The 72,089-nt window shown below is 45.3% G+C and overlaps 1 protein-coding gene across 1 annotated transcript; it reads left to right on the forward strand.

The window, feature by feature from the left end:
* Positions 1-6,696: 6,696 nt before the first annotated feature.
* Positions 6,697-39,396, forward strand: emc2 (ER membrane protein complex subunit 2). Its single transcript, XM_042107587.1, has 11 exons — positions 6,697-6,813; positions 7,873-7,986; positions 13,078-13,142; positions 14,738-14,823; positions 16,953-17,010; positions 25,031-25,116; positions 25,466-25,525; positions 30,692-30,773; positions 31,183-31,293; positions 33,799-33,903; positions 38,778-39,396. Exons 1-11 carry the CDS (start codon positions 6,774-6,776, stop codon positions 38,862-38,864), a joined length of 894 nt encoding a protein of 297 aa, XP_041963521.1. The 5' UTR covers positions 6,697-6,773; the 3' UTR covers positions 38,865-39,396.
* The last annotated feature ends 32,693 nt before the right edge of the window (positions 39,397-72,089 follow it).

Raw genomic sequence — 72,089 nt, forward strand, 5'->3', positions numbered from 1 at the left:
GTGTCTAGATGAATTGAGGGAAACACAACCACACACATGCATTACACAACTATAGCCAGACAAACCATTCATCAACAATGACCGCTTTCTGAATAAAGTGAGCAATACCATTTCCTGACTTATTTTATATGATGGACTATCATTTTCTGGCTAGGTAACAAAAGAAGAGGTGATGGGGGAAGTGGTTTCTTGAAATTCTTTCAAAATTACCGGCTGGCACTGTGCCCTTTTACTTGGTATTACGGTGCCCTGCAGGCGCCAAAATAGCTGTGGGGAGCTATTGTTAAGCACAAAGTTGAGGAGCCCCCCTACTGTTATTTATCCAACTGGATCTCTGTGTGGGAAAGGGTGGGTGTCGGAACAACCATGTCTGTGCAATATTTCTGTACCTTTTGTTGACTTGTGGTGCCAAGGCTCCCTTGTAGCACAACCTGGGAGAGACTAAAACAGCATTTATGAGAGCATAACTGGGGTAAAGAAAGGAGGGGGAGGACACAAAAAAAAAAGCAAAACTAATTGAGGCGGATAAGTTTGTACAGGAGTGGAATCTTGTAAAATGTTTTTTGTTGCATTTATACCATTTTTGCTGCTCTAATTTCTAAATAAAACTCTAATTTGTTCCTGTTTGTGGGAATACCAGGGCCTCACAGCCCTTACAAAAGTGATGAAGCTTTTCCTTTAATGGCTTTCCCCAAGTCCATCTATTCCATCATTCATTAAAAATAGCTATTTAACACTAATGGAATGGTAGAAGTGCATGGACTGGTCAACCAAGTATTCTGAACTTTTCCCTCCTTTGTTTCATTGGGGATTATAGACGGGACAGCAGATACTGGCAGACGCGGTGCTCTCCAGCTACTTTGTATTCCAATAAGTCCACAAACAAATCAATACCCTCTGAAGACGAACGCCTCAGTGCAAGATACTGCAAAGTCAAACATTGCTCTCTAAGCCAAATGAATTATTATGAATTTAAATGATGCTTTTAAACGTGGCCTGTTAGATATGCACCACCTCGCTCGTTGGCCATGTCAGGTTATAAATCACCAGCCCACCAGCGTCCTGATCCAGAGCCCAGTGCTGACATCAGCACTGTCGTATTTGATGGCATTGGACCTGGGTTATCGACAGAGCCAGGGGGCCAGAAAACAATGCAAACTCACAGAGCAACTCTTTTCCCCTCTTTGCATGTCCACAGAGAACATCTGCACAGCACATGTATCCGTGCACCCAGTGGAGAAGCAAGCACCGACACTCGGAGTGTTTTGGACTATCTGCGTGTCAGAGGGAGCACAAAAAACTGCTTGCCCTTTTTTTTTGTTTGGTTTATTTGCTGTTGTCGCTGTGTGTTTGTTTTGTTGCTTTTTATTTTCCATACTTTATGGCTTCAATTACTGCTATTTTTCTACCACATGCTGACAGATGAAATATTGGAATCACAATGGGCAACATAATTAATTTAATTAATTGGTTAAAAATCAGTTGAATTTGAGAGGATAGCACATGTCATTTCCAGACATGCAAGATGAAATTATGCACCGAGTATCCTGCCCAACCAAAAGTGGATCATTGAGGCCCCCAAAGCTTCCCCGTTTCCAAACTTACCCCACATGATATGCATAGCTTTATTTCTCCCTGCAATTTTCTCAGAAAACATGACATTACAAAGAATGCACCAGAATTTCCAAATCTGTGGTCCTGGACATTCTTCCTGGAAGCAAAAGGTGAAATATGATAACTCTGGATAATGCTCTTTGGTAATGCTTTCTGTTAAGAAAGGGATAGGGTTCTTATTATTCATCAGATGCCTAGTCTTTTAGAATAATTATGTCTTGCGCACATATTTGTGTAACTCTCAGTGGTGTGTGTGTGGGGGTCTTGTAAAAATGTCTTTCAAAACAATGAACCAAACCTGATTATAGAGGTGAGATATGAAAACTGATGTTCTTTTTTTGCACTAAGCCCAACATCTTGCAGATCCCCAGAGAGGCTGTACAGTAAGTGTTCCATGCTCCAAGCTGTAACAATAGCAGTGGGTCACAGGTCAGACCACCAGTGCTCTGGACACTGTAACTCCAGAGGTCTGTCAACAGTGTCTTATTTTTCAAGGGAACCAAACAGGGAATCTTAACGAAACATAGTTTGAACGTCATTGATCTCTCCTGGACCGCCATGCTTTCAGAAGACACAACAAAAGTCTTCGTTATTGCTATGCTGTGTTGTTTTAAAACATGCTGCCACAAATGTTTTGTAAGAAGGATAGAGACAACGCTAATTAAGTATTTGAATGAGGCCTTTTAGAAACAGCTCAGAAATAACTCTGTGTTTTGTATCCATAACTGCTTGAGAAAAAAATGCTGACAAAGTTGAATATAAGTGTTACCGATGAGGTGAATGTCAAGTTCCATTGCTTCCACATGTGACAAGTATTACCAGTGTCTGTGGTCCATTCCATTTCAGGAAGTGTTTTACAAATCAAATGATTTCCAATTCAAGACTGGCACAGATCAACGGTGTCTAAAACCTAAAATATTATACATTTGCCACCGGAAAAGGTATTTAGCTTGTCAGCTTTAATGAGGTGTCTGTATTTAGGTCTCTTACATCTTTTCAGCACATGGTGGAATCTTTGATGAAAATAAAAAGTAAAGCAGTGTATGTGAAAGGAATTAGCCTATATGAAAACAAACTATGTAATCCAATTAACAGAAATATTGTGGAAATAATTATTTTATGGACTAAAGAACAATTCTCAATAAATAAAGAAATAGATTCAATATAAATCATAAATAAATCGATAATCAATTTGATGTTTTTCATATTCTGAAAAATAGTATGTGAACTGACACATACAGTTATCATGTGTAACTTTATATAACTTTATATAGGCGAAGTGTCAAGGAGTTAACTTTAATGCTTAGAGTGGCATGCACAAGCACTCTGTTGAAACCCCTTAATTGTAGAACTTATGAGAGTGAACACATCTGTACACACAAACCGGCACAAGCAGCAAAGTATTTTGAAAGTCATCCTTGGTGTTGTTAAACCCCTTGTTTAAATTGAATTTAATGGGAAGGAACAGCAGCCATTACATCCAATCCAGCAAGACTGTAGAGCATGTGGAAAGACACTGCCCCACTATGCAATCACACTAGCACGAGGTGTCAAGGGAACCATTGATCTTCAGTTTAGGCAACATCAATAGCAAACACACAGTCCCCCCATGTGTTTGCTATTGATGTTGCCTGAACTACAGATATTATGGACATTATCATTTGGTCAGATTGTGTGTGTGTGTGTGTGTGTGTGTGTGTGTGTGTGTGTGTGTGTGTGTGTGTGTGTGTGTGTGTGTGTGTGTGTGTGTGTGTGTGTGTGTGTGTGTGTGTGTGTGTGTGTGTGTGTGTGTGTGTGTGTGTGTGTGTGTGTGTGTGTGTGTGTGTGTGTGTGTGTGTGTGTGTGTGTGTGTGTGTGTGCGCGCGCGCGCGCGCGTTTGTGAGCGTCTTCTTGTGATATGTTGCCTCCCCAGACTTGTCTTTCAGGATACAGGCAAGCTCAAAGGTGGTATGGACGGACTTGCATTGAAGTCTTGCATCTGCGCAGAGTGATTTGTCTAAAGGGTGAAATGTGATTTGTCTGACTAGGTGAAATCCTGTTGGAGCATGGATCACAAACACATGGGTTTCTTTCAAACGAGGTGAAGGCTAACATTGTCGCAAATTGCTGCAGTCTTCATTTTCCATCTATCTAAAAGTGCGGGCGAACAAAAATGAGAGTTGGAAAGCACAGGAGCTGTTTAAAACCACAAAACACCTCACCCCCATCCCTCTCAAATTAGAGTCTATAACTGTTCATTTTGCTGATGTACGCCTTTGATTGACTCTGTCAGGAAACAAAATAAAACAGCTGTACTGTAGACTCTCTTTTTGGACTAAGCTTATGAGGGGAATATATGTCTTATCCACGTGTGCCATGTGTGAGGTTTTTGGCAACGGCATGGAAACCTACGTAAGCAGAAGTCAACGAGTACAGTTTAGGTTTTCAGATGGTTGCTATTGATCTCTCCTCATCTTGACGTTTGTCTGGGAGATGTGTTCCAATGTAAACATTTAAATGCATGTTGGAACTTTTCTCTTTCACGTTTTCTTAGCTTCCTCTTTATCCAGCTGCATCCTATGCAGAAAATAATAAAGAGCCGCTTTAAACCTGTGAGGGGAGAAGGGCCATTTGCCACCACACTCATCCATCCTCTGTCCTGCTGGCTCCAGTAGTCTGGTCTGCAGGGCAGGTTGGAGACGGCCCCTGGCCTTTCACGCTGTATCCTGGCAGGGAGAGAAATGTCCTTTAGCCTGAGGACAACACTCGGCTGTTTTGTGTGGTCACAACACTGTTTAGGTTTCCGAAAAAACCCCAACCACATATCCACTGACTGCCATCAGCAGTCTCGGAAATTACAATTCCATAGGTCACCAAGCCTTAATACTACACAAACTGCACATACCCTTATTGTGTATTTTTCTTTTAGCACTCAAAGTGACTCAAATTGAGCAGTGTTCATCCAAGACTGTGCCATTTAAAAAGAGAAACGCCTTTTTCCGTAAAGCTGACTTCTGTTTAATTTGATTGTCCACTAGAACATCACCCCTTGCAGTGTTGTTGTGAACACGCTGGCAGAGTCCATGTCAGTAGGCCTAGATGAAGCCACAACAACCAGAGTCTTAAAAAGAACGCAATGAAGAAAACAGAACACCCATATAAGAGGAAATTAATTTTGAAAGATGCCTTATGTTGTTCTGTTATTAGAACTGATAAGTCCAAAGACCCGACAGATATTGTAGCAGTGTAGCAAAATTAAGGCTAAGCTGTAGGGGTTTATTGGGCATCCACAAAGCATTCAGAGCCCAGCCAGCTGTATCCAACAAACACCATCAGGCAGTCTAGCTAGATCAGGCACTAGCTAGCACTGTACAGCTCCAGAACGTATGTAAATAGCGCCGCCACCATGGTGGGGGCAACGATCACTGGAGCCCAGTGGAGAAACAGGTGTCTCTGATTGCCGGCAAGTGTTGCATTCACGTAGGTTGCAGTAGTGGTCAAACCTATAGGCTTGCCCCTCACCTCTGACTCTGCAGGAGGGTCGAACATGGGGTGAGCTAGGGTTAGAAGCTCTTGTCTGAACACGAGGACAGAAGCACTTTTTATAATTCTGGACCAGTGGCACATGCAGATCTCAATCACACTACTTATAATGGCTAGCTGGATTGCCAGTGCAGTGCATTCCATTCCCAAAGTTCCTACCCTTGGCACTGTGCTGCTCCTCGGGTGCACCGACAATGGCATCTCTCTGACTAGGCGCTTAGTGGTGGTAGCATTTGGGTCGGAGATTTCATACCTTTCCTAGTCAAATAATCTATAGTCACAAGGACATAGCGGTTCCTTAGAATGGCAGTATAGGAGACTCTGGATGTCCACAGCCACATGATCCATGGGCTCCCCACCTGACACTGTTGCAATGGGAGCGCCAAGACGGTCCTTTCTTTACTGTGCAGAAGTTGCAGTGGTGGCCATATAAGTTCATGTCCTGGTGACAGCCTCACCAGTAGAAGAAGGATAACAGCTAATGACGCATCATACTGATGTGGCCCACTGCCGAGCCATCCACCCAGCTAGACTCAGTAATAAGGATATACTCTTTTGATCCCGTGAGGGAAATTTGGTCTCTGCATTTATCCCAATCCGTGAATTAGTGAAACACACACAGCACACAGTGTACACACAGTGAGGTGAAGTACACACTAATCCCGGCGCAGTGAGCTGCCTGCATCAACAGCGGCGCTCGGGGAGCAGTGAGGGGTTAGGTGCCTTGCTCAAGGGCACTTCAGCCGTGGCCCACTGGTTGGGGCTCGAACCGGCAACCCTTCGGTTACAAGTCCAGAGTGCTAACCAGTAGGCCACGGCTGCCCCGCATGTAATGCAAGTGATGCCCCAGCCCAGCAGCCGGATGTTGCAATGGCCCCCCCCCCCCCCCCCCCCCCCCCCAAGAGTCTGCTAGCATGGATAGGCTACATGGATAGGCTACAGGAGCCCTGCTGTTTTAGATGGGAGGCATCTTTTTCATCCATGCTTGAGGTGGTGGCAGCCTGTAGAGCACTACCACCCGAATCACAGCACTGACCCCCAGCGCACTGACAATACTGTCACTCTTCTCACAGCTGTTGGGGCAGAGTGTTTGCATTGGCATGGAGATGGCCAGCTCAGTTGCAAATGTCATAGTTGTAACCTTCTTCAGTCTCTGATCCAGATGCCCTTCCAGCTCCAAAAGGTTCAACAGCCAGGTGGGAGAAGCGATCAAAACACAATTTGTGGAGCTTGTAGAGAAAACAGAAATTAAAAATATTAAAGCCAACTATATGACTTGAGTCACTTTAAAATTAAGCAACATTTACTTCAATCATTGATTCATCGCTTCAGCTAAATGTGATGGTGTTTTCCTTCCAGCCAGTTTCTTGTTGGCCTAGGCCTATTTCAGAAAGAGGTGTTTCAACCAAGAACAGAACACTTAGGATTTCCTTTGCCACTGGCGAATGAGAGAATGAGAGTTGTTGGTTATATTTTGGTTGTAAATAATCGGATATCCTCAGAGGCTAATAACTTCAATACATAGCTTCCATCCACTTCACTACAATGTGTCGCCTCGTTTCCTGATTTACGGTACATTTTCTGCGCTTGACCTCGGAAACGTCAATAACGTAAACTACGTATTCCTGAAAAAAAAAATGGCGTCTGTGTCAGAGCTGTACGATGTCACTTGGGAAGGTAAAACAGGTCTTTTTCGCAGTCGTTCCAGTTGTTTGAAATTCTGTTAACACGAGGAGATATTTCCACAAACATTTCGGTACATGTGTTAAATATGAACTCAACTGCGTATCTTACAAGACAGCATTGGCTTGCCCCTGTCCTGTGGCTTGCGTTCTAGCGATGGCAAACATGAGCTAGACAAGCTAGGTTGGGGAAGTAACGCTAATGCTAGGCCTTGAATATACTAACAACTATGTTTAGGGTTTAACTAACTAGTTATATTGAATATATAATGTTGTCATTGTGTTACGAACAGAAATAGTCACCCTAGAATCAGCTAAACAATTAGCTCGTTGTGCTAGCGTAGCTAATGAACGAGGCAACACGAATAGCCTAACGTTACTAGTTAGCAAACTGCTAGTAAGTTAACAATGCATTCAGGATATTAAACACTGACTTATGCCAGAAATGGGTTTAAGTTAAATTTGTGGCCACTGCAAAATAATACTAAGCGCATAGAGAAATTGCTAACGCCACCTAGTAAACATGACCACAGACTTCAAGAACACAATGATGCTTTGCTATTTCGCTTACGGGAGCTAGTTCATAAATGTATCATCATTTTTTTCATTGCAATTTTCGGACTGCGTCTGTAACTTTGGTTTCAGATATTAAGCAGAGAAGCCTGATAGAGAATTTACGTCTTCGTATAACGCTATTGCCGTCAAACGTAAAACCATAGAAAACAGTGGCTAATCATTTATGCTTCTCGATTTTATTGTGTTTGGTGGTGTTGAGACAACTTGTTGGTCCATAGGGCTTACATAGCAATGCAAAGCAATTATATGCTGACCCACGAAGTAACGTTACATGGAATGTACCATGCACCCTTTATGTGGGATGATTGATATGTAGCATGTATTTGACATATTGAAGAACAGTTCAGTTTCAAATTGTCACCGTTGCGTATATCTCAGTAGCCTACCATTTCCCACACTATACACAAAGACAGTTGAAGTTTTCCACGTGTTTATGATCCACATTGATGTACTCATTCTGTTCTTTGTGTTGCAACAGATATGAGGGACAAACTTCGCAAATGGAGAGAAGAAAATTACAGAAACAGTGAACAAATTGTGGATGTAGGAGAAGAACTTATAAACGAACATTCATCAAAACTAGGAGATGATAGTAAGTACAGCCACAGGGGATCCCACATTCTCCTCTTTACAATTTTACAAAACAAAACAGTGAAATAAATGTGCCTGGTGTGATTGAAGCATCACAACATGAGTCTATCCATCAGAGGTCAAAATGCATCAGTTTAACAGAACCTTTCATGGCCTTGTTCTTAGACATCAATCTTTAGTGGTAATGGCAGATATGAATGTATTCTCACAGAGGGTCTGAAATGTTGCCAATAGTTGATTTGCAAAGGCAATAAACCTCAAGACTGCTTTGTTTTGAGGTTTCGCTATTGTGTGTTCCTGAGATTGATGTGGTTTTGTCATGTTTTCTGAGGTAAGGTCAGATATGTCTCGCACGGGTGTTTTTTTGAATGATCTTGGGAACTCTGACCTTTTTAAAGGACCGACATTAGCCTCTTATATTTATCTGATATGATTTAGGTCCAGCATGAGTACATTTTTAAATTGATGAGTAATATGTTGAAAACATCTCCAGAGAATTTGATGAGAGGAATTTTAGATCTGTTGTCCAGAGAACGGATTAGTATGTTCCATGTCCAAGATGTCAGTCAAGATGTGCACTGCCAGAATTTTCGATTGAGACAAAATCCCATGGCTAGAGTCGTATTTTTGGCAGTTTCAAGACAAATGTAACTTACATGAAGGACTTAGAACTCCAAGGAGTCTAGTGTCCAAGAAACAAAGTTCAGTGCACATAGAAGAGACTAATCATTTTGAACAGTCAGATTTCTAGTTGGAGACTGTTTCAAAATAATCCGAGGATGTTCTTGTAACTTCCTGAATCAGGATTTTCCTCTAGGCTTTTGGAAGCTTCAAAACCCTCACACGTTGTCACAGAAGTCAGTGCTGTTTTTATTTCTCACTGAATAACCAATTCTTTGAGTCCACACTCTGCCCAGCCATACTTGATAATATGACTTGAAGTTGACCATTTGAACCCCTGAATTTGACCTTGACCTTTTCTAGGTTAACTAGGCAATCATCTGCTTGATTTCCTGAATTTTACCTTGGGTTTTTTTTTGTTTTCCTTGCATTAAGTTGTGTTCTGCGATAAATAAAACCCCTATCCCCTGAGCTCTTCTGTCCACATTAAAATGGTGATGGCACTCTCATGCTCCTGATGTGCATGATTGTTAAAACTCCAGGTTTATGTTGTAGGTAAAACAGAGTTTCAGAAACCATGTTGTGTGGTTGCCATGATGCAGAGAAAGGTTTGTGCTCCAGATACTACCAGTAAGAAAACAATACGAAAACATTAGTGTGGATGGAGAAGATTTTTAATTAAAATCAGTGTTTTCAAATTTACCCATTTACAGGGAGGCTACAACGGGTCCACAACTGAACTCTGTTCGCGGAGCTTAACGATAGTTTTAGAAGACTTGTCTAACATACGCACCACTATCACGTCTGGTGTAGCCAGCTCCATTGATTATTGTGGAAGCTAATTGTTGCAGCAGACGCTACACAAACACAACGCTTCAGTTACGTTGTATGGTGTAGCCTCCCTGTTATTGTGTGGATGCTGTCTAAGGCTGGGCATACACTGTGATTCTGCAGTTTTAGTGAGGTTTTTGTTTAATACCAACTCCTACTGTATGAGTCAATCGCATACTTTGTAAAACCAAAGCTCACTATTTTTACGCTCACAGTATATAGTCCGTTGGCTACGACTTGACTGTTCACACTATACTTGTGAAATAAACTTGTCAGACTCAATGCGCAGCCTTGCCCACGTGTCGTTCAGTGTGCGAAACATCTAAAAAAAAAACATTTTGTAATGCTGCGTTCTATTTGTCTTTTAGCGAACTCGTTCTGTTTGTCAACCAGCTGCGCTACTGTCTGTTGGCAATTGGCTATTGTTAGCAGTTGTTTTCTAGAGTCATAGCATCATAGCGACAGATAGAGGTTGGACACTGTTGTTTCTACGACTAATTTAATGTGACACAAATCCAACAGAACTGCTAATAAACAGAGAATATAAGGCTGGCATTTACTGTTAATGGGCGCAGCCATCTTGGATATTCAAACTCGTAGTACTTTGGGCAAAGATTGTTAAGGCGGAGCAAGATATTTCATCAGGAGCCACTTCCGGGAACCCGGATCGCATGAGGGGGGGTCAAAATCCCCCTTTATGCAGAGCAGAGGCAGCGACTGCTCCATTGAAGTCTATGGGCATAGCTCAGAATTTTACCACATTTGCTAAGGTCTTGGTTCTATAGAGTTAAGAATGTGAATTTTGGGCACTTTTTCATGATCCTCAAACCCTTCTGAACGTTTCAGGTACATTTTTAGCATTTTTGAGCATTCCAGTCTGGAGAAAATCGACTTTATATCAGGTGTGCGCCGGTTATTTATGCCGCTGCTGTTGGCCGGTTGCAACGTACGCTTATCAATACGTCATCGACACGCCTCTTTATGCAGACAGGATTCGATCCCCATTTCGCGCCCATAGACATGGACTACAACGAAGTATCTTGCTCCGCCTTAACAATCTTTGCTTTGGGTTCGACCGAGTTGACGAGTCACGGTAGACCTTCAGTCAGAGGGTGTTACCTGTGCGTTTCCTTTGCAAGTTTGAACTTTGAACTGGTGAAAACAGCTCGGAAAATGACATGAACGGACAAATAGAACGCGGTATAAGCAACAGTTTGCTAAATTACATTGCAGCTAGCTAGCTTGATAGAACTTGCAGGTTGTTGCCACAGCTCAACCAGCCCAGTTTTATTAGTTCAGTCCAAACCAAACCACACGCGTGTCGCCGTGTTTACAGTTATCTCCATGGTCACAGCAGGCGCAGTGAGGAAAAATTAACTGAATTTCAGCAAATTGGTTCATGGCTCTGCTTCAACTGTGTAGGACGACCAAAATATCTGACATGTTAGAAATGTTTACAACCATCTGATTGCCGGCCAGGAGAGCTTAATGGCCTCTCGTTACCCCCTGTACACTACATAACCAACGATGCACAACTAAGCTGAAATTCGGCCCAATTCAAAAGAGTCGTACGTCTCAAATTCAGTTAAAAATCGGGCGCAAAATCACTTATGCCGAGCTTAATTCTGAACTACTACTGATAGATGACTGTAAACATTTAAATGACTTTTGAACAGAGTAAACATCTGTTAAAACACAGAGCCCCCTCTGAGTTAATAGAAATCAAATGCTGAAGGAGGGAACATTTTATTTGTATCACCCGAGCTACAGACTGTTGCCTACCACTAAAGGTGCAAAACCTTAGTGTTTCTGTAAGTATTATTATTATTATTATTATTATTATTATTATTATTATTATTATTATTATTATGTCACAGTGAATACTCAGGGACAAAGGCTTGGCCCCTGGTGTGGCCCAGGGACTCCAGCGTGCCCTCTTATGTCACTTAGTCTCATGGTTGGCATAAGTTATAGTTCCAGCTACACACACCAACAATAAACGGCCGCCAATGGCCATTCAAATCCAAATTTAGCCAAAAGCCAAATCTTGTGCCAATATCATGTGATTTTTGAAATGTTGAAAAGTGAAATGTAACATTTCACCATCTCAAGACATGCCAATATATATTCTTATCTGTGATGTTACATGATAGATTGAGCGTGTATGGTAAATATATCCCACATTTGACCCATACACATGAGCGCACACATAGAAACACCCACGCGTACACATTGGTACCCCTCTAAAACTTGTGAAATTCATCACACACATCAGATGTGTGCATTTGACACACACACACACACACACACACACACACACACACACACACACACACACACACACTACATGCGTGCATTAATGGATGATGAAATGTCAGGGGTCGCAGAGCGAAGGTGCCCGGGCCCATCATCGCCGTTGTGTGACTATATTTCTGTTTGATTTTTATTTTCCTTTGATTCCTTTTTTTTCTTGTAGTCATTATGATTCATACACTCTTAAAAGAGCTGGGTAAATGCTTTACACAGCTTGGTTTTATTGAAACCAGCTCTTAAATTGGCTGTGAAACAAGATGGTAATTATCAAAGCACAAGTTGGAATCATAAAAAGGGGCATTGAAAAACACCAGGCGTTTGTTTGTTTTGGCGTATCAGTTTTCTTGTTCAGTGGAGTTGTGTTTTTATTGTTTTTTTTTTTTCCATACTCTAATTAGCAGTTTTGAAGGCACTCAGCTGAACTAGTTGCCATGTCTGTCAAAACACTTGTCTAACACATAACATTAATTCCTTCAGGCCTAATTGGAATCCATTTAGCTGACAACACTAATCATTGGCTCTCTTCTGAACAGCTGACTGATTAAATGTGCACATATGCACATTAGGAAATGTTTCACTTGTCAATATAATATGACACTCTTAGTCAAAATTAACCTAATTATGAAGAGCCTTGTTTAGTTTGTGATGTGACTCACCGATCACTTGGTGAGAGCAGTGAGGCTGTTAGCACTGTGGATGTTGACCCATTTCATATCGACCTCACAAGGGGGGGTGTGTTTGTGTGCCACACATTGATTGGTTGAAAACGATATCAAATATCCTGATATGATAATATTAATTGATTGTTTTAACACCACAGTAAGTCTTTTAGTAAGTCGATCGATATTTATGATGCCACGGTCATTCGTTCCTTGTGAAACCCCTAACTAAACCCAGTATCGGCCCATTACATGGGGTGATACAGAAATCTTGCACACTGGGCCATTCCCGCAACTCTGAGAGAGTGTGAGTGAAACAAAAAAGAAAAAAAGTAAATAACAGGTACTCTCCTTGTGTCAAGTGCTTGGTCGTGTGTGTCCAGAGGTGATGCTATTGGAATGTGTGTTCACAGTGGTGCCTTTACATCTCTGCTGATTAAAGGAGGCACAACGCCTAATACATGTAGCTTCCTTAGCGTGCGCTTGCTCTTATCTGTTCCTCACAGTGCTCACTGAAATGTCTCAGTTCCTATTTAAGATGTGTTAACAGCCCTGTATCCTCATTCATCATATATATGTGAGTGTGTTTTTTCCATAGGGGATGCCATGTTCAAATAAGAAACCAATCTGAACGTGTGTCATTTTCTCTTATGTCTTCTTTTGCCCAGTATGGATTATTTATGAGCAGGTGATGATAGCAGCGTTGGACTGCTGTCGGGACGATTTGGCCTGGGTAAGTGATCCCCCCCCCTTTCTCTTATTCTCTTTAAAGATCAGCAAGTCCCCTCCTCTTCCCCTCCCACCTTCAAAAGCCATTCTTCACAGTTAAGGCCTGGTTTGTCGCCCTGTTTGCCAGACACAAAAATGATTTTTTTTTTTATCCTGCCAAGAAACATCACCCCGTCTATACTTTGGAAAAACAATTTGCTGAAGATTGGCACAAAGAAGTGGTAGGGGAAGGACCTGGGAAATGGACTCCACTGAAAGCACTCCGTCTTGCATGGAGCTGAGTGGATCTAAACTTTATTGGTCTGTAAATGTAGGAGAAGCCTTTTCAGCTTTCCTGTTGTGTTTTTTTTCCTACTCTTCTTACGTTCACAGACTCCCCCACTCTCTTCCAGAGTGTTTATACAATATTGATCACCAGTTCAATGCTGATGTGCATGTTGTGTTTCGTAAGGCACGTTCAATTTGCCCAACACCTCATGAAGGCAAAACTGGAGGTGGTGTTGTTGACTGGAAGTGTATACTGTCGTCTGGCTCAGCACAGCTTTATGGTCTACGGACAAAGAAAATTGAAAACATCAGAAAACCAAAAAAAGGGAAAAAGACAGCCTTGCCCTGGCCATGACTTGGATAGTTCAGATGAGTACAGCCACAGAGCGTAAGCTTTCCATTTTGTCCAGGAAAACAGTTTGATGTGACGATAACCATTCCTCACCTCTCATGTCACAACGGACGTTTGTGTGAGAAAAAAAACAAAGGGGCAGCTCACTCCAGCGCAGGAAAAAACTGGTAAAGGGAGCATCCTGTCTCAACCCTTTTTATAGCCAGCGTGGAATTGTGGGTGCCCACAGAGTAGCATTGTGAGTTCCCTTCCACCTCAGTTTTTTTTTTCTTAGCCATGACCTCCTTCTCCCTCCCTCCCTCCCTCCCTCCTTACTTACTCACCCCCACATCCTTTTCCCTCGTCTCCACAGCTGTATCGGTGACTTGTTTATCGTGGAACTTTCGAAAAGGGAAAAATTCTCCAGTTCTGCCCACTTTTTTTTTACGGTTTCATAAGAAGCTGTCAGCTGGAGACGTCACGCCGATCGCTTGACACATTTTAGGGTAGATATTTTATCACGCCGAATAGCTCTGGCCATAAACAGACGAGGGGGTGAGAAAACATTGGCGCTGACCGGTAAGAAATGGAAAAGGAGATGATGTAATACAGTAAAATTTCTGCTAGCTCTGTGTTTGGGAATATCACTGTTAATGTTGCGGAGCTTCCCGACGCTCCCGCAGAAGACAAACAGGGCTGACTCGAAGCCACAAGTGCCTTGTTATCACCAGTGTGTGTAATGGAGTTCCTTTGCGACCTAAGAGGAGAGAAAGGGGGATTCCATTTCCACACTTTCACACCCTGACTACCAAATAGTGTAGTGGTTGTTGTTGTTGTTATTGTTGTTGTTTTGGTGACCATTCACATTTTCCCGCTTGTGTGTGTGTTTATATTGCTCATGTATTACATGGCTGTCGTCACTGCGGGTATTTCTCCAACTTTCGTCCACCTCACCTACCGCCTCCCTCTCTCCTTCCCTTCCCCTCCCTTGTTACTTGCAGAGTTGTCTACAGGAACTGAAGAGGCAGTTTCCAGATAGCCACAGAGTGAAGCGATTAGCGGGCATGCGGCTTGAGGCTTTGGAAAGGTAAGAGGGCCATTTATGGTACCAACTTAGCAGCAGGACCTTGGAGCAGTGTTTTGGGATTTTGGTGTGTGTGTGAATGAATGTCTCGATGGTGTGCTGTGGAGGGGCTGCATAAGAGGCCTGTAAGCAGATCACCAGTGGCAGACGAGGTGGGAATTTGGGGGGTTGGGGGGGCTTGTTTATCCTGTAAACCACCGTCCTGTTGGCAGAAAACGGCAAGAGGGAGTAGTGTGCTTAGTCGTCCTGTGGCTGTTTTTATTTTTTTTTCTCTCCCCTCGAGTGAGGAATTCCCAGGAAGGAAGGAAGTGGTTGCTCCCACTAGTATTCTAGGGGTCCTGTTTTCTTTCTCTCTAACCCCCCCCCCCCCCCCCCCCCCTTCACCCTCTTTGTGTCTCTCCTTTCTGCTGGGTCTGTTTTTGTCTCCTGCTGAGAGTGACTGTCTGGGAGACCTGTGAAAACAGTCGCAGCACAGCCCAGGGTCAGCTTTAGATTGGTTGTTTCAGTGGTTTTTTTTTTTTTTTTTTTTTTTTTCCTTTTCCATTTGCCCTCCCAGTTAAATCACACACACACACACACACACACACACACGTTACCCTCTCATTTTAGGCAAATAAAACACATAAGGCTCATGTGTTTGTTTGTCTTTGACTTGCCTATCAGTCGTGCGAGGCTGTATGTGATAATTGAGCATGATTGTCCCTGCACAGTCAGATTAAATAAACTCGCAAATTCTGCAGTAATTGGCATCAGACGGAGGTCCCATTTAAGTGAAGCCCCCTGCCCCCCTGCCTACCACACACATACATGCATACGCACGCACACACACACACATCCACACACACACACGTGTGTGCACTTTGTCACACTTGCACACATTTAGAGACAGCCCCGCCAACCCCAGAAAGTCTCAACATAAATAAAGCCAATCAAAGTGACTTGAGAGTGACTGCTTGATGCCATCTGAGTGGTCCCCTCCCTATCCCACCCACCCACCCACTCCACCACCACTATATAGTGGAGTAATAAAGTGGATCAGAGGGGAAGGGGTGGTGCAGTGGAAATGGGGCTGCTGTGTTGTAATGGGAACCAGAGTGGCTTCTGTTGCAAGGTTGTGGGGTTTAAAAAAATGCTTAAAGAAACAAGCAACACAGGTTTTGATCACACACTTAAAGCATGCCGCTGGCTGTCTGCATAGACAACGATGCCGGCTGGTCATGGGGCCCATGGGGGAAATTATAAGAGAGAGAGTGGATGCACTCGGCCGTCTCCACTTATTTAATCTGACAAGCAAACAGCCCTTAGCTACTCCACTTCTCCTCGGTCTGAATTTGCTGCGTGATTTCATTTTTTACAGTTCATAACTTTTCTTTTCAAGCGCAATCACTGGGATTTCCTCCACAATTTCCCTTTTTCATTACGCCTCAATCCCATGCCCCCCCACCCCACCTCAAAAACAAATTGCAGTTTAGTTGAAAATGTTTACGCAATTTATAGGCGCAGTCATAGTGATTTTTCTTTATTTTCCCCTTTCATCCTCCACCCTTTCCATTGTGGTCATGTTTTATCTAACTGTGCCTTTGTGATGCTGAACTTGAAAAGTAGCACAAATCTGTGGAGGCAAACACAGTCTGATTTGTTTAAAAAGGTGAATCAAAGCGAAAGGGGTGTAATCATTGCATATACAGTAAAGCCAATCAGTGGGGCGCTGTGCTGTGCCGTGCCGCGTTTGTGGCACTCCTCGGGCGGACGACTTTTGAGAGGCTGCAGAAGCATCTCCCAGCGCTGGCCATCCCAGCGGAGCTCCAGTAATGACTGTTTATTTCCTCCCTTCTCTGGATCGCCGCTGATTTTTACAAGTCCTCTGCCGTAGCCATAGAGACAGCCAGTCCTGTATACAAGAGCTTGATTGCCGTGAACTCTTGTGTGATTTGCGCACCACCTAATTTCCCATGACCAGTGAGATAGTGATCTGCTTTTTGTTTAAAGAAAGAAAGGGGGGGAAAGAAAGCAGTCCTTTTTAAAAACATTCCTTTTCCTCTCTCTCTATCTCTCTCTCTCTCTCTCTCTCTCTCTCTCTCTCTCTCTCTCTCTCTCTCTCTCTCTCTCTCTCTCTGTGTGTGTGTTTCAAGGTACGATGACGCCAACAAGCTGTACGATTCAATACTACAAGATGATCCGACCAATACGGTAAGCCAGAAATAAAACGTATTATTTTTATTACTTTTTTAATTTATTTTTTTACTTTGGGGTTGTGGTCGCGCCATTATTTTTTTAAGAGTCGTTAAAATGTGCTGAAGAGCTTTCGGTATCAGTGGCGTGCATTTGTTTGGTTAAACTCTGCCTCCCCTTTGGATGACCTCAACCACAGTGCTGATCAGGCACTCGCCCACACCACTGACAAGTGTTTCGGGGGAACCCGAAAAGCCCAGTGATTTATCACTCTCCATAGTATCAGATGTGTCGCGGGAAACCCGGGTAAAAATAAATGCTGTGTCTTTGAAGAATTTGAGATTTACGTCGTTGCCCACCCTAACACCACCTCTGCTTCTCCTCCTCTGGTTCGTTGGACCTGAGATTTTCCTTCTCCAATTCCGGTCTGTGGACTAGAATCTTGTGGGACATCAGGTGTTGATAGTCTTTTTAAATTTGGCAACCTTTTTGTCACTGTTAAGTGTTTGCGACTTGCCTATGCATCAGTGAGTAAGCCTCCGCTCTAGGCCCTCAATACTGCTGGAAAGCATGTTCTCTGTTTGTGTGCTCTCAATCCGGTCGCATTTACCCCCAAATTTATATCAGATTTCAGGCTGACGTTTTGCAACACCACGTCCAGGCCACGGTGTTTTGCCAAAGCCTCCACCACCACCACCACCACCGCCCCTGCTGCTGCCCCCCCCCCACTCCCTCCCCACACTCACCCTGAAACACATTGTACCTGCTGTTAATTGTTTCCATCAGGACATGTGGCCATGCAAGAAAAAAATAAATGTTTTAAAGGAGGCTTTTCAAAAAGAAAGCATGACCTTATTTGTTTTGGCTTGCGCTGGCCCTGAAGACGCACAACACGGCTGTAACACATGGACTTGCTTAGATTTATTAAACATTTTCTCGGGGGCTGGCAAAGTGCGACCGACGAAGCATAGACATTTGTTCTGTGGACACCATGTGAGCGTTGTGCACCTCGCCGACTGTCTCTTTCAAACAAATGGGAGGCTTTGCTGACAAAGTCAATAAACGGTCGTTTGCACTGATGCAGTCAACTCCTTTTTTTTTCTCTCTCTCTCTCTCTCTCTCTCTCTCTCTCTTGCTCTCTCTCTCTCTGCCCCCCACCTTTTCTCGTTCTCCTCTTTCTCTGTCCATCATCTGTTTCACTTGCAGCAGCAGAGAGGCACCCCATCCTCTGTCTGCTAACACATTCATTTTATCATTACCCTCCGTATTTATTTGACTATCTGTTGCTATTGGACCCAGGCAGTCCCATCAGTCTTACTCGGTTAAAAAAGGGAGACAGAGGAGCTAGTGCTGTTCTGTTTGTTTTTGGTGTTACTTTGCCAGGGCACCCTCCCTATTCCCCCGGCCCTATTTAAATTGCAAGCACATTAAACACTGTATAAACATGGGGGGTGGGGTGCTTACGATAGCAAGCAGCAACAAACAGATACTATCAAATCAACACTGTAGTTATGCTCCCTCCCCCTATAGCAAGGAATATCTGGTAATTATATTGCCCTGTCTGTGCTGGAAACAGGTAGATGAGAAAACGGAATTCAAATGGAATCTAGGAAATGTTGCCTATTCATTTAGCTGAATTACTTAAATAGCTGAAGAAAATGAAGGGTTCAGATGCAAAAGCCTCTAAATGCCACCTACGTCAAAAATGAGATAAAGATGGTGAGTGAATGCTCTCCTCACATAGTATACGTTAATCAAATAATTTAACTTCAAAACACATCAAATAACACTCTCTTCCTGGTCTGAAATATCGATTTCTATGCAAAAACCTATAGGAACCGGATTTTAAATGCTCACTTAAAAGAAATGTGGTCAGACGGATTTAGAGGGTTTTGCATCTGAACTCTTCAAATTATTATGGTTTTGGGTTTTTCCCCCTTACTTTCCCATACTTTGAAGATGTCCAATTTAGGGGAAGCTTATTGGAAAATACCTGATTAAAGGTGTTGGACCAACACAATCTAGTAATATATCATCAGATTCATTATTTTGCCACCATTAAACGTATCCCTTCTTTATCAGATGGACATTCATATTTAAGCCATTCAGCCAAAATGAGACAGCTAGTGCCTGAGAGACAGGCCAAGCACAAGGTGAACGTGAAAGAACAACCAAGAGTGCGAGCACTGTGACGCGGGTGGATGTCCCAGCAGAATCGCCCTCTCGTGGGAACCGGGTGCTCTCACGGTCGGCCGGCCTGCTGGCACCACCCAGGCAGAACCAGGCCCAGGCCCCAGCTGTCAAGGATGCCCTCCTGTGGGATGGGTCCATTTCCTCCCCTCCAAACACCGACAGCCGCCCCATCAAGACCCATCAGATCCCTTCTTCACCCCCCCCCCCCCCCCTTCACCCCTTTGAAATAAACCTGGGGGTGTGGATTGGGAACGGAACAAACTGCCTACAGTGGCATGTTGTGGGCCAGATTGGGCTTTTCTTCCCACCAGCCAAAGTTCCGTGGTTGGACAGGGGGAGAGGGTGGAGTGGGAGGGAAGCGAGAGGCTGACATCATCTAGGTCACCTGTCTGTGAGTGGAGAAATGGGAGTGCACACGCGTGGGTGTGCGCAAATCTGTGTGAAGTGGGGCTTATCTCATCACTCGGTGTGTATGTGTGTGTGTGAGTCTGTGTGTGTGTTTTTTTTCCCCTTTGCTATGTTGAGAAGAACATAGGTGTGGACAAGTAGAGAATGGCCGAGAGAGACACAGAGACTATGCAAGAGGGGGAGAGAGAGAGTAGAGAGAGCAGAAAAAAGATGGCGGAAAATTGGCCACTACTGTGAGGACTTGTGAGGCATCCCAGCATCCCGCACTCAGATTGGAAACTGAGCTGTTGTAATTACAGGCTGTGGAATAGATGTGGTACCCATTAACCAGAATTGTTGAATCAACAAAAAATTGTTCAAGGTTTCTCTGCCATGGCGGTGTCCAAAAAATGTTCGAACTCTTAGCCCCCTTCCATAGTTTATGTTCCAATACCTACAGCAATGATCTGGCAAAATTCACAATTGCTTGCGTAAATACATTTTATTTATTTATTTTTTTCCTCCGCTAGCGATCTATTTGCTTTCAAAGCATTTTTATCGCGGCAGGTTAATATAGTGTCAGTTATTGTCTCACACATGGACTAACTTGCCTATACAGAGGTGTTCCTTTAATGAGTTATTTATTTAAAACCCAAATGACACATATGGTTTTTTGGTCAACACTTCAAATTCCAAGCCACTCATTTTGAGTGGTAACTGGGCTGAATAAACACACTGTTTTTTGGGGAAAGCAATTGAGGTCGCCGGGAATCTTTCTGAGGTTGACCTAGGGTAAGCTGCCTGTGATAATTGTGCGTGTTTGTGTGTGTGTGTGTGAGAGAGAGAGCGGGAGAGAGGGACAAGATAGCAATTTACAAAGGTCAAAAAAAGCACAGTCACACCACTGATGCGAACCCCCGTGCTGGATCTGGCTCAAGCTCACCGCTGGCCGCTCCGACTCATCCACATAATTATATCAAAAGTGGTTTCGATGGCCGTGCTTTGCAGTAGTGCTGATTTGAGGGCGGTCACTGCAGCAAAGCCCCTGATGTAAGCGCAGGCAGTGTTATTTTCGCACCATGCATAAAGCTGTCGTTTACAGCAACTCCCTGACGTATTTCAGCGTTCGGATCCGCTCTGTGCACCAAAGAAGGAACACGCGGTAGACTTATCAAAGTGGTGCTGCGAGTGTAAACTTGGTGGTGCCATTTTAACAACTCTCAGGGGGTCTTTACGTCAGCAGAAGGAGTGAGGTTAATGTGTTCTTTTCCGTGATGCGTTCTTATCCGATGTCAGGAAAACAAAAGCTCATGCAGGGGTGACATGAATGTGTTGGTCCTTTTTCTGCTTTCCTTTTTATGGAGTAGAGTGATGGTGGTGCCCCCCCCCCCCCCCACAGTCACAACACACACTCTCACACACACACACACACACACACGCTCACACACACACACACACACACACAACCAGCCCACCCGCCAACCGCTCCGCCTCGCTGTGCGAGAGCGAGGTGTCCTGTGTAATCTGCTCTAAACGGGAGCCCTTGGGTCCTCACTGTGCACGCTGCAGCTGAAGAACGCTAATTAAAAAAGAATCATGACAACAGCGGGATTAACTGCTCTGCCAGGTCCCACTCCATCATTCCTCCAGTGAGAAAAGAAGAAGAGAGATGGAGAGCGAGAAGGAGCGAGGCGGTTTTGTAAACGCTGCGTGTTTTAATAAAGTGCCGTGTGACTCGCCGGGCTACAAACTTCCATATGTTCCAGCAAGTCCCAGGTGGTTCTTGTGAGTATGAAGGCGAGAGCAAGCGAGGGAGGGGGAGCAGAGAAGAAGAAAGAGGGCAAGTGCAAGATCCAGATGGAGACGGAGACGGTGTGTTTTTGGTCTTGTTGACTCGCTATCAGCAACAGGGAGGGAGGTAGGGACGTGCCCACATGTTAGAAATTTAGCATGAAGCGCATATAAATTCTAAAATCTCACAAAAGGCCTCCGTACCCACCATGAGGGAAAGCACCTGAGATTTCCCTGGTGTAATCTTTACAGGAGATCTGTGTTTTATGATTGCATGGAAGGGAAGGGAGTGAAGATGTGTGGACTCTTTATCCCCCCCCCCCCCCCCCTTAGTCCCAGGACACTCAATACATTTAGTATTGGTGTGAGAAGTACTTGCAAGGATTTCTCTGAAGACCACCCTTTATCACTCTTCAAGTCGAGACGAATACTCAACCAACCGACCAACGCACGCGAAGCCATTTTGAATGCAAATTCCTGCGCGCCGACATTCCCAAGTCACCTTGGCCCCCAAGTGACAAATTAGATATAATTAACTGCCATTTTACTCGCATACCTTTGGAACGGAGTCATTTGCCCACTGTTTGGCTTAACCTCTCTTCCATAGCCTGGTTTCCCCACCCGCTTCACTGTTCAGGCCAGAGAAACCTAGTACATTTTTAAGTGTTATTCATGATCACTAGTACCCATTGATATAGTGTTGCACACCTGCTGAGCAGCACTTATGTAATGGCCAACCTCAGACAGAGGCTGGAGTGATGTCCTCCCTGCTGCGCTGCTGGACAGCCTTGAGAAGGAGTAGACATGAAAGCAAGGTAAACGGACAGATAGACAGGCCTCCAACACCGCTTAAACTAACACCGTATCGAGTATGTGACCGTCTAGACTGTGGGCAGCGTGCCCTAGTTTTGGAATGGATAGTGAATGTGAGAAGGTATGTGTGTGTACGAGAGAAAGATGGATGCAGACAGGCAGATGTAGTGCTTACTTTGCTTGCATCGAATGACCGCTCCTGTGTGTGACCATGTGGTTGTGTAGTCTACCCACCAAGCTGAGCAGTTCTTCTGCACCCTTGGCATTGTTCGTGAATGTATGTGTTTGTTGTGTCTGGCTGTAGTTCTGCACAGTCGAGTTGGGTTATCCCATTGTTATTATTGAAAAATGCTTCAAAAAATTTATGGCGTAATCCAAATTTTATAATGTGGCCACAGGGTGGTGCAACTGCAGTCTTACTGAAAACGTAAAGGCACTACATAACTTCCAAAATGTACATAAAGCAATACACTTGTGGCGCTGTATACTGACAGCTTAGGTCATGGAGCATGTGTATCAAATAAAATACAGTAGGCCGATCTCCACTGTAGAACTAACCATGGCCTTTGTGGGGAATCTCAAGATTGTGTTAATGCTTACGGAAATGTTTGGTTGAATCTTAAGTTCGGTGTTCAGCTTAAAGGCTAGTTAGTCTTATGCAACAAAATTGGTTATGATAGGTTCTATGATGATTGGTTGTGTGTCTTTGTTACACCTGTACAACAGGACAGAACATCTGATTAGCTTGTCACATTTTTTTTTTTTTTTTTTTTTCATTTTCTTGCTTTTCAGACAAGTGACTCCTCAAGAAAGGGCTCATTTCGGTTGAAATTAGTTAAGTAATTGTGCGTTGAGTGAGTTTTTGGACTAGCTTTGAAGGTTCCTTTTTATCCTGTTAAACATATGTTGGCAATTACGTGGCATGCAAAAATAGAATGATTTGTCAAGGCTGTTGACATTGTGATGTATTGATGAGTTGACTGAGCAAAACAGGGCTGCACCTTGTGCCCAACATGATGGATCTGGAGTGATGGTGTCAGAAGAGTCCAATTTTAGGGCTTCAGACGTGACTCATAGCCAGCTGTTGTTAGGGTCGGCTCTCGGAGTGAGAGAGAAACAAGGGATGGCAATAAATAAAAAGAAAGGGAGGGACATTGGGAGGCAGGGTGTCGGAGGAAAAGAGACGAAATAAGTGGGTAGATAAATTATGTATAAGGAGAGGAGAGGAGCAGTAGGGCTATAGTGTGTCTGTGTGTGATTGTGATTGAGGGAGAGAGTGAGACCCATTCTGCCAACAAGTGTGTGTGTGTGTGTGTGTGTGTGAGTGATTGGAGAGAGCGAGACCCATTCTACCAACAACTGCGTTTGTTTGTGTGATTTGAGGGAGAGCGAGGCCCATTCTAACCAAATGCCAGTGGCAGAAATAACATCTGTGGCAGTCGGGTGCCCACTCTCCCCTGCCTACTCTTCCCACACTCCTGGAAAAAGTCCGCGTCAGAGTGGCCATCGTAATGCCTGCTGATTCAGATTGATGAGTATCTAATCCGCCTTAAGGTCACTTCTACATCAAACAAGACCCATGCAGAACAAGACGGCCATTTTTTAGGCAGTAGTTGGCCGGACCTCTATACAGAGCCTGTGCCCAGAGCATTACAGCTGAGCTCGGGTGAACCCATTGGGCAAGGGAAAACGGGAGAGGATGCGCCGGCCGCACTTTCTTTTTTCCCCTTCTCTTTCGTCCTCTCGACGTCTCTCTTTCTCTCTGTGACTCACCACTTAGACCTATCTCCTCGGGGAAGCGTGCCTGCAAGCCCGTGCTCTCACTCACTTGTCTGTGGCCTCTCATAAACTGTCATCTTTCATTCCTGCGCCAGCAGCACATTCAGAGACCAGTAAGAGCCCATATTCAGACATACGCGGCTCACGCCTCTCGTCAGTACACCATGATCAAAGCCATGCGTCGTTTTTCATGCATGTGCCGTTATCAGTAATAACACACCGTTCGTTTGAGGTTATTTATGTCATTGCCAGAGGTGCAAACTTGTCAAATCTGTGATACATGTATGTGTGATGATATGAGTTTTTGGAATGGGTGGGGCAGGGGGGGGTCTGGGTCTGTCACATGACCGAACTATGCGTGTTACGCAAGACAGAGAGAGCTGGAGACCTGGTTTTTAGTGTTTTTTTTTTTCCCCCCTTCGTTTTTGTTGCTATGAATTGCATGTTAAGCACAACTTGATTGTTTTATTAATCATGAACTGTTCTTTTTTTAGAACTTACATGGAAAGAATTCAAATTTAATCGTACGATTTTACTCCTCTCTGACCTTTTCATGCTGTGTGGTCAGCCATGGAGGGAGTGTCCCACTGTGTGTGTGTGTGTGTTTGTCTGTCTGGTGAGAAACCTGGTGAGGCGGGCAGTGGTCCAGCGTGAGGATTTACTGCCCCTTAGGAACCTTTAGGAGACACGGTGAGCAGGGGGAGCAGAGTGTGTGTGTGTGTGTGTGTTTGAAGGATAAGCCCCCCTGTTTTGCACCTCTTCAAACCTGCCCAGAGTCCAGCAACCCCCCCACCACACACACACACGCACCACCTACCCCAGAACAACTTGAAATAGTAATATCGCTCACACAAAGCCCTTCCTCCCTTTCTCTGTCTCTCCCACACCCTTGCAACACACACCACCACCACACCACACACACCCCTTTCTCTCTCTCTCTCTCTCTCTCTCTCTCTCTCTCTCTCTCTCTCTCATCGCTCCCCTCTCCTTTCTTTTTCTCTCTGTTGTGACAAACACTTGAGACGTGAGGCTGCTAATCCCGCTAATCCGTCTCAACTCCTCTGTGCTTCCACAGGCGGCCAGGAAACGCAAGATCTCCATCCTGAAAGCCCAGGGGAAGACGGCCGAGGCCATCCGCGAGCTCAACGAGTATTTGGAGCAGTGAGTGTTTTACAAGAGGATTTGGAGACCCACACACACACACCCCCCCCCACACCGCACACACCTCCATAGAGACCCCCCCGCCCCACACACACACACACACAAAGACCGACAGAGAGAGAGAGTGTTCCCCCTTCCATAACCCTTGTCCTGTCTCTTGTCCATTTTTTAATTAAAAGGGGTTTTGCATTCACTTTGGGTGCCCTCGACCCGGTCCCTCTGCGTAACTTCCCTCTATTGTTAGGGCCTGTTTGTCTGAGTGTCTTAAGTGCTCTCTCTCTCTCTCTCTCTCTCTCTCTCTCTCTCTGCCTTTCTCTCACCCTCTCTTTCTTTCTCTCCTGTTTTCCAGGTTTGTTGGAGACCAGGAAGCGTGGCATGAGCTGTCGGAACTCTACATCAATGAGCATGAGTAAATGGCCTTTAATATTAAACAGCTTCACTTACAACTTCACCTGAGACGTTAATCAGTGATGCCTCTGGCCATCCTTACAGCCAGGCTAACAGTACCCAACAATTCACCGTGGGAGAATGAATGATGGTCCAGTTCTAAGCTTTTTAGGAGTCTGATGATTAGGCCTCACTGCTTTCTTGACCACTTTATGGTACTGGAAAGAGTACCGTAAAACATGGCACACCTTTGCTCAGCTGTATGTAGCGATGAAGAGCTTAAATATGGGTGATGGGTCCATCGTGGAAAGATTGACTGAAGTCATGTCAGCCACTAGCCAGTAGAAATGTTACTGTAGAAATGAATATTTAAACCTAGCCCATGTTGCAATTACTCAGCAATATTAATTTGTCACCGTTAGATAATTTCATGTTATGGTTTCATGGTGCAGACCTGTAACCTTAGCCTACACTTATTGTAACGCAAGGAGCAGAATGTAAACCAGAAGCACCAAATTTGCAATTAGAAAATAACCACAGGATGACGTCAGCACTGTTAATATTTGCCCGCAATTTTATTTTCCAATCCTCTGTATACCCTTGTTTATTTAGTGTAGAAAGAGCTTTTGTGATCATCCCAAGTCCTCTCCCACTTCTCCCCTCGCATCACATTCACTCTCGCAGCTTGAGAGGTGATTACACAAGTGCCGACAGCTTGTTTTTAAACCCTTGGTGTCCTCTCAGGTAATATTTTCCCATGTCTGCGAGCCCGTCGAGTAGGATGGCTGCTTGACTCGGCTGTCTCTCTATGAGGACCACTTTGGAAGGCCGGCGAAATGCCTATCTCAGCTTGGGGTCGGCAACAAGCCCCCCCCCCCCCCTCCCCCCTCCCTTTTGTCCCACGGAATGGTGTGTTTTAATAGGATTTGCTCTCTTAAGTCTCCACTCATACGTTTTAGGAATGAAAAGAAGCTCTCCCCTGATCACCCCCTCCAGTCCCCTGCTGATATCTCTGTTGCCGGGATAGTGGTCCACCGGAGCAGAACGTTTGTTAAAAAAATCATTTGGGGATGCTTCACCCCAGCCCCTAGATACCTTACTGCTGGTTTCTGTTGGTTACTCTGTCTAAAACCAAATGCGTAAGTGCAAAAAAATCTTATCTGTGTGTGTGAGAGAGAGAGAGAGGGGGGCGGGGATTGCAAATACCTTCGTATGTGATTTTTGTGTGTGTGTCTGTGCACGAGAGAGAATGAATGAACCCCACGGTCTCCTTGGTTGCGTGCGGGTGTCAGCAGGAATGTGTGAGTACGGCGAGAAGGGCCCATCTTATTGGATGTATAATGTTCTGTTGACGGTCTGGGTGCCGTGGCTTTGTCCGTCGCTGCCGTGCCCAGGAGGAAATCCAGGGGTGAGCGGATTATCTGACTACTTAGGCCTGGCTCCACCAATATCACCCCATTCACCCTGACAGGCCCCCCTATCTGCAGGCGGGTAAGCCTCTAGTCCCCCCACCCCCTCACACACAAACACTTTGCCCTCGTGCTACTCTTCCGGACCGCCTCGGAATTATCACTCGTCTTTTTCCCTTCGGGAGAGAGTGTGTGAGAATGGGTAGCAGTTCTGGAAGTTCTGTTAAAGTGCCACCCTGTCCTCCCCACCCAGTGAAAAACAGTCTTTCCAGGGGAAACGAGCGAGGCCGACCTCAACCCTCTCCCAGGCTAGAAACACACAGATGGAGCACATCCTCTATGGGGTCACATATGGACAGTGAGGTGTAGTGACCTCCGAGGAGGTGAAGGAAGAGGCCATTTGATCAGCAGTGTGCTATGGATCTGTATTGCTTTAACTCCAACTCTGACTCTCTCCAATGCTATCTGTAGCTCTGTTGCTTGCTATCTTGTTGTTGTTGTGAGGTTTACATATTGCATTCTGAGGCTGTGCTCTCTGTGTATGGCTACATTGTTATAAGGGTGGTGCTATGCTGGATGGCTTTGCTGTGTGGTGGTACCATGAGGCCCAAAGGACACAATTCCCGGGGGGGTGCTGTGGCGTAACTGTCCACAGCATCCGTAACACAATCGGTCCCAAGTGCCTACGGGGACTCCGGTTCGAGTCCGACCCAGGTAATTTTCTGTTGCTGTGAGGTAGATTTGCTGTTTTTGTTGCGAGGCCTGGCCTGCTCCTGCTGCTGCTGATAAGTATAAGTATATATACTCTTTTGATCCTGTGAGGGAAATTTGGTCTCTGCATTTATCCCAATCCGTGAATTAGTGAAACACAGCACACAGTGTACACACAGTGAGGTGAAGCATACACACTAATCCCGGCGCAATGAGCTGCCTGCATCAACAGCAGCACTCGGGGAGCAGTGATGGGTTAGGTGCCTTGCTCAAGGGAACTTCAGCCATGCCTACTGGTCGGGGTTCGAACCGGCAACCCTTCGGTTACAGGTCAGAAGTGCTAACCAGTAGGCCACGGCTGCCCCCGATGGTGGTGGTGGTGGTACAGCGGGAGTCTGCTTCTCCTCCACTGCTGTTGATGGTGGTGCTGATGGTGGTGGTGGTGATACAGCAGGAGTCTGCTTCTCCTCCACTGCTGTTGATGGTGGTGCTGATGGTGGTGGTGGTGATACAGCAGGAGTCTGCTTCTCCTCCACTGCAGCCTGGCCCTGGTGGCAGCAGCACCACCATCTGAAAGTCTTTATGGAGAGGAAGTGGTAATTGTAAGCAGCCGTCAACCTTCCGAATGGCCTGGTCGCTCTCTCTTTTTCTCTCTTTCTTTCTTTCGGTCTCTCTCTCTCTCTCTCTCTCCCTCTCTCTCCCTCTCCCTCTTCCTCTTATTCATTCTGCCCCCTCCCCTCCTCTCATCTCTCTGCCTTGTGCTGCCTTCCGCTTTTGATGCGTGTCAAATGCGCTCCAAGTGGACTGATAGCCTCTGCATCTCGTGCGAGGCAGCAATGCCGCCGCTGCCATCACTTCACCGTTCCCTCTCGCCATTTGCGTCAGAGTCTAGCCCCCACCACCCCCCTCCCGTCATCTCACCCCAACACACCAACACCCCCTGACAGTCTCTCCCTCGCCCTGCCAACAATAAGATTGCCGTAGGATTAGCGTCCACAAACGAGCACACTGGAATGCGTGTGCCCACCCCCCCACCCCACCCCTACCTCCACGGCGCTTGCTTTTTGCGGACGTGGCGAAGCGTCGTTATGGATGCAGATGTGTGCGCGATCACGCACCGGCTTTGGTGCCTGGCGTTTGGGGGCGGCGAAGGGGCCAGGCGAAGCACTCTCTCTAGGTGCTCTCGCTCTCTAGCTCCCCTCCACCACCACCACCACCACCTCCTCTATCCATTCCTTAAGTGCTCCTCCATGGCTTGCGGTTTAGGGCTCCTAACAGAACAGAGGCTAGTGGGAGCCAAAGGGTGAGTGAAAGGGCCCCACTCCATGTCAGTGGGTCTCAAATGTTGTCCATCATTCTTGGGTTGTGTGTGTGCGTGTGTGTGCGTGTGTGCGTGTGCCTGTGCGTGTGTGTGTGCGTGTGTGTGCGCGTGCGTGCTATTGGAGTTGGGGGCGGGGTGGGAGGGGGCGTATAATGTTCACAGTGTATGGTTTTTCCGTCAAGTGGATATTTGGTCAGATAAAGTGAACAGACGGCCAAAGTTAGTCTGTCTGTGTGTGTGTGTGTGTGTGTGTGTGTGTGTAGGAACTGTAGCGTTGTGTGTGTGTACACGCGATGACTTATCTTGTATACTCCCATTATAATAGTGGGTCCCCCATCCAAATATTTTGCTGTGCTTCAGCACATTTGTGAAAATTTGGCAAATGAAAGCACAAATTAATGTGTTTTTCCATCACTACTGTGATTACGAATATTGTCCAGAGGGCATAACCGCATAATCAAATGACCGCCCACAAAATATGAAGTCAAGAACTTTCTGGTTTTAATATGTGAAAGTAGCATTGATGCCATATTAGATGGGAAGTGATAAAATGCTCTAATGTTAGCAGCCCACAGTAAAATTCCCAAATTGTTCTTTTACAAGAACAGTAATGACTTTCCTTGCACCCTCTTCAGATATAATGTACGTACCACTGAACGTGATCTGCACGAAAACTGGCTTAATCTCAATTTCATCTCTGTCTGTACTGAACCACTTGTATAGAATGTATAGAAGCTTTTTTGTGATGTGGCAGTTATTTTTCATTCAAAAATGCATTCAAAACAGGTGATACTTGGCTCTGAACCTTGAAGGGATAACTGTATATGTATGTATGCCATGTACTGTATACTATGCCCCATACATTATGTATTATGTGCATTTGCATATGTGTGCTCTGTGTGGGCATAAGCGGGCCCTTTCCTTTGACATTTTTGCCTTGAAGGGGAAAGTGAATGGTGTCTGTGTGTGTGTGTGTGTGTGTGTGTGTGTGAGTGCACCGCGGACTGCAGATTAGTGTGAGAGGCGAACAGCTCAGCAGTCTGTCGCGGCGGTGATCTCATCCAGAGAAGACGGCACGTAGCAGCTGCCCGCCCGTCTGCACTCCACAGTGACCTCAGGAACGACGCTCGCACTGCGAATTCAGACAGACAGAGAAAGTGATAGAGCGCGTGGCAGGGAGAGGTTTAGAGAGTGGCGAGGGAGTGGGGGGGGGGGAGGGAGGCAGACAGATTGATGCCGTGCGTCTCAAAATGTGGTGGAGATCTCACACTCCGAGCAACTTCCCTGGCCCGCCGCCCTGTTCCCTCCAAACACCCAGGAACGAGGAAATGATGGAATGGGTCGGCGACGGCCTCAGGATGATGTCAACCTGCCTGCTGCGTCCGCGGTTTCACCACAAGTCTGCGTTAACGTCGAGCGCCGTTTTTATTTTCACAGCCCTTTTCTTTTTCCTCCTTCTTCTCCTCCTCCTCCTTTTTTCAATTATGGATATCGAAGGCTGGTTTCCTGGACGGGGTGTTAAACGCAAAGCCAAATTTAGTCCAGGATAAGACTTAATCTGTGAAGTCATCCCTAAAAGTGCTCCATACCACTGAACTGAACTCTTATTCTGTGTTCTGTGCCTGTGAACTGACATTGTGCTAGTGGTTGCACACAATGGTAGGTATTCATTTGCTGTAACCTTTTGAGTGAAAGTGTGTCATAAACCGGCCCTTTGTTCTCCTGTGTTTTTTTTCTCTTCCTCTAGTTACGCAAAGGCTGCCTTCTGCCTGGAAGAGCTTATGATGACCAACCCGCACAACCACTTGTACTGTGAGCAGTATGCCGAGGTATGGGCTGACTGTTTGACGTTTGCCACGAATATGACTTGCGACTGAGTAGGTGTTGAACTAGCCGCTTCTCTGACTGTGGTCACAGTAGGAAATGTGTGGTGTCTTGTGGCGTATCCACGTCACGACTTTGCCAAATTGAATTTACAGAACCTCAAGGGAGCCATTTTCTTTCTCGGGCCTAAATGACCGTTCCCACAGTGTTTGCAGTAAAACCGAACTTGTAAAACAAATTCGGGGGGCTTGTGAATGAATTCATTGGCACACTTGTCCTGTATGCAATGTCGTGTCTTGTATTTGTCTTACAGAAAACCTTGTAGTTATTGCACATTGTTCCAGTTTGACCCAAAGTTAATCAGCGTCCCTTCCCCCTCCCCTTCTCCCTCTCTGCCACGGTGTGACCTTGTAGGTGAAGTACACCCAGGGGGGCATGGACAACCTGGAGCTGGCCCGAAAGTATTTTGCCCAGGCACTGAAGCTGAACAACAGAAACATGCGGGCCTTGTTCGGCCTCTACATGGTGAGTCGGGCCTCACTCAGTGCAGGCCCGGGGTCGGGGATGGGAAAACAAACAGCCAACCCGTGTGTTTGTGCGCCCTACACATGTTTTCCTGAGGTGGATAAAGTGAACATTGTGATTTTTTTTTAAATTTTTTTTTTTATGTTTCTGAGAAGGATGGGTAGTCTCCACTGAGTCAGCCAGACTTGACTGACGTCTAACATGCGCACAAACTCATGCACATACACACACCGACCTTCACACACTCCCCTGCTCACTCTCTCCACGTCCCAGGAAACATTGGTATTTTCTCTGTAACCTAAACCCCAAACGGCCTCTCTCTCTTTTTTTTTTTTTTTAATTTCTCCCCTGCTACATTCTCGACTGTGTTTACGGTCCAGGTAAAATAAACCAGGAGCTGTTAAAGCAGCCGAGAGCAGTTGTCGGCCACTGCAACTGAGGCCCTGTCCAGTACTGGGGGGGGGTGGCTTTCCGCCATTTCCATGGTTCCCCAGGCTGCACCTCCGCTGAACACTCCTTTCATCTTGGTATTTATTTCAACAGGAAGTTGTCTATTAACGCCAATGCATCATTTGTAAGTGAGGCCTGACATGTGAACACAAACGGCCCAGTTGCCGGCGAGAGCACGGCAGCACACAGGCTCCATCAGTGTGTAAGACACACGCGTGCGCAGTATACCACCCCTACACACACACACACACACACACACACACACACACACACACACACCTATCTGTACAGCCAGTACTGTGATTAGTTAGTGACTCCCATAGTGGACCTTTGATCCAGAGGGCCGTCAGTGTTTTGATCTCCTGAGTTTGGCATGATTTGATCTCCTGAGTTTGCCATGGCATTGATGCCACAACCAAGGGAAAAGTGGTGGTTATCCTCCAAGACCCTCCTTCAAGCCTTGTAAGTATTCCCCACTGGGAGCAGCAGCTGGCCCAAGGGGCATCTCTGTTATTTGCACACAGACACCCCCTCGCTGGGGACCTTCCTGCACCAGCTGTTGAACCTCCACTGCAGTAAGAGGCAGTTAAAGGCGGCGCTGCCAGTCTCTAGCTCCCATTAAAGGAGTGGGTCCAGAGGGATAGGGGGGAGAACCCAAACCGTATGCCATGAAATCCACATACTGAAACATACTCTTCTCCCTCTCTCTCTCTCTCTCTCTCTCTCTCTCTCTCTCTCTCTCTCTCTCTCTCTCTCTCTCTCTCACACTCTTTCCCCTTTTTCTCTGCCTTTCTCTCCAACTTTGGAGTTTAAGAAGAGGTCCCTTCTGTTGGCTCTGACTTCAGGTTTCAGCATGCCGTCCATCCATCTGTCGGTGGTGGTGGTGGGGTGGTGGTAGGGGGTTGGGGTGGTGGTAGGGGCTGGGGGGGGGGGCTTAAGGCTTTCATGTGCTGCCCACTTGCTTGGCCTCCTCCTGGGCGAACGCCTGGTAAAGCTGAGCCTGGACCAGAATGTGTAGCAGGGTAACACTACACATCACATATACACACAGAAACACACACACATGCGCACACACATGCACGCGCGCACACACACACACACACACACACACAGAAATACACTTAGACATATAAGTATGTGCGCACACACACATAAACACAAGCAAGCAAGCAAGCGCACACACACACCGCATACATACACACACACACACACACACACACACTCACACAAACACAAACTTACACAAGCGCAGACACACACTTAGACACATAAACACACACACTGCATCAAGTACGAGGGGATTTGCGGTTGGCAGAGCCGTGGGGAGGAGGCGGCGGTGAGCAGGCGGGCGGGCGCGCTGCGAGGCGGGCGTGCGGGTAGGCGGGCGGTTAGGGGAGCCGCCGGGCGGAGAGCATGATTCACATGGCCGCGGCACGCCGCTCCCCAGACACACTCCAGGCCTGTCATCACCGGCTATCTCTGGTGTTACACCAATTTGGGAGCATTAAGAGATGCTGGCTTTGCAAGAGTGAGAGAGAGGGAGAGGGAGAGGGGAATGGAGAGAAAGAAAGAGGGATGGGAGGGAGTTGAAGAGGCAGAGAGAGAGAGAAAGTGAAGAGGAAGGGTTTTTGCGTTCCGATCGCCGGCGAGTGCGCTCAGATTTTCCCTCCCCGTTAAACCTTTTTTCCTCGTGCCGCAGCTGCGTGGACTGGTGTTGGGCAAGTGTGGACGTGGTGTGGTGTGGTGAGGGAGGGGTGTTTTGGGTAGGGGGACGATCTTTTTGCCATGCCGTTTCTGCCATGACGACCACACCGATGCGGTTTCGTGTTTGTCTCGATGACACTTTTATTGCTGGTTTACCGCATATTCTTAACTTTTTTTTTTTTCCCCTCATGTGCGAAACTCTGTTTTCCTCTGGGTCGCTCGCTGTAGTTCTCTTTCTTCTGTTTCCTCCCTCTCTCTCTCCTCTCTCTCTTTTCTTTCATCCTATCATATGTACACTCTTCCTCATGCTTTTTTGTTCTCTCTCTCTCTCGTGTTTTTCTCTGGGTCTAGTCTGCCAGTCATATTGCAGCCAGCCCGAAAGTCAGCGCCAAGGTCAAGAAGGACAATGTGAAATACGCCGCCTGGGCCGCCAGTCAAATCAACAAAGCCTATCAGGTGAGTCCCCCAGTGCCCGTCATACCCCTGCCCGCCCCCTCCCAGTCACAGGGAACCTCTTTGAAGGTTTGGTGTGTTTGGCTGTGTGCATGTGTGGTGAGTGGTGTGTGTGTGTGCTTGTTTATGAGTATGAGGATGCATAAAGATGTTTGTGTCTGTACGCGTGCGTGTGTGTATGTGTGTGTGTGTGTGTTTGTGTGTTCATTCCGCGCTGCTGGCTGTGTTTGGGCCGCGCTTGGGTACATTTTCAGCTAATGTGTTGACTTTAGCCCACAGGGCCAGGCCTTGTGTTTCACAGCTGTTTTCTATGTTTGCATGTAAAAGTAGAGCTATCGATTCCGCCCGCATGAATCACCACCTTGTGCGTTGGTGTGTGCGTGCGCACGCGCATATATATATATGTGTGTGTGTGTGTGTGTGTGTGTGTGTGTGTTTTCGAGGCGTCGGGACGAGATGGTGAGAGGAAAGTATGCGGTGGCTCCTACACCGCTGATGGCTGGAGAGGTAGGAAGAGGCCAGGAGTGAGGGAGAGGGATGAGGGTGGTGGAGACAGACTGTTAGTGGAGAGGAGGGAGGGGAAAAACTGAGGTGCTGGTCAGATGGTATCGCGGAGAGAAAACACGGTTTACGGCGTTGCCATGACACACGGGCGCATAAATGCACGTTTAACAGAAATCCTAACTGCCATTAAACGATAGACGCTGCTTATTTAAGCATTGACAGTTAAACACATAATAAGAGGGTCCTTAGTCAGCAGACGAATTGCATCAAAAAATCCCCCTGCTCTCCACCTCCTCCATCAAGCACACACTCATCTGCTCTGGTGCACTCACACAGACGCACACACACAAACATACATACAGCAGTCCTACAGCGCATGGTGGGAACAGATTTCAGCCTCCCTCCCTCCTCTGTCTCTTTCTTTCTCTCTCTCTCTCTCTCTCTCTCTCTCTCTCTCTCTCTCTCTCTCTCTCTCTCTCCTTCTGTCTCTCTGTTTCTCTCATCCTCTTTCTCTCTCTCCTGAGTGCTTGGCCCACTCTGTCAGTGCAATCTCTCCAAGCATTTAGGGCAGTCTCACTACACGCACCCAACTCTCTCTCTCTCTCTCTCCTTCTGTCTCTCTGTTTCTCTCATCCTCTTTCTCTCTCTCCTGAGTGCTTGGCCCACTCTGTCAGTGCAATCTCTCCAAGCATTTAGGGCAGTCTCACTACACGCACCCAACTCTCTCTCTCTCTCTCTCTCTCTCTCTCTCTCTCTCTCTCTCTAGCACTGTTTTTGCTCTCTGTCCTTTCCCAGTCCTTGTTGTGGGTGATCTCACCGGGCTAGCCATTAGACTGATGGTGGAGTTGCAGCAGGTCCTCTATCTTGTCTCTCCAGGCTCGTAATCCTTCACAAAGCCACACAGCCACAATTATGTCCTGCATCAAGACAACCTTAGAACTTGTTGACTATAAATCCGACCCCCTGCGCTTTTCTTTTTGTGAAGGGTCCTCCTACTTATCCATTAGTGTGGATATATGAGACAAGACTTTGATGGACAGGACACACAAACACAATTTGGGGGGAAGGAGACACTCCTGGCTGTATTGGACTCTGCTGCTTGTGCACAATATCCTTGTCTATGAGTGATGCAATAGAACACTGAATGTTTTTGTGGAACAACAGCGATCACTTGCTTTTCCGTAAGTACCCCGCTTGATGGAACAGTCAGGGAGTGACGGCACTATCAGTTCCCGCATCAACTCAGTTAAAGCATCCCACAAAAAGGACACGTAAGGATGCATTCATACATTTAGCCTCTTGCTATGACCAAGTAGACTGCTGTCTGTCTGCTCTAAGTCATTATTTACTTGATCAGAAATGGCTGATTCTGTGATCGAGACGTGCAGTGTGTAGACGGCCATCCCCAGCCCAGAGGGTGTCTGATTTAGCAGGTCGGCATGCAGCACCTCAGCACTGCAGAGGCCCAGAAGTTGCAGAAGCTTGTCAAGCGCCTTGAGAAATGACCCCTCGCTGCTCTTTGAGAAGGTGAAGGGCCTGTCACTCCAGAGTGGGTGCTGGCTGATTGATGGCGACTTTAAAGGCTTTGCGGCGGTGTCGGCGGTGAACACTCACGGCGTACCTGGTGCTTATCATACCTTCACTTAACGCACAGGCAGGCAGGTGGTCGAGGCCCGGCAGCAATGACTGGTCATCTGGAGGTCACGGCTGCGAGGTGCGTGGCAAGGAACTTTAAAAACCCCACTCGCTCCTCATCGCACGCATTCGTCTGATCGCTTATCTCCGCCTCCTCACTCCCCTTCAGTTGGAAAAAAGTACACAAGCATAGTTTATTGGGTAATTTCTGTCGACGTATGATTTGAGATAGGAGTTTGTATGTTGAAGCTGTGAGTATGAAGACAAATCATTGATGTGCAGTGACGCATCGTCTTGTACGCCTCACCCTGGATGTGCCAAGAGCAAAGGATTGTTGCACACAACAGAGCACTCTTCAACAACAAAAAAGGGAAAAAAAAAAAGAAATACTTTTTTTTTTTTTTCCATCCCTTTTTCTTTTTTTCTTCCTGAATGCTCTCTGCACCGTGACACTATTACTGTCTGTATTACAAGGTTGCCTGGAAAATGTGGTGTCTTGTGTAGCACCGCAGGCTGGGCCCAGTTAGACCTGGAGCCTCCCCACTGCTCTGCTGGGCTCATCAGATAACCCCTCAGGCCTATGGAAGCTCAATGGAGTGTGAAGCAGAGCTGGAACTGGAGCCCAACAGTAAGAGCAGGCTCGTGGAGCAGGCAGCAGAGGAACAGAAGCTCTTTGGGCTTGGTGATGGTGTAGTGGTTGGGAAACTAAACTTCCAAGCAGAAGGCAGAAAGTCATGGGTTCGATTCCCAGCTTCCACCACTATCATTGGGTCCCTGAGCATATAACCCCCTACCATCCCTGTAATTGGTCTCTGTAAGTCGCTCTGGATAAGCATGTCATCCAAATACGTAAGAGTAATACTGGGAGTAAGAGGCTTGTGTAGCAGGCAGTGGAAGAGAGGCCCTCTGAAAAACCTGCACAGTGAGCGCAGGCCAGACAGTGGAGAAGAATGCTGTGGTGTTGGTGGTTCTTGAAGACTCTGACTTCTTTGGGTTTTAGTTAATGTTGGTGTTACTGGCAAGTGGTTAAAATGTATTTAACTAGCAGTTGTGGTAGTAGGGCATCATGTTGAATTACATGGCCCAGGCTTTTGTCACGGTCCTGGGAGGAAAATTGTTTATTTCCGGATGTTTCTCTTGACCCTGCTCTTGTGTGTTCCCTAATCTGTCTGCCACCTCTGGTTATGGGTGACTCACACCGCAATTACCCAGTCGACCGCTGACCAGCTCACATACAAACACACACATCCATAGCAACAGTGTAAGACACACACACACGCACACAATGTGTATGTGTGTTTGTGTTTGGCCTGCCTGAACTGACCCATAACAGGAGAGGTGATTGTGTGTGTGTGTGTGGGGGGGGGGTCTGCGCACGCTTTTAAATGATGGGCTACTGCACTTTCATACACTCATAGTGGAATGGAAGATGAATGACTCCCTAAAGCCAACAAACCAGGGGACCAGGGGGCACAAGGCCAGAACAGGAGCGTTAAGAACAGGACTCGTGGTTGGTTACTTTGGTGGATGGAATGAGGTGGCTTTTGGGGGTTTGGGTGTCTCCAATGAGGCTCACCCCCTGCCTGGGAAGTAGCACTCTGTGCACTCTCTCTGCTGCGGTGCTGTTTCACTGTGTTAGGCTGATGACTCAGTGGAATATGGCTCGCTCTGGGGCTGCTGTGCTCCTCTTACCCGCTTCCAACCTTTCTCTCTCTATTTTTCTCTTTTTCTTACTTTCTCCTATCCTGTCTTCCCCATTCTTCTCTTCCCTGGACATCAGACAGCTAAATGGTTTAGACCATGAAGTTTTTTTATTTTTTTTTTTAAGGAGATCGGCAAAAAAATAAACAAGAAAAATAAAATGTATAGAAGATTAAGATTTTCTGTTTTGGAGATATAGGCGTGTGTGCGTGTGTGTGTGTGTGTTCCGTGGCTACAATGATTGCCTTTTATTGGCCTGGCGGGGCTATCCTGTTTTAATTGAGGAGATGGATGCTGAGGGGCAGTGGAGATGAGTCACACCAGATGGGGCGTCCTGCCCCAGGAGAGAGAAGAATGAGTGGGGGAAAGGAGAGCACTGGAGGAGAAGTTGCTGGAGTTTCAGGGGCCGAGAGGGAGTGACTCATTAGGGACATTTTCCTCCCTCTTTAAAAACAACGCCTACTCGCGCAAGCCAATCAAGCGAAAAAAAACTACCTGATGACTCCTATGCTCTGATTAGGTCAATTAAGCCGTTGGTTCAGACGTCCTCAGCTGCCTTAGTCATGGGCGAGTAATAAGCCAGGAAGGGGAAGCTGTCATGTTTTTAAGCACTGGGTTTTTTTTTCGTAACCAGAAAGAATTTTGGTGTCCTTTTTTTTCTTTTCTTTTTTTTTCTTTCTTTTTGGTGTGTTACAAAATGTGATAATTGTCGTAAAGGAATTCAGTTGTGAGTTTGGAAAGTCCAACATGCATTTTTGTCATGTCTGTGGGTAGCCAATCAAAAATAAAACAGGTTTGTTTAGTACCCTCATATGGTACAGGCTTCTCATCTGGTTCATGGACTATAACTGTTCATCTACAAAAGAAGGCCTTTGGTATTTGGTTTTAGTAGGTGTGTGCACTTTCTTCCCTTATGCATGCTGCCTCTCCAGAGTTCAGTTTTAAATTTGACCCCTGAGTAAGCCATTTTTGGCACCTGGACATGGCACTTTTTTCACCCCTTTACCTGGTTTTCTCTTTGTGCTCTTCTCCTTTAGCTGGCCGGCCGTGGGACCAAGGAGAACAAGTGCTCCATGAAGGCTGTGGAGGAGATGCTGGAGTCCATGCAGATCACCATGTCCTGAGCCTGGAGTCCATACATCTCTCTCTCTCTCTCTCTCTCTCTCTCTCTCTCTCTCTCTCTCTCTCTCTCTCTCTCTCTCTCCTCTCTCTCTCTCTCTCTCTCTCTCTCTCTCTCTCTCTCTCTCTCCCCCTCTCTCCGTCAACTACACCCATCACTACATGGCAGCTCCTACTGTATAGCTCCACCCTGCCACCGCCACGGTGATCAGGATATAGGGCTCCCCCATTCCAGCCCCCCAACCCACCCCTCACCCTCTTTGATATCCATCATGGGTCATTTAGGTTTTGTTTGTCAGGCCTTCTGCAGCAGAAGCCAGTAGAGTACTCCCTACAGTGCAAAATCAGGGACTAGAATGTTAATAGAGGACTTTAAGTTATTTAAAACGAAGAGGCTGCGAGTGTGTGACCTGTTTGACCTTGTGTCTGAATGATGTAACCTTTTTATCGTGGTCGACCCCTCTGGGTCAACCAACTGCCTGTCTCAATAAAGAGTTGTTATAATAGAAAATAATAAATAAGGATAACAAAATCAAATGTGTCTTTTGCCCAAGTGTTTTCCCATCTCTCATCAAAGGGGATTTATGGACCTCCCCTCCTGTTATTTCTTTCTTTCTGTTATCCTCTGCTTTTTATCTGGGTGTTTGGCAGAGCCGACCCAATTGACGTGCCCGCCCAGGGCGACCGTCAGCTGAGGCACGGCAATCAGGCTCGGTGCAGAGTGGCGGTCAGGCAGCTGGATGAAGTTCTTACACTTCCAAAAGGGAACCACGCTATCAGACCACCTAGCCAGCGCTGCAAGTACTTATCGTAATGATAAAGATGATAATGATGTCCGCCTACGCCGTCAATGCTTCCATAGAATGCCTTCTCAGCAGACTCTGTCTGTTTGTGGTGTTGGGGGGGGGGGGGTTGCGGGTTGAGTGTGAACTGGCATAGCCCCCATTTCCATTTCGCCCAAAGGCAGTGCAGGATCTGCTGAAACACTTTAGGGTGGCCGAGAAGGAAAGGCTCATTAGGGAAAAAAGAAAAAAAAGGAGGGGGGGGGGGCTGCATGTAAGAGCCCAGCTTCTCGCTTCTCAGTCAGATCCAGCTGGGGCTTGGAGAAACACCATCCAAATCAGAGCATCACCGCAATTACAACAAGGCAATTCCCCTCATGTACCTGGGACCGTTTAGAGGATGAGCACTAGAGAAACTATGACAAAAGAGAATGAAGATGTGCAGTCCATGGAAATGATGGAGAGGGAGAGAAGAGCTGTAGAACACATGGTCAGTGCAGTTTAGGGTGAAAATAAATGGAGAGAAACGAGATGTAGAGAAAAGTGATGAAATGGGGGCTAGATGGAGAATGATGACAGGAATGAATGAATGAAAAAGCGAGAGAGCGAGCATGAGGTGCATGTGGCGTGTAAAAGGACGTCTGGTTTCCTACTGCCCTGGCGTGTAATTGTTGAATGGTGTTGGGCTAAATGAATGTCTTGCCTCTCGCTCACCCGGACTGGGTCAGCTGTTACTTCCATCTTCTTTTGTTTATTAAGTCGCGGCAATTGTCTCATAATTTCACATATAGACCGGTGGAAAAGTTGAGCGCTGACTTTACAGCTCTTTCTAGTGGTGTACACCCAGTTGCTGTAAAAAAAAAATGGGGGGGGGGGTCGTAGAGGGTCGAGAGTTCAAAGCAGAGGCAGAGAAACCCATTTGCTCGTCAGTTTTAATGCCTCGGTCCTTGGATGTGTCTGCATTTGATTTTGTACTCCAAACTAGCGTAACCAATGAAAGCCAAGAGACATTTGAAGGGAAGCTGACAGAGTGGTTATTTTTACAGGAACCACTGAGCTGAAGTGAAGCTTTTTCAGGAGCCATCAAGGATGTTTGATTCGAGGAAGGGTATCGTTTACTTGTGGATGACTGTCTCCCAGACAACCGGCGGAATGAACCGAAAGAAGGGCCTCACTTGTAAAGGTCATTAAATGCTTGTAAATGGTCTGTAAAAGAATATGTCAATCACTTTGATGTGTGAATGATAAATCCAAGACTCCCCAACACAACGCAGCACAACTTAATGCAACACTGCCATCTGTAGTCTGGAGGTAAAACTTCATGGTTGTAACCACAGTCATCAAACATGTTTTAAAGTTATGACAATCTTAATCCTTATCATGAGGAAACTTTTTAAGAGCTTGGTTGCAGACATGAAAGACACAAAAATAACATTGTTTACGACTTTGCAAAGAAAAATGAAAAGTCTTGTAAGAAAACAAACTTCTGCCACTTGATCCCTGCAGAAATTATGCCCTCATCCTGTAAGCCACAAGAATTTTTTTTCACCAAAGATCTCACATGGGAGATCCAGCTATCATTCTCCGATGATGGTTTTAGAGAGCTGTTTAGAGAGGGCTGACTTCAGCATAGTCATGTTGGCTGCAGGTGGGGGTGGGGGGTTGACCTAGCTATATGAGTTCATTGGCCCATCTGTCCTTCACAGCTATGACAGCTGTAACCCTGTTTCCCAGGCGGACATATAAATCTTGATAGTGGAGCCGAGAAATACAAAGTACTATTGTTTATCAGATTATGCAGTGTTTTACAAATGGCAGAGAAATAAAAGCCACAAAGAGTTTCCTACTGATGAAACTTAAGAGAGATCTAAACATCACTTGAGAATAAAACAACTTTGATTTCATTCATTATCCCTAGTCTTGACCATGAGTCGCCCTACTTCTCTGTGTCTGAGTTCATTTGTCTTCATCAGGTGAGTGTGAATTAATCAAAGGAATTGGCCGGCTCACCTGGCCTAAGTCAAACAGCTTCTCACAAGAAACTGGCTCACTGTCATCAGGTGGACTCCACCTTTTAGACATAGGGATTGAGAGTGCTCTAATGGGATGTAAAGAGCTCTCCAGTGTGCTGCGGATTAGCCCTTAACGTTGCCTCTAATCCTTGATTCCCAAGGAGATTATCCAACACCGGTAGGACCTTTTGCCTTCCGCTGGCTTTTACCTCGGCCCTAACAGACAGCAGAGAAGCTTCTCGACTTAAGGGGGAGTAAGCTTGTCCAAAGAAGTGAGAGAGCCCCCAAATGGGATGTCTCAATCCTAGAACTGCCTCACCTCAACCTTTGTGCTCCCCTCCCCACCCCTTCACCCCTTGGCACCCTACCGCCTCGGCAGCCATCCATGCCAGCGGAGTGCCCTAAATCATTCAGCAGCCTTCGAGAGCCTCTCTCAGCCTTCCCAGAAGTGCTGTGTGAAATTTCCCCTCCATACATCTCCGTCCGTCACGAGGGAAAATGTGAGCTGTCAGGCGAGCACTCTGAGGCTCATGGGTCACGGAGTAACGGGTCTGCCTGCCTGCCCGCCGCAGGCAGTGGTGGCGACGGCAGCGTTAACTCTACGCAGCTCCCGTGCTGCTGCGAGCTATTTCCCACGAGGCTCAGGGATGGCCCCCGGCACCATTTATATATCATCAGTAATCCATATGGCAATCACGGCGTCTGCCAGCACCACTGAAAGGGCATGAAGGAAAAGTCCCGTCATGCATTGGGGGTGTCTCGCAAAAACAAAGACGACTCAGCGTCTGAGCTGTTTCTCATTTTGGAGGGTAAGAGGCAGTGGAGGGAAAAAATAGCTATGTGGGGTTTCTTTTTCTGAAATGGGTGAAGACAACCAAACGCCACACCAAGGATGGATGGCAGAGAATTACCCAAGGTGATGGTGAGTGTGAGCTGGCAGTGTTGTGGAGGAGGTGAGCAAGTGGCCGAGTCCTCTGGGTCCATCCATCTCTGTCTGCTTTGGGGAAAGATGCTGAACGGTGGGAGGCGGTGGTATGGATAGAATTATGGATGAGATGTTAGGTGGTAAATCTACCCTGCCCAGTCACAGATTGCTGCCTTCTGAAGTAAAAGATCTTTTGATTCGAGAAGCAAGGCGCCTGGGCCCAATCCCCAATTCTGGGAATTGAATCAAAGTTAGGAGCACAAAATTCGGGAATTGCAATGACCAACCATCATAGAGTTTGAACCATCTCAGGCAATGTTGCCTCCTGGTCTGTTTGCATAAGAGGTCTTAATTTGCCTTTAGACAATATTACTTGATTTTTAAGATGTTTGTGGTTAAGACTTCACCTCTAAATCTGGAGCATGTTTCATCAAAGCTATTTACGAGAATCAAGACTGATTGCTGCATCAACCACTAGAAACATTCTTCATAAAAACCATCCTATTTTTTCTTTCACAACAACCTTTATAAAAAATACTGTTATTTTTTCATTATCCTGCAGATAAGCTTGAGTATGAGAATTGCCAGACTTGTAATATCTGTTCCAGTGGCTTTGCAAAGTTTTAGCGCAGTTAGGGAGGGGTTCCATTTTCCACGTTGTCCTGTCTGCCTCTACACTAGTCAGGAGAAGAAAAGTAGGCTTAGCATTAGCAATTATAGAAAGTTCCCTGAATCCACCCCCCACCCTCAAAACACACAGAGTCACTCATAGACAAACCTAAGCTGAACTCTCCGAACAATAATTCAGTGTCTTTAAGTTGCTTTTGTTATTAAAAAAGCGAAATGCATCATTTCCTGGAACAATCTGTTTTCATAAGAAATGATCCTCCAAGAAGAGCACATGCCATGAAAAACACACAACGTGTTTGTTGAAACAGAGGCATGCCTTGTGATTCTTTACTCCTCATTTACCTAGCTGTCCAAGCATTTCGTGTAATACCACAGAATATTGACTACTTGAGAACACAGTGATTTCCTGACTGTAATTGATTTAAAACAGCCATGGCTGGAGTTTTCGTTTTGGAAAAGAGCATGGGGAAATGTATCACTCTTAAAATGCCAATACAGTTTGAAAGAAAACTTCAACTTGCAAAATCCTGAATGCCATAACCTTATTGAAGAACCCACACAATATGGTCTTTTTAGTAAAAAAAAAATCTTATGGCTGATGTTCCTTTAGGTTGTGGTGGGCCAATGGTAACAGTCTGTAAAAAATGTTCAAATTCTGCTCAGTGGTGGTTTGCAAAAATAAAATGTAGTTCACCCAAAATGAACTGGTCATCATTAAGCTGTGAACTGTGAATCATATTCTAGGCCAGTTATTTCAAATGCCCAAGCAATTGTGCCAACCCTTCCAAACATGATTATGAAAGTGATCTATGTTCTTATCGTGGTTTATGCAAAAGTTCTCTTGGCTTGACTGCTTACCTACTTGAACAGGAACAGGTACGGTCATGGAGAGGAATATCTGATAAAGTCAAATGAATAAATGTATTCTCTCTCTCTCTCTCTCTCTCTGGGTGGTGCATTTGTGGTCTACCGGAGATCATTCCAGGTGAAAGTGAGTTTTGCTTGATCCCTTCGGTGGGCTGGCCTACCATCCACCCTTGTGAGCTGCATCCTGTCTGTGTGCTCCATCAGAGTGCATGGCGTATGTCCAATTATAGGAGGGGGACGAGCTAGGCACGCTCCAGGCCAGCCCGAGTAGACAGTGGTTCTTTTCAGTCTCTTTCCCCCTGAGACCACAAATCCCTCTTGCAGATTGTTTTCTCGGCCAGAACGCCAAGCGGGTTACCCCACACAAGGCCCAGATTACGCAAGGTTGAAAGGAGGTGGGGTAGATTTAGATTGGCTGCTGGTTGAGCCGGTGAGCGTTGTGTCGAAGACCACACAGTTATTTTAAAAACCTCAAATTGCTTAGAAGACAAAGAGGGAGGAAAGACGATTTTTTTTGAGGACGAAGGAAATGTGGTGTTACAATGGTACAAGTCTCCAGCACCAGTTTTATGAATGCTGCTCAGGTTACAGCATTTCCCCCTCTCCCCCTCCGGCCCTCCCACTCCCTGAGGTGGCTTATGTTTCTGGCTTCAGGTGTGAGGCTTGTGTTCATCGTGACTGCACACAACATCTCTGACTCTTCCGAACAATGCTTTCATTTAGCTCATGAACAAAAGAGATCTCAGATTAGAATCAAGGGCAGCGTGTTATGGCAGCCATGGAGATGACAGGAACGCTTTTGTGTCCCCCCTCCCCCGGCCACCCTTTGATATTGACACTTCCTGCTATTGGAGGTCATCTGGAAGCATACAGAACAGCATAGGCCTCTCATGACTCGACACAACAAAGAGAAAGATAGCACAGCATTTTATCATTCTAATTGAGAGAGAGAGAGCGCCTCCAGCCATTCATCATTTCTCATTTTATCTGGATTTTGTTAATCATGTGTCTAATTGACGGTGTTGAGATGATAGCAGTTGGTTGCACTCATTTTGCAAAGTTCAGATCGTTACCCCCTCCAACCCCAACCCCTAGGCTCTTAAACCAGGGGCTGATGTATTTATGACAACCACATGTGTTCAGGAGATCCGTGGCCACGCACGGCTTGTTTTGCCAGTAAGCTGTTTAGTTCTTCCCATTAAGGAGGTTCAGCTATGCACCAGATTGCCACTGTTAATTAGAAGGACCATAAATGCAGACACAAAGAAGGAAGGTTAGCAAAAGTCCACCGATATGATCTAAACAGCCCTGGACTGTGATTTCAGCGCTGTTCCGAAAGGCTTAGAGGCAGATTCTTCCTCACATCTGTGAGACACACACAGCACCATGCAAGAGTTGAGGGTGACAGTACGGTCACGTTGGCCGCCATAACTGGGTGCCATGCCAGTGCTGTCAGACAGTCATCATTATCTGGGTTCAGACGGGCCGTTTTCTTTTTGGCGGGGAACGTCTCTGTGTTTGCTCTCTTGCGCAGTTCAAGTACAAGCTAGATTGATTGCATAAAATTGTCACAAGTGTTCTCTGAACAGCTTTCAGTAAAATTACAGCTACAGCTGTTCTTTCACGAGTGAAAAAAACAAAAACTTTTATAGTTTAGCCTAATGTCATGCATTTTTTTTTCTTTTTCTTTTTTTTTTTGCAAATGGCTTCTATCGTTGGCCCGACAATACGATCCCTGTCATCACTTGTTATGTCGGCAGTTTACCCAGTCTGCAGGAGGACGTGGCGGGAGAATGGGGGGGGCATGCTGCTGATGCTGCTGCTGCTTCTGCTGATGCTGCTGCTGATGATGATGCTGCTGCTGCTGCTGCTGATACTGATGCTGCTGCTGCTGCTGCTGATGCTGCTGATGCTGCTGCTGATGCTGCTGATGCTGCTGCTGCTGCTGATCAGCTGCTGATTACCACTGCTGCTGCTGCTGCTGCTGATGCTGCTGCTGCTGCATGAATGGATGTGATGTGATGTGAGGTCGGTGATGGGTCCAGAGCCCTGTTCTCATGCTGGAGTGCATCTCAGTCCAGGGACACTATCCTGTACACCTCTCATCCTCCTTCTCTGGCAATGCCTGGTCCAAGAGGTGGAAAAAAAAGCCTCCAGACTGACAGAGCAGCATTTGTGCCATGTGCACAAGAGATTAATGGTAAAATATTGGACGCTGCACACACACACACAAACACACACACACACACACACACACACACTGTGTCTCTTCTATTCTCTCTTTTTTACTAAAGAGTTGGCAGGCGGGAGACATTACCATCTGTTTGTGGGGAGAGGGAAATGGCTGAAAAGTGACCACAAGCACCCAAGGTAATAATGATGGCTTCCTTTCTGTCTCTGTTGCGGCGTTAGCGTTAGCAGCACCATGTGCTCAATCGGATAAAGTACGGACTTAAAGCAACACCAAAGAACTTTTCCTCTGTCGCACGCACGCTATTTGTTTATCCAGCACCGGCTTTGCAAATAACGATGTCAGACAAGGTAGAATATGTTGCATGATTTTATGAAAGTACGATGTATTGCGACATCAGATGCAAGTCAAATTTGTAGTTTCTTATGTTTTATTCCATCGAACTACAGATCCGCTACCCGATCTGGCAAACTTACATAGTGCGGTTATAGCCGATATACAGGGCCGCGAAGCGAATTCAGAAGTGCCGTTCACCCTGTTATGAGTTGATTAACCACTGAAACGATTTTGGAAACATTATTTTAAGGTACAAAAAACTCTTTGGTGTTGCTTTAATGATTCATTTACAGTGCAGGGATCAGCCAGTGGCACATGCCAACGTGAATTCTTTTTTGAAGGTGCACTGTAGGTTGATTGATCGTTGTTTTGATCTTACTTATTGTGTTTTTATTTATTTTATTTGCTAGCCCAGCAAAACTGTGTTAGTCTGCACAGGTATTTAAAAAGAGCATGTCTATATAACTAAGACCTCACTGCCATCAACATGTGCTTTAAAAGCAATCAGAATGTAGAATGGTTTTAAAATATGCCCAGCATCTAGACCACAGGCATCCATTGTGAGCTTAATTTCACTTTATAATACCTTTTCTGCTAGTGGGCCACTGGCTTTCAACATAGTGAGGGCCCATATAAACAACAAATTAGGTTGATTCAATTTTAATATCCAGAATCATGTTTTACTTATTTAAACTACAGCCTTTACTTTACAAGTTTTACTTGCACTCAGGTGAGATTTTTTCGAATTGTTATGTATAAATGTAGTTGTACTGGAACACCTTTTTGGACAAGTCACAACAAAGCACTAAGATAAGTACATTTGGCTAAGAATGATTTTATTTACATGATTAACGAGTGCAGAGCACTGCTGAGCTTACCTTTTCGTGATCTCTCTCCCCTTCTTTTGTGCCCTTCCATCTCTTTGGAAGGCCTGTTCTATCCCTCTCTTCTCATCTCTTCCTCTTTTCCCTCTCTTCTCTTCAGGGTAAATTGTCTGTTTCTCTCTCCTAGTGTTTTTGTTTAACATAACAATTGTCTAAATATAAGTATAGTCCCTGAATAGGAATTATTCAAGAAATATGGCTTGTGTGAGAAAGGGGTTGGTGAAGGATATCTCTGCTGTCCCCATAGAGGCCCAGTGTCAGAGGTAACCCCAGCTTCACAAGTCCAACCATGGATTGGTTCTAGTACACTAAACACAGTGATTTCACTAATAAGCTGATATATCTGTCTGAAGAGTTGTGCTAAATAGTATTAGCATGGTTTAGGGAACTTCTGGAAGATATGGTCAGACTTTTATTTTCTGATACTGGGCATAGTAGAACATCCCATCCCCTAATATCCTCTCCCATGAACTTTCCACCTCTGTCTCTGTCTCTGTAAATAACACACCAATACATCAGACTGGAAACAACATGGCGGTGCATTAATAAATCAGATTAGCTATTCGGTTATTCATTGATAAATAAAACACTCTGTGGATTTGAATTGATGAGCTCTTGTTTCCGCCAGAGCATTAGATTGTAGGGCTATATACTGTAGGAAGACAGCCCAAAATATTTCCAAAACAGACGTAACGCTTATTAATGTAACGTAGCGTTGCATTGATGCATGGATCTTTGACGTCAGCTCTATTCTCATTTAATGAAACGTGAAACCTGCAAAATACAGAGGACACAACCTCAGTATCGTTAATGGTAGACTGGTCTAAATAGATCAAGTTGAATGATCTATCTGTATAATATTGTATAAATATAGCAAATAGATTGTGAATATCTGCAAAATATTAATACTGAAGCACAAAGTTTGCCCTTTCTAAGCCCTGCAGTAAAATCACGGTGAAAAGAAGGAAAAGACTGATTTTATGAGCTAAGTCTTTATTCAAATCATATGAATACTTTGGCAAGGCTAAAAAGGCATTGCCGGTGGCAGGAGTTCACAGACAAAAAACTAACACATCAAATTGGAATGATGGAATTACATTTATGTCCATGTTAACAACACATAACCTACCGGTACCATCCAAGAGACTAGTGATGGAGTTTAATAGCCATTCTTAATTTTCTGGTACAAAAAAATAACAAGGAAGGAGTGTAGAGTTACATTTTCAAAAGGCTTTGAAAGGTGAATGTTAAATATACTTGAAATCTGTGAGGGACAAAAATAATTGGAAAGGGGAAATTTAGCTCAAAAGATAGCAAAGAAGGAGAGCGAAGAGAAGGGCTTACCTTTCATGTCATTCATAGTAAAAAATTAGCTTGCGCATGAAATATCTCAAGTCATCCAATCAAACCTTTGGCTCTTTCCCATGAAGACCTTGTTATAGCATTCAGTGGTAATAAATGCTAATAAGCCATACTAAATGAAAATCCAGTGTCATATTTATGAGAAATTTTCATAACTGCGGCCATATCATATTTCATGAACAATAGCCTACCACTCCCTATATGGAAACAGTGAATTCATCACTTCGGGTGGAACGTAGGCCTAGATACGGCCACGCTCGGCCTGTCGAGGGGTAGGGTTCTCCCAGACAGTGTCCAATACTGCTTGGCTCAATCAGCTTTTACCCAACCAGCACATTCTCGTTTACAAACCGACTTAGCGTGTCAGGAATAAAGGTTCAAAACAAGTATCGCAATGTGCCTGACATTTTTTGCCATCAGCGGCATATTTGCATTTGCAATATTTTGTTATTGTCTTTTTTCCCCTCCTCTGCACTCGGGTTATTTTTTTCACCCACAAATGACAGGCAGTAGGCCTATTAGACATTCTCTCAGAGGCTGGAAACTTAGCCCAACTGCACAATCGGGGCTGGTTCCCTCAAAAACCCAAATTGTAACCGTTGTGAAGAGAGGGACGCGGGTTAAAACCAAAACTATTATGTACTCGAAGTCTATTAGTCCATTTTTCGCCATTGTACGCCAGTGCCCCCTCCTTTTGCCCGATTGCTGGCACACCATCAGAGATTAACGGGGAGCCTCAGAGTCTACCTTGACGAACAGTGTGCCCGGTTGACCTTGGGGGAAGCCATGATGTCCATACCTCTCACATTTAAATTAAAGACTGGACATCATGGATGACTGGACAGAATGTTGGATTGCAGAAAACCTAAATCTGCAATTGAAGTGAGCTCCATATGGACCATTTTTCCCCCCTTTCCTATTTTTCTGTTCCTATTGTGGATGCCAAAGTATGTCTGGGATTGAGTGAGGGCATCCAAGGGGGGGGGGGGGGGGGCCGCTTGACGGTGTTTTGTGAGGTTCCGTTGGTATGGGAGCTGAAGTAAAGCTTCGGCCTCCTCTTTTTCATGTGCTTCAATGCAAGCAGCGAAGAATGAGGAGGGGAGGTGGGAGGAAAAGAAAGCCCCTAGTGCATGTGTGCTGGGGTAAGATCACACGCTGGCCTGGCAGGCCTGGGAATAAGTCAGACTAGATTAATGTGCCGGCCTCCATAAACCGCAGTGTCCCGCAGACAGCCGGCCATTTTTCACTGCTGACAGATCAAGGGCTGGCATTTCTCACATTTTTGCTCCTTAACACTTGCCGTCCCGTGGCAACGCCTGCCACCCGGGTTCGTCCAAGGGGGCGAGGGTGCCATGGTGATCGACAAGAGGCCACGGCGGCTGTCCTGGTTACCATGTCAGAGCGCTGGGGTGATGACCTTAAGAACAGTCTCCATGTCTCAAAGTGTTCTCCCAGCAGGTGACTGAAACTGCCAGTATGTGTGTCTGTGTGTGTGGGTGTGTGCTGTCTGAGAACTCTCTAACACACACACAGTTAACATTGGAAGAGAAGGTGAACCGATCTGTGTTTTGACCAGACTGTATTTTGCAAAAGTTTTTTGTCAAGGGCCCCTGACGCATGCCAGTTTCCATCCTGTATCATAGCATGCCTCGCTGGTATTTTGGCACTCTCCGTCCGCATCTGTGCCTTCTTCAAATCAGGGTTCAGGAACAGGGGAGGCTGGGGCACTGTCACTCAAACGTCAGGCCACGAAAGCCCAATGCCAAAGCTCTCCTGATGAATGCCAGCGAAGCTCCATATTTATTCTCCTGGAGCTCGAACAAGTTCCGGGGCCCAGCGTGGAGCGGTTCTGTGCGAGGCACGGAAATAAGCAAAAGTCACGTCCTCGTCGCAACGTGAAATTGTCATGATGAACGCCAATCCTCTGCATCCAATTACAGCGCTCTCATGGCTTTCCAGTAAACATGATGTCTCAATAAGGGGCGAGGAGAAAGGTTGTGAAAAGCCCTAACACCCAGAGAAAGAGGTGGCTCGTGCTCCAACACTGACTAGGCTGGCCCCGTTTGTTATATTCCAGTTGGTTGGAAAGGCCTCCGTCTCTCACTCCCTCACTCCTTCCATCTCTCTCTCTCTCTCTCTCTCTCCGCCTAAAAATTGCATTCTTTGTACTTGGCCAGAAAGAGAACTGTATTTCTGCTTGTGTGGCCTTGGTTACAAACACATACACACCCAATAACACTAACATGTATCTATATTTCATTTCATTGTTTACTGGCGCCTGCTGATATGCAGCTGACGGTCAGTAGTAGTGGCCCTTTTTTATTGTAATGATACATTTTCTACAGCAAAAGTTGCTGCTTTTTATTGCAAATAAGGATGGTGTGTAGCCACAGCGGGGAAAGTGACTCACAATGCATTCTTACAAAGCTCCTGGGGATAGAGTAAACAAACAAACAAACACAAGGGACGTCATCTGAAGACAATACAAGTGCCTACACTTTTAGTGAACAACAAGACTGGCAGGAGGTGCTGGAGAAGATCATCCTTCAGTGGAAAAGAAGACAAACCTCATTTCTATGAGAGTCTGCCTAAATGAAATGGTATAGTTGCCAAACCATTTCATTTAGGTTTATTTTGTTTTGTCACACACACACACACACACACACACACACACACACACACTGCTTGGTTGCTGTTCTACTTTCTGTCCCTTTGAGTTGTCTGATGTTTAACGACCTGGGAGAGGACTTCTTTCAAATTTCAAATTTCAAATTGAAAACAAACATCTGAAGGTCTATTAATTCAGGCACCCGGAGGAGGAACAGCAAAGCTGCACAGTCAGTCGCAAGATAAACTGCAACTGTTTGAGAGCAAGTTTTGAGCTTTTGTTTTTGATGAGTTGGGCAGTAAATGTCCAGACAGCCTCATGTTTCTTCAATACGTCAGTGCTTGTTATTGTGAGAACAAAATGCAAAATAACCCCACAAGCATAAATGTTTGTGTAAAAAAGACAATGCTACAGAATAGCTCCTGGCAAAGTGAATTATTGTGTTTCATGCACTGAAATAATAAATATTCACAATTAAATGTTTTGACACGGCTGTGGAAACGTCAGTTTGCTGAAGCTGTGCAACATCTGACTGAGTGGAGCCAGGCGTCTTGTTCAACAAATGTCTCGTTCCCAGCACTTGCATGGAATGTCACATTAAGATGGATTCCATGTGGAGAAGAATGATTTGGGGTTGTCAGGGAAACATACCTCCACAACCATCAATCACAATCATCTTTTTGGGATGGAAAAAAAATCTTAATTTCTACCATTAGGCTATGTGTGCGGCTCTGGTGTGTGGTATGTCTGTAGGTGTTGGCAGGAAATACAATATCTAATACCCTAATTTTAAGTGTATCAAACTACTAAATACCATCAGTGGTGCAAAAAGTGGGTATGTTATGCGGCGCATAGGGGTGCAGCACCATGGGTATTTTCTATATGTAGCTACTGCTGTCCATTTCTAAATCATTTCAACATTTTCTCAATGTTCTATAACATTTTAGAGGACTTAACCGAGAGTAGGCGCCTATATCTCATAAGATTCCATCATAGAATTTTGACATAGAAGAGGGAGTGGGGGCGCCGTCAGCGCTGAGCGAGCAGATAGGCCTACGAGTAGTGAGTTGCCGTCTATGGAAAAAGATGGATACAGCAAAAAAAGCTGTTGGCAGCTAAAAATAGAAAAAGAAAGAGGGAATATGAATGTTAACAAACTAACTAGCGTTTGTTAAGCCTAATGCCGATTGAAACATAGCCTATTCCATTCAGATAGCTAGGTGGCTACCATGCTCATACTGCACTTTTGATGGCCAACTGCAAACAGAAATGTCACGCTAGCAGCAACTCATTACATGTTTCCATATCCTAACAATGAAGGCTCCTTGTAATAACTTAATATTGTGTTGTCAATGTGGTGCAAACAAACAAGGCTAGAGTAGGCCTATCAGCTTGTGAACAATAGCTGGCAAAAGGACGTTATGAGAACCGTTTAGACTCTCTTAAAGTGACAATACACCATTTATCAATACTTATCAAGTATAACATCAAGTTGGCAGCATTTCTTTAAAATCATATTCAATACACACTAATGCACAGTAATAGTGTAAATTATTGGCCTTTTGTTTTGCTTTAGTTGTTTGTGTTTTTTTTTTTTTTTGGGGGGGGGGGCAACCAATATTGTTGTTGCATACCCCTCAAAAAATGGGTAGCTGCGCCCCTGCATACTATGTATCAAAATGAAATACTGATTAAATATTTTTGGATTGTGAAAAATACTAAAAATACAAGGGAGCATGAAATCACTGTGCAAACCTTCCATATATGTCTATTTAATCTATTCCTTCATCACTACACTGACTCTGTTGATGAGTGGACAGTGTTTGAGAGCAACAGCTTTTCTCTGCCTATGAGACATGCCATACACCAATGCTGACCTTCCTGTTACATAGACTAGTCTAAATACTGTATCAAAGATGCACTCAAAAAGTCACAACTGAACTTGTCAAGTGGAACAAAGTGGAGACAAGTCTCTGACATTGTCAATGCATGGCCAGATTACTTGATATTGCACTGCGTAACACTGTGGATCAGGAAGGATCATGACCCTTTTAGTTTGTTTTTGAACCAACTGGGTACAGTGTAAGCGCTAAATGGTGTTATATTGACGCCAGAGCACATAGATATGACCTCATGGTTGACATGCGGTTGCCCTGACAGAATGACGCCAGTGTTGCAGGCAGAGATGGGAAGTAACGAAGTACAAATACTTTGTTACTGTACTCAAGTAGATTTTTCAGATATTTTTACTTTACTATTTATTTTTGAGGCGACTTTTTACTTTTACTCCTTACATTTTAACACGAATATCGGTACTTTCTACTCCTTACATTTTACAAAACTGGCTCGTTACTTTAGTTTAAAATAATTTCAGCCTACCGTTATTATTTTTCGCATCATCAATAGCGGATCAGAATATAGGCTACATTGCACTTGACGCACCACTACAAGATGACTCGATTTGGGCGGCATTCATTCATGGCAAATCATTGCAGCTTGATTGCAGTAACGTTAACGTTAGCACATGTCTCAATTCAATTTAGTCAATAGCCTAATGCCCTCCTCATCTCCTCGCCTTTGGTGCTTCCCTAACTTCTAGCTGCAGTGTAGCCTATATCCTTACCAATAAGTAGGCTAGATGCAGCCTTGGGTCTTGAACAGGGATGTAGGCTAGTGAAGGCCGCTAAACACAAGCAGACTAAACGCAGTTTACCCATCACTGAAATTAGACTGATAAATAGAGTTTATCCACCTCTCAAAAGAGTTTATTCACCAATTACAACTGTTATCATTTAAAAATCACACTGTATTATCCACAATAACAATATGTACACTCATCAACACTCTATGAAACACTTATGCCACTTGTATTGTTATAAACATTTGACAATAACTGCACCATCATCAAACATGTTCTGAATGCCTTTTCTAAAAATCTGATACCTTACTGTGATCACAGAATTCATAGTTTACCCACCTCTTATTTTACCACTACATTCCTGGTCTTAAAATATTCACAGGAATCCATAGGAATTAAATATCCATGTTGTTTTATCCAATATTAGTTGTGCAGATGTATAGTCCATCTTATACACACGCATGAAGCCAACAAAGAAAATGCAAAAATAGAGCCTTTTGTGTAATTTTTCCATTTTGTGTAGTCATTCTATATCAGAACCTGACACACAATCCAAATAGTCTACAAGAAACCTCAGAAATGCAGACTTTTATTGTCATATATGCATATGCATTTTGGGTAACCAAAAGTCCTATGAAGAGTTTCCATAAGGCATTACAAAACACATGAGCATACCTTGGCAAATAATGGTCTAAAATACTGAGTTTTCATTTTATATTGATCTACTTTTGCACACAGCTTTCACAAGACCTGGTGCTAGGGCTCAATTGTGTTTCTTAAATCATATCAAGTGACCTAGAGGGCTGAAATGTATAGTCAGTTCAGAGATGCTTGTTATCTCGCAGAAAGAAAAAAACTATATTCTAGGCTCTGTAACTCTGTGCCAGTGCTTCCTAAGAAACTACAGGATCTTAGCTTTCTAAAGATGTCCAGCATTTGATGATAGGCCAAAAGAACACACTGCCCTCTGAAGTAGGCAGTGCAATGTTGGGGGAGAAAGCCAATAAATGGCCAAACAGGTTATGGGAAGAAAAGAGAGACTGGCACTCTTGCACGCTGGTAACATTTGTGTGGTCCAGGTGCTGTTGCATAAAAAATGGTTGTCATTCACAAGACTACTTTTACTTTTATACTTTAAGTAAATTTCCAAGCCTGTACTTTGTTATTTTTACTTGAGTAAAGAAGTTAAATCAGTACTTCTACTTTTACCAGAGTATTTTTTAACACAAGTATTTGTACTTCTACTTGAGTATGGAAAGTGAGTACTTTTGCCATCTCTTGTTGTAGGGCAACCATATAACCGGTTGCATGTGTTCTAATTGGATAATTCAAATTCTCAAGAAGCTGATCATTAATGGAGAAACTTGAGGTTGGTGTGAGAAACCTACACGTTACTCATCTTGCACTGGGTCATCTTCCTGAATCTCAATCTGATCACAACTCTGGACAAATTACTAAGTCAGCACCAGTCAGAGGCAACATTCATTGTTTTGCAGAGTTTTATGATGTCATCACATCACCAAAATTATATAAATATATATATATATATATATATATATATATATATGTGTGTGTGTGTGTGTGTTTCTCACTATTCTCTCTTTCTCTTAACCCATTGCTCTTTCAACTTTCCATTACCTTGTAACTTGTCTGCTGAGTGATCTTGTTGTTGTGTCGGGTCGCACCCCTCTTCAGGCGCGCGGGAACCTATTTTTGACCAGGGGTGCTAAATAACAAAAATAATGGATGTCCGACGATTTCTCTCCTCCTATGTTTCGGATTTTGACTGCTAAATACATCATTTTAGTGCGGTGTGCGAGTGATAGAGAGAAGTTTTAGGGATCAATAAAGTATATCTATCTATCTATCTATCTACGTCCTGGGCAGCCACAAATTCCAATGTTCCGCGACAGCACTCCGACTCCACTGCACCCACCCTAACCCCACAGAAGCGCACTTGACATCATTAGCCTATTTCAGTATAGCTAAGGAAATTACTTTTCTGATCGTCAAAACCACAACACAGATGTTTGGCTTTAAATATAGGCTAATAATCAGGCTGCAATGATCTCGCAAATAATTCCTGAATAGCCTAAAGTGTGTCGTCTCAACAGCAAGAATGTGTCCTAATAATTTCTATCTTAGCAACTAGTGAAATGATTTCACTAGCTATAATTTATTAATTTTTCAAAACTGTACAACAGAATTAAAGTTTCTTTCAGCTTATCCATGCTTTTTTGAACGTGTAAATCTCATAGAATATGTAGGCCTATATCAATCGTAGGCCTACACACTTGATCGCTATCACCAGAGCCCGTTTACGGATTAGACATTCTCTGGCTATCACATAGCTGAAACCACGCTACGGTTCTTACAGTAACTGACTCACGTTCACGTTGATCTCTATAACTGTTAATTTTTAGTAGTTTTTAGAGCCTATATTCCAACCTATCCATAACCCTTTTTTGCTATTTGACTCATCATTTCACATACACAAATATAAATAATGTCAGACAGCGAATTAGTAATTATTTAAATAGCCTATATATATAACAAATTTTACAAATCTATCTCCTGCCAGCAGGGGGTGCTGCAGCACCCCCAGCACCCCCCTTCCCGCGCCCTTGCCCCTCTTCCCCAAAAGTAACAGCGCCGACCCAGGCTCTCATTTGAGGGATGGTCCGAACTGAACATCAAGCCAAAATGACTTATTTCCAGATGTGGGGGAGATAAATGAGTAAAGCAGTAAAGCAAAGCACCGACTCACCGAGCATTCCCGCCGTCCAACAGGAAATTTGCTAAAGCGCATCAGCCACGCAGTCCTGCTGTGAAGACGAATGTTAATAGTTTTGACCAGATCCATGAGGACCCTTAGAGCACGAAATTAAACTCACACAGCCAGAGAGCTATGTTCAACTGCACACATGGGATTGCTAAACCCATGCATCAGTGTAAAACCATAAGTCAGAAGTTTGGCTGTGGTTTACATGTAATTACATGGTTATAACTACTGTATAACAGCTGTGTAGTTAGATACAAGCACACTTGCGTGTGTTGACTGATGATTACTTGTGGCGTTGTTTCTGTGGAAAAAAGCACATTAAGAAATAAAGTTAGCCTCTGGCAAATCAGAGAAATCTTGAAATCATTTTGCCTGCTCTTGTCCAAGTGAACTTTAGGACATGAAGATTCCATCCACTCCTAACGTTATTTAACACAGCACTTCGACGGTCCAGTGAACATCACTGCAAACGCATAACACATGTGCTTTTTTCCCTCTCAAAGGCGTTTGCCCACAGGCATTTATGTGTATGTGAGTGTGTGTGTGTGTGTGTGTGTGTGTGTGTGTGTGTGTGTGAACAGTGTTAAAAAGCCAAACTGTTAACTTGTTTACTTTCCACAGGCATGTGATCTCTTTGTTTCTTCTGGGCTCCTTGTACCTGCCAGCTGGGTTGCTGAGTGAGGGGTCATCTCATCTGGCTAGAGAAGCGTCGCCCCCAGCCCAGCCCAGTGCCAACAATCTGATCCCACCCTCCCTGTAGGTCTCAGTACCCAGACAAAAATGCTGGTGGTGCGTGTGTGCGCGCATTTATGCGTTTATGTGTGTGTGTGTGTGTGTGTGTGTGTGTGTGTCTGTGTACAGTATATGTGTGTGTGTATGTGTGTGTGTGTGTGTGTGTGTGTATTGGGACATTAAACTGCTGAGTCAGACTCCTAGGTGAGTAAATTAGCAGCCTTGAGTTGGGTGAGATTATTTTGTTTCCCTCTTGGACAGGCTAGAGACAGCAGGAGGAGGAGCAGCAGCACGACGAGGCTCTGCTGTCAGGCTATGCCGTGTTCGTAGGCTGCTTCACAGCACCGGCCCATCGATCAGGCCCGGAGTGTGGGTATGTATGATAGCATGTCATGCTATCATTTGAGCTTGATCGATGGACCTATCAGCCCGCCCTCAGGATCGGGTATTTGATCCAGAGATGAGATCTGTATTCACTTGACACCGGAGGTAGAGATGACACCATGTGTGTGCACACACACACACACACACACACACACACACACACACACACACACACACACTCCTGCACACACACACACACATATGCATACGTACACACCGCTCCACACACAAACAAACACGTATGGCTAACACAACTCCTTGCCATCACCTCACTGCTCACACGAACACAACGTCCACTAACATGAGCCCGCCCAGAGGTGTCACGCGAGAGAGATGAATGGGCACCTTCCATGAGGTTGTGAGACTTTCCTCCCATCAAGCGCCACGGCGCTGGCGATTTATTCTGTGATGATGGAGAGGACGTGCAGAGGGAAATAGATGAGGAGATGTTCTGATCGCCCAGGGACAGAGGGAGAGGAAGGGGCGAGTGAGGGGGGAGAAGGTGATGGATGCCCCCCCCCCATGGTGAGAGGAACATCTGAAGTCCATTACAGAGTGGGTGTGCTCCTGGCATAGAGAAATCAGGGTCGGGGGGAGGGGAAGGGATCACAGGTCCAGGGCCAGGTCAGTGAAAGGGGACTGGGAAAGTAGCAGCCCACATGGGGTGAATCATGCTGGTTTACATATTGGTCCTAACAGGGCGTCCCATTTAAAGGTGTGCCACGTGGCTGTACGACCAGTGATGCCAGTAACGCGTTACTTAGTAACGCGTTAGTCTATTTTGACCACTTTTTTCAGTAACTAATCTAACGCGCTACTATTTACAAACCAGTAATCAGATTAAAGTTACTTATCTAAGTTTCTGTGCATTACCATTTTTGTCATTTTCCTTAATAAATGTCATGTATGATAAAGGATCAGATTCCAAAAATAATTCTGTGGAAATGCATGGATTCCAGTTGCTGCTACTGGAAGAAACTGGAATCCATGCATTTCCACACAATTATTTTTGGAATTTGATCCCTTATCATACCTGTTCATTCTTACTTGTCGCTCGACTTATCGTGACTAAATTCAAGATGGCTGCAAACGCTAAACTTCGTGAAGATACTGTCTGCATAAATCGTCTTGTAAGTAAACTACCAGTGCTTTTTCAAAGTTCTCAATGTCTCGTTTTAAATGTCAGGGCCCCCGGAAGTCTACCAATGAAGTGTGGAGATACATTGAGCCTCGTAAATGGTGTAAAACAGTGATTTATTTGCATGGCTAGCCCGATGCCGAAGCACCACCATTGAAAAAGCTGTTGGTAGCATCGGCTAACTAGCGCCAGATTTTGGAGTGCAGGGGACAAGCCGAGATGGGCTATGAGACATACGTTCACACTCGGTATCATGTTTCAACACACTTTAGGTCAATATCACACCGGAATTCTCCTTTAATTTGCATATTACTCAGGCCTATAGGCTACAAGATGGCTAGTTGCCAAGGCTACATGAAAATCTACATATTTTACTATAACAATTTCTATCAATAGGCCTTCCTTATTTGGTGTACTTAGACATTATTGAACAAACATCTGAATTTCAGTATCTAAGTAGGTTAGGTTGGGATGTCTGCTATACATTGCTGTTAAAATGCACTTCCAGTATAGTGAGTATTGGCAAAACCGGTTATCATTTTTATGTTGAGGCGTTGGGGGTGTTGTCGGCAGCTGCTGAAAGTAACTTATAAAGTAACTTGTAATCTAACTTAGTTACTTTTAAAATCAAGTAATCAGTAAAGTAACTAAGTTACTTTTTAAAGAAGTAATCAGTAATCAGATTACTGTGTACGACCCACCATGCTGCCGAGATGGGGTGGCGAATTCCTCATGAGCATAGAAGAGCACGGTTTGAGGAGAGAGACAGTTATGCAACAGGGCACACATGAAATTGCACACAAGACAGTAAACTAAAGTGAAAACGTGAAATAGTAACAATCCTCTAGCAATCCAATCCATGATGGTGATACTGGATAGACTGTTAATTGTCAAGATTGAGAAGTGGAATGAAATTATTATTCTTATCTATAGTGTTAGATATTCTGTATTTTTATCAGATGCTTGCGCTGTGCTGCTTCTTCTTTAGCTCATCTGTTTACCTTTGCTGTACTGACAGCCAAAAATGAAGTAATTTACAGCCTCAGCAATTGGTGTTTTTGTGAGCTCATTTTAGCGTAATAGTGTCGCTGTTAGCTGTATTAGTTCCTTCAGATAAAGGTATTCACAGAATAAAACATTTAAAAGACTAACTGCACTAGGATGCTTGATTTATGGTGATGTTAAGATCTCATTTCTGTACTTTATAGCTTCTATTGCCAGCTGCCTTTGTATTGTATTGAGCCTACAAACAGGAATATGACACATTTCAACTGGTACGCAATCTAGCTTCATTGTCCTGCCCGGTCCTCGTTTTACAGCGCTGTTATTTACAGCTGGTCAAATTCGCTTCAACTCCCATAATCCACTGCAGCTCTTTAGATTTTACTCATTGACACAATTCATTAACATTGAGCTTTCAGAACCGGCTGACTTAACGCCTCCGCCGTCTCCCTCGCTTGAAGGAGAAAAGTGAGTGCCTTTAGTTTACAACGTGCCTGGCTAGGATTCACTCCGCAGTGAGTCCCAGCGCTCCTTGTGTTCCGATTTCCCTCCCTCTTCTTTGCCTTAGCTTTACAGCCTTGCCTTTAACACCTAAGGATTTATGGAAGCACAATTCTTACATCCACAAGAGGTTTATGAACCCAGTAAAATGTTATTGTACACAGTCTTCCAGGCGCTCAGACCACAAAGTGACCAATCATGGCTCGGACGCCGTATTGACCTGTTTTTCTGGTGAGGCTGTTTGCCGAGGGCCTCCAGTCAAAACCCTGGCGTATGGAGCCGTTTGCGTCCAAGCTTGGGTTGACCTGGACAAAGCTCAGTGGAGAGTGGAAGAAGGTCCTTATTCTTCTCAAAAAAAACTCAGAACCAAGTCGTGTGGGTTTCTTCAACTTTTTTCTCTACTCAAAGCTTTTTTGCTTGCCAATTTCAGGAGGGCTGTTTTAATGTTAGTTTGTAACTGTCAGCTTTCACATAGCCCTAGGTGAACTTTCGAATCCACCTTTTTCGAATCCACCAATTTTCTGTTCAGCTAAATTTTAACAAATGTATCATGCCTAATAACTTTGTGGGATTCCAAAAGACCAATACTCTGTCCCTGTAAAAACGTATTGGGCTCTCTCAGGCAAACCCTAAAACATTCCTCACTGCAGACCTACTGTTGCATTATATTGCTGAGTTTAGCTATTTTTTAAGACATTGAGCTCTATATGGAGCCATATGATTTATGTGGAACCATCACTCGTGTGTGAAATGAGACCTCATGGACAAGGACAAATAAAGAAACATTTGTTTTGAAACTTTCAAATCTGATCAGGGCATTTGCAGTGACGTCTGTACATTTATTTCTGTCCATTCATACATCTTTGTGATGTATTTAGAAAGTCAGTAGTGACAAAGCCACTCAAACGGATGGCCAGAGTGCATTTCTCCTTGACAGGCAATGCAAGACATGGTGACTGATGACGTGTCGGCTGATCGAAAAGAGAGAGATGCGCAATTCAATTTAGAAACGCAAAAAAAAAAAAAACCCTCTAAGCAACCAGGTCACCCTTAAACATTGTTTGTCCTCACTGAACATCCTGCCACCTATTTCCGTCACCCGGGAGACAGACTGGGCAATTGCATTAGGCACGTCATTATCATTGGGTGCCCCCTCTAACTCCTCGGCTGCATAGGACGATAAGTGAGCCTAACACGGGTCGAGTCGTCATCTTCCCGTTGCCCGCAGCGCTTCCCGTTAGACGCATGGGGCCACTAATTACTAGCCTCACTCAAGCTGACCAGGATTGGGCATGCAAAAAGCCTGGCGGACACTCATTATTCCTGGACTCTCACCGCTGGCGTGGCCACCTCAACGCTTATCTCTTGCTGGGATTCTCTTTCTCTTTCTATTTACCCAGAAGAGCTAAGAGCCGTGGGTACGGATGTTGCCCTTTACTCGTCCATTAACGAGCCTTCTCAAGGGCCCATTATAGAAGCTGGGATGGGATAATAATAGGCTGTCTTTTCACCCTGATATCAGAAATGCTGTCGTGATCAATAGCTTCTGGTTGTATGTGCAGCGTGTTAGGCATAAAACAAGTGTGCTGTTTTTTGTTAAATTGATAGTGGATAGTGATGGATTCTACACTGAGTGACCAGGGGGAGGGGAATATGCTTAATGTCCTCGATCACTTAGATGGCAATTATATTTTGGATGTTCTCATCAGCCCAGGGTTCATTCCATGTTTTATTTGTCAAGACATAATTGATCGATATTATACTTTTGAGCACCGAAGTAAAAAATGTCTCCAAAATTGCTCCATTGTCCTAATTGAGATCTTATGTAAATGCAAGTTGTCCATAAATGGAGCTGGGACAATCTCTGTAATAGCTTAATGTTCCCTAACTGAGGCTTAACCATCTCTCTCTACTGCCTAAATGTCTCAAGTACTCAAACACTTGGCGTTTATTCTCCTTCTGTGAACTATGAGCACATTCAATGACAATTACTTTGGAAAAAAGAGCAGAAAATCAGCTGTTTTTTTTTTCTCCCACAATGTCCAGCATGATGAATCATGACACCAGGGTTTCAGCCGAAAGAGGGGACTTTCTGTCCTTAGCACATCACATAACCAGTGGTCAAAACTCCCAGCAGAGAGAGGCCAGTGAGATGACAGGACAAATATTAGGCGGTCAGCACTTACATACACTCACTCTGACATATCAGTGGCATGGCCCTTAATTGTGACTGTGGCTTTTGATAGTCAGACATATAAACACCGCAAGTAGAACTACCACTGTTACCGGTGTACTGACAAATATGCTCTACTCATATACACTTTTCCGCAGTGGTAAATCAATCGAGGCTGCAAGCAATAAAAGTAAAAAGGGGGTATGATTGTTATCGTAATAAATAAGGTATCGTCATAGAGTTTTTTTTTTTTTTTTTTGGTGAGGTGGGTGGGAAGAGTATGTGTATGTATGAGTGGTTGTGTGTGTGTGTGTGTGTGTGTGTGTGCGTCCGTGTGTGTGCGTAGAGGGGGCAGGGGTGTCTTGGTGTTGTTCTACTGACGTTTGATTTTTATGGCTGGCTACAGATGAGTGTTTTATGGTCCTCTAGACATTAGCATGTAGGAGTGAGGGGGTCATAATGGGGCCCTGGGCTTCCCGTAAGAGCAGCCTAACGCTGTAATTAGGCCTGTCAGTGGGCGATGACGCTGCGTGGCCCAGCGCTTTGCCTCTCGTCTCGTCTCTGTGTGGCCATTAGGAAAGTTGCTCCAGGAAATGGCGACCGGCCGGCAGGCAGGCGGCCGGGCAGCTGTATGAGAAGAGAGAGCGAGAAGGAGAAAGCGGCGTGTGGTGTGGTATGTTGTGGTGGGCATATCCGGAGTTCCTAAGCTGAAGTGACCTTCGCCCCGTGTCCAGACAAAACGAGCCCGGTGGGTTTCTCTAAGCTCTGCAAAAGCAACGAGAGAAACCAAGACCACGACCTACGCCAACGCCGGAACACCTACTGGCTATTGTGATTTCCCCTCGAACCACCCAAGTTTGTTGCATGTGCAGTTTATTGGTTAAATTCTTTAAATGAGTACAGCTGTAGCGTTAGCATCCATTTTTACTTTGCCACTTAGTAGACACATTTATTTTAAGTATGGAGAAGGCTACATGTATTATAATGCTTACATAACAGTGGTTCTTCTTCATGACCTTGCAGATGCATACTGTATGTTAGCACAATTTGAGCTCTGGGAAAGGGTGTGTGTGTGTGTGTGTGTGTGTGTGTGTGTGTGTGTGTGTGTGTGTGTGTGTGTGTGTGTGTGTGTGTGTGTGTGTGTGTGTGTGTGTGCGCGCGCGTGTGTGTGTGTGTGTGCGCGTGTGTGCGTGTGCGTGTGCAGGAGAAAGCTGCATAATTATGTTGCAATATCAGCTCATGGAAAGGGAGTGTGTGTGTTACTGTTCGTGTGTGTGTGTGTGTGTGTGTGTGTGTGTGTGTGTGTGTGTGTGTGTGTGTGTGTGAATGTGTGTGTTTGTTGAGTCCTACTCATAGATCCCATTGTGTACTCCCAGTCACCCCTGAGGTCCTCCACACCCCCACCATTGGTGCGAGGTCACTAGTCCAGAGTCTGGGAGAGCTCACTCTCAGCAGTCTGCCTGTCTGTGGGTGGCGCAATCCTCCGGGGCCAAGTTATTAGGCGTTGTGGACGTGCCCGCGTATTGGGTTTCAGCGCAATAATATTTGGCTTGTGGGGTGAGGCGTCCGAACCCAAGCTGGTAGTGCGTCTGCCTGGGTGGAGACGAGGCCCCGAGGGCCCAGGGACGGCGTGTGAAAAGTGGAGACCTCTGCCGGACGTCCAAACACCTGACCCGGCCGCGTCAGATGCCGTGACCCCCCCCCCCCCCCACACACACACACACACACACACTACGCCTACGCGACATGCTCTCCATTCAAATCATTCATGTCAGCAGGTCCTAAACGACAATGGGTGTCGTCGCCCCTGGAGAAGTCTCCACACTAACGCCAGAGATAAACGAACACGGAGTGAAAGGAGTGGACAAAAGGCCAGGGGTTTAACTGGACAGACTGACAGAAGTTTTTTGTCCAGCCCTTCCATGCTCTCATATCCCATAAAGCCAGGGATTTCTGACTGACACGCACATTGTGAATCACAAACTGTTACCAATCCCGTGTAATTGACTTCATTCAGAAAATGCACGGAGGAGTAAGCACTAATGGGCATACTATAGTATGCAGGCATACGCAATACTGTTCATGTGGGGAAGTCAGTGAGGCACAAGGGTTAAGCGTGAAAGACCTCTAACGTCAACGTTTCGAAACCTTGTCTGTCACTTTGAGTGTCAGTCGGTGGAGAGGAAGTGAGGGACAGGCAGCGGGCGAGAGTGATTGAGAGAGTGCGCTGGAGGGTGCCAATGATAGAGTATATAGCTTCAGAGTCACACAGAGGTCATCCGTGACAGTCCGACTGTTCATGGCTGAGCCCGGAAAGCACCGGAAGCGTTCTTTATCCGTAAGCCTATTAGTAGTATCGCAGGCGAGATAAAGCATTCATGTCTCGTTCGCGCCGCTTCTCCACCCACCGGCCTGTTTTTTTTTTTTTTTTTCCCTCCTGATTGGATTGGACGAGGGCAGGGGACGCCTCGCCTGGGGCGAGCGTGCTCGGCCGTCTCACTCTCTCTCCGCTGCTCGGCGGAAGGGAAGAAGCGCTCGGAGCACGTAGTCCGTCTGTCCTGAGCACGTCCCTTTGTACCTTCCCATCCCCATCAGGGACGCAGGGTCTGTCCTGAGCACGTCTCTTTGTACCTTCCCATCCCCATCAGGGACGCAGGGTCTGTGTCGGGTCCCGACTGATCAATCATGTGCCAAGGTGGCTCTGCCGAAGGTGAAACTGAAATGTGTGTGTGTGTGTGTGTGTGTGTGTGTGTGTGTGTGTGTGTGTGTGTGTGTGTTTGTGTGTGTGTGTGTGTGTGTGTGTGTGCTTGAATAGATGATTGAGTAATCGATGGATGGATGGATGGATGGATGGATGCCTGCAGTTGATTTATGTGTTAAAGTAGTCTAAGGGAAAGAGTGTGACGGAATGCTTGAGAACCAACTGTGAGTAAGACAGTGATTGGCCAAACGGTGTGTAAATCTGAGAGCAAATGGGATGTTTTTAAGAGGGTTTGTGGTGTACGTTTGAGTGTGAATGAATGAATGAATGAATGAAAGAAATCTCCATTCTGTTGAGGAGACCCCATTTTAAAATGAAAAGAAGAGGGAAAAAATGAAAGCCCAATTGCCAAATAAAAGCTAAACACAATCAAGGCTCTCATGCCACACTCAGCTTGAGCACACTTGCAAGGGGAAGTGGAGGATGTTGAAACAGATGTTTTTCATATTGCTCTCGCTGCGTTAAACTGACGAGTGTTGCGTTACATTAGCACTGCGAGCTGCACGCCTGTCAGTATCGCGTTCAATTTCATTTCTCCCTAATTACACACAACTTTCCTACCACGTCGATTTGCGTGCCCGTCTCCAAGGCCCAGCTCCAGTGAAGGAGTGATCAAAATATATGTATCCTTTTCAAAGGTAATATTAGTATGTTTCAGTGCTCTCAAAACATCCATTAAAAGTTCCCGGTATAACATCATTCAGACAATTTGCATTCGAGCGTTAAGTCAAGGGAGTTTGTGTGTTTTGAGTGTAAACCTTTCCCACGAGAAACAGAAACGTAATCCAAACACTAAAACTCAAAAGTAAATAGCCTGAACTTTATTGACCTGAAGTTGAGGTGGGAATATTTTGGATTTTCCAACCTGCATGTCATCAAAAGTCCATAATCATTTAATTGAAAGAGTATATCATAATTGACTTGGTGTATCGGTGTGCCATTTGGCCCTATTAAGGACAAATCACAAAATTGCTGAAACTAATGCATTTCAGGCTTTAATTGCAGAAAGCTGTTATTATGATCTGAGCAGACTTTGGTATTATTGTATTATTTGGGGAATGGTTATGTTGCAGTTCACCATTTTGTTCTGATTGTGTAATGACAGTGGCTATGACATGTTTTGGTACGTTCACAGCTCAGGTTTTAAGTGTAGGAAATGTCATTGAACTGCGTTCATCCAATCTGAAAGTATTTTGCTGATGTGTTCATTCTTTTTCTTTTAATGTCTCTACTCCTCTATCTTTCACTCTCTCTCTCACACACTCACACACACACACACACACACCCACACACACACACACACACACACACACAAAAGCAGGCATACACACTCCTACATATACACACACGTAAATTCTTCTTGACTCTAAGGTAGAAGCACGCTATTAACAATATCAGGGAGAGTGGAGGACTGTGTGTATCTCTCTCTTGTCTTGTCATGTCATGCACTTCTTCAGTGCATTACTGAGTTGAGACCATATCACTCTTAGGCTGGCGAGATTACATAGAGAGAAGGAGGCGGTCGGGATTGTGCTCTTCTTCTAAAACGTATTGCTTTAAAGGGTGATATTATACTCTGCCAATCAACTCTGAAAGGCACAGGGCCAGGGTGAGAATTCCCACACTTCTATGCACTCTCTCACCCCTTTCTCTCTCTCTCTCTCTCTCTCTCTCTCTCTCTCTCTCTCTCTCTCTCTCTCTCTCTCCCTCTCCCTCTCCCTCTCTCTCTCATTCTTTCTCACACACATGCACACAGGCTTAGGCAGTTTGACAAGAGCCTTGCTGTCGTATAGTTCAACCATTTATTGTGGTTAACATACTGTATTGACTTTTGTACGGCCACCCTGCCAAATAATACAAACACTGTCTATAGCTCGAGGTGGCAGTTTTTAAATTGGTATCAGCGTCCATGAAAACCATATCCTAAGCCAGGACCAACGCACTTCGGAGTCACTGGTGTGTGGCACTGGTGCTGTTTTGCGTGTGTCGTGGTGTGTCATGTCTGTTTGAAGAAGTCATCCTGGTCAAGTCATAACTCCGCTTGTCCCCTTTCTCCCCCAAGAGAAATGTTCTTCCCCAGACCCTCCATTCCCTCCCTCCCTCCTCAACCCCAGCTCCATGCAAAACACCAACAGCCCCAAAACCCACAAATGCTTCTTATTTTCACAGCAACCTTTGTGTGTGTGTGTGTGTATCTGTGTGTGTGTCTTTTTGTGGGGCTTTTGACAGAGTGGGCCGACTTCTTGGGCTCGGCAAAAGAAAAGGGCCGGCATGTGCCAGAAAAACATTGGCGGTCAGAGAACAATGGCACGCCCTGTGCGATTCTCGACGCTCTCCCGGCCCAAGTCGTCCCCGGTGCAATAATCCTCCGCTCCTTTTGTTTGTCGAATCACGGCGGCCTCCGCAAATTGGTTCTGTCAGCCTTGGCCCGCGAGCCCGAGACGAGTTGACCAACATGGTTGTCTCTCCTGCCAAAGGGATGAGGAAGAAAGGAGTGGTAGAATGAGAGAAATGCTTTAATTGCTGCAGGAATTCTAGACAGTTTCAGAGCGGGGCGGGGATGAGTGTGCGTGTTTATGTATATGTGTGTGTGTGTGTGTGTGTGTGTGTGTGTGTGTGTGTGTGTGTGTGTGGGAGGGAGGGGGGGGGGGGGGGGATTTGTTTGAGAAATGCGCTGGTAATGAGTGCAGGCGGGGGCTGGCGGTGTGATCCAGCGGACTTCCAGCTCTCCCCTCTGTCCCTGCACGCGTCTCTCCAGTGACAACTTGTGTGGCTGTGTGGACCTAGAGCCTCTAGTTTCTCTCTCTCTCTCTCTCTCTCTCTCTCTTTCTCTCTCTCTCTCCTTAACTCTCTCGTTCTCTCGTCCTTCCTCTCCCTGCTCTGTTGAGACAGTGCAGAGGAGTTGTGAGCAATTATATAAGCGTGCGCGCATGTGTTTGTGCATAGCGCTGTGAAGAGGAAGCTATTAGGAGCTGCCAGGGCCCCTGTGGAGGTAATTCATGTTGACAGATGTGGAATGAGACTCGCTCGTCGGAGATGCTAACAAAAACAAGGACGTGTCCACCGAGGAGCATTCCTGGGGCCCTGGACCCAGAACACTGTGAAACTGGAGGCCAGTGTCTCTGATTTTTTGGTGGTTATAGGGGGCGTCAGGAAGGGTGAAGTATTGTGGAATGGGAGCGAGATGGGGGGATTGCAGTGTCGTCCATCCTTTTCATGAAAATGAGATCACTCTTGATTGTTGTTCTAGTACTTTCGAGTACTTTCCTAACTGTGAAATTGCAGCTTTGTCTTGCTTTCATTTCTAACCAACGAGGAGAATTTATTTGGCCTACTGAAGTGCACTGGAAAGAATTATGCATGAATATTGCGAGATAAATGCTCACACTGGCAAAAGGATGGTGACAGCTTCTGCGGTTGCCTAAAAAGCGTCGGAAATGCACTTGTACATTTGAGAGTGGTGCCTGATGGTTTGGTGCCTGACTCCACATTCTGAAACCGTTTCCTCTCAAAATTGTCATGCCGAAGCATTAAGTATACTGGCCTAAAAAACTGGACGGCGTACAGAAACCTGTCATAAACTGTGTGCTCTCTGTTCGATTCAGAAAAACTGTAAGAAGCAAAGAGACATTCAGGCCCATTCCGTTGACTTTACTGGAAGGGACAAATACAGAAAGAAAGAGGGGGGGGGGATCAGCTGCCTCAACTTTACCTTGGCAAATGGTGTTCATATAAAACTTTTGTGAAAATGCTAAGCCTGGCCAGATCCAGAGTAACGCTTTGCTCTTGACTGATGTCAGTAAGTCAGCGCGTTCCAAAAGCCTGCAGGTGATTCCTTTATGGCATGATATCTAATGCAAGTTTGACTTTTTACGAACGTTAGACTGTTGACATAGGCCCGCTCGTTTCCTAAACGAGAGACTGTGTACCTGGACGCGTCAGTGCGAGTCTCTGATTTATGTCTCTCTGACACTATAAGGTTTCGGAGTGTTTAATAAAGAACGTTCAGGCTCACCATCCGTCTCAATTAGGGAGCTCTAAATCACGGCGAGTCGAAACTGCAGCGTGTGCGTTTCTTATCCACGCAGGAGACTGGACGTGTGTTTCTTGCCTCCTGTTGCTTAATGTGTCACTTCAAAGATCATAAACGGACTGGCTGACGGACTCTGCGGTCTGTTAAAAGAGAGGGATGACTCCTGAGGGAGGAGGGCAAAATGACAGGAGGCCGAGGTGTTGAACACGTGCTTTGTGGATAAGGCACTTGAGTATGATAATGTGAGTTGTGTGTGTGTGTGTGTGTGTGTGTGTGTGTGTGTGTGTGTGTGTGACTTTGTGTCTGTCATGTAATCGCAGCAGTAAACTCACGTCACTCAAGTAACTCAACCTTCTCGATAGCTCTGTGAGTCCACCACAGCCAGTCTGACAGCCAGATGACAAAAGCATTTTACAAGAGGCTAATCCTGTTCCCGGGCATGGATGACTTCATGTTTGTTGACAAGCGCTCTCTTCTTAGTAATGACTTCTCTGAGCATTAGCAAAGTTTTATGGGGCTCCTGATAGCTCCTGCCGCCACAATAAAAATGGCCTCATTTTTCATCCCTTTTAGCATAATAGATGACCTTGCAACAAGAGAAAAGGCTTCCGTGAAAGACTGAGGCCCTTGTTGCGCAACAGATTGGATTCAGTATCGCCACAAACCTGTCAGAGTAAACCTGGATTTGAAATGTGATCCTTTCACATACAGGAAGCAAAAAAAAAAAACCTTGACAAAGTAATTATTGTTCTCTTGTCGCTACTTAAAAGTAGATATTCTGTTGTCATACTCACTCATTTAATTATAGCAGGCTGCAATAGAACAATATGAGCTAGGATACTGGCTTAAAAGTGAGGGATTGTGTGTGTCATAAGATTTATTAAAACAAATTAGTCATTTATGCAGTGCAAGAGAGCCGCATTGACTATTCTACAGTTTCAGGGGCCTGTCACATTCTGGCGTACAAAGTAATTGTTTGGCATGGCATGCTTAAAAAAAGGAAGCAGACCATCTCAAAGTGGCTCTGTGACCACTGCTTATATTACCCACTCTCCCCTTCTGGACATGTCTTATGAGGGCCGCACCGGGGCCCCTGTCACAGTGAGTGGGAGAGGGCCAGTCCACCCACCCCCCCCCCCCCCCCCCCCCCCCCCTCCAGTTGTCCCGCTGGGCAACAGGGTTCAGAGGGAGGGCAGCCCAGCCAACTGGCGGGCCCCCAGCCAGGGACCAGGGAAACAACCTGGTGGATGGAAACCATTAGAGGTTTTCTGCTGTAAGCTTGGCTGCGGAGGCCGCCTAAACTAGTCTGGCTGACCTGATCGACAGAGAGAGAAACTTCCACAACAACAACAAAACAAAAAAAAGTGGTGATGGCGGAGGGCGTCCTCGGTCTTTCACCCAAGAAGCGTGTCATTCTTGACCCACGCTGACACCAAACACTTACTCATGCTCATGAGTGATTGAAAGGTCATCACAGATACACACTTGCTGGGGCGGTTTTGTATTTGTATGTATGTATGAGCAGAGGTGGAAAAAGTACTAAAATATTGTACTCAAGTAAAAGTACCAATACTCTGATGAAATATTACTCAAGTACAAGTTAAATTACCCATCTGAAAATGTACTCAAGTAAAAATAAAAAGTAGTTCATTTAAAATGTACTTTAAGTAAAAGTTACTTAGTTACTTTTTTTTTGGAGGGGGGAGGGTAGGGGTATGAAAAATCCCCCAAAACAATCGGTTTTACCTAACCTAGCTCAAGTTGCAGCCAGGCAGCTACAGCGCTACACTCTGGGGGCATGTTCGTGAGCCCCCATGTTCATGGCCCCAGAGTGTAGCGCTGTAGCTGCCTGGCTGCCTTAACTGCTGGCTGCAGCTACTCGAGCTAGGTAAAACCGATTGTTGTCGGGGGGTTTTTGTACCACACCAGCCTACTCGATGTCGGTGACCTCCGGAAACGGAGATCTATGTGAAAAATCACGCTCATCCTTGCTCGCTTTGCAGTGAACAGTAATCCAGCACAACTGAAAAGCTGCTCAAAGGCAGCTGAGGCAGGCTGGCCCATGTTGAGTTTCAGAGAGAAACTGAAACTGTTGGAAAGGAGTTCAGCAGATCCAAGGGCGTCGGACTGGGGGGAAAGTGGGACTGATTACTAGAGCCCCAATGGAGGATAGGACCCTTTAAAAGAAATATATTTTATTTTACCTGAATATTTTCATTTACAAATTAAATGTCAAAACGAAATGTAAAGTCTGACTGACTGACTTCTGTATAAATAGTGAAAAAGACGGTCTAAGAAGGGGTGTCAAACATACGTAAGGCCCAGGATCAGATCAGGCCCGCCAGCAGGTTTTATACGGCCCCCCAGATGTTTAAGGTAGGAAGGGAAAAAAGATTCACATCCAGTTGTCTTCAACAATGTGTAATAAGCAATATCTCTATGATATGATAAATTGATTGAACCTAGCACTACAAACCATCCTCAGGAAG

The sequence above is a fragment of the Alosa sapidissima genome, chromosome 10 (assembly GCF_018492685.1).
Source record: "Alosa sapidissima isolate fAloSap1 chromosome 10, fAloSap1.pri, whole genome shotgun sequence".
Lineage (NCBI taxonomy): Eukaryota > Metazoa > Chordata > Actinopteri > Clupeiformes > Clupeidae > Alosa > Alosa sapidissima.

Bases quoted from the DNA above. Each gene is read 5' to 3' on its own strand.
- emc2 (XM_042107587.1), top strand. From the start codon at position 6,774: ATGGCGTCTGTGTCAGAGCTGTACGATGTCACTTGGGAAG. The intron at 30,774-31,182 runs GTATGGGCTGAC...GTGACCTTGTAG, and splicing joins ACTGTGAGCAGTATGCCGAG to GTGAAGTACACCCAGGGGGG. The intron at 31,294-33,798 runs GTGAGTCGGGCC...CTCTGGGTCTAG, and splicing joins CCTTGTTCGGCCTCTACATG to TCTGCCAGTCATATTGCAGC.